Below are 71653 nucleotides of genomic sequence, written 5' to 3'. Positions count from 1 at the left end.
GTAGAGAAAAAGGGAATAGGCTATGACACATGAAAATTACATGAGATTCAAATAGGGTATTCTGCCCTAGCTCAAAGACCCCTCCCCTTCCTCCCCTTCCCTTACTTAGGGGCCTAGAAGTCCAGAGAGGCAGGAGCAGTCCAGTCTCAGAAGAGGACCCTTGCAGACACTCACCACGCTCTGCACCCAATCTTGATCTCTATTGGCTGAGCCGAGTGGGCTCCTCATCCTCAGCACCATCTGCAACACCATCTTGGGAGTATGAGCAGCTGAAACACAAGGTGAAAGCCCTGGTCTTCATCAGTGCCTCCCAGCCCACTGCTCCCATCCCTGCCTCCCAGCCCTTTGCTGTGCACCATCCCCAGCATTTCTCTACGGGTCCCTTTCTGCTCTGAAGTCTCCGAGTAGGTCAAGCGCATGACCATAGCTAGAGACTGGAGGGGCCCACCACATTCCCCCATCTGGGCTCTCACCACCAGCCTCTCGCTGTGGGACCTTAAAAAGGCTCGGAGGAGAGCATTAAGCAGCAAGGTGCCTGGGAGAAGCCAAGCTGAGAGGAATATGAAAACACTTTGGCCATGAAATGCATAGACTACAGGATTATCAGAGACTATATCGCCATCCGATCCACATCGCCGGCCACCATGGAAAGGACAGGCTTGCCTCTGTCAGTTACAGGATCCAGCTGTGCCACGGGTGGAAGTGAGCCTGCATGCAGGTCACCAGGGTTGCAGAGAGCCGTGTAGTCTGGGCAGCAGTCTGAGAGCACACGGCAGAATTCATCGCAATAGCAGCTTCCGTTTTTGCAGTGGTAATCTGTTCCGGGGCAGCAGAGGGGCTGGGGCTGGGAACAACTGCCTGGAGGAAAGAAGATAATTAAATAGACAGAGACTGAGCAAATTGTCCCAGTTGTACAGGGACAACTGGATGTGCACAGCAAAAAAATGGAGTCCTACCTCGCACTGTATACAGAGAAGTGGTTCAAGGTGGCTCACAGACCTGACTGTAAGACCAAAACCATGAAGCTTTGAAGGGAACAGCTGCAAGAGGAAGATATGCTTGCCACTCTCTTTGTCAACTGTTTCCTTCATCATCTCCCTAAGTTGCTCCACTCAGTGACTGTCTGCTTACTAACCCACACGTATATCAGCACATCTTTTCTAAGAGGTGGAGAAAACAAAGCCTGGGCAGTAAGGATGGAGGGATCAATAACCAGAGAGTCAGTTCTGGGAAAGGGCCCCAGATGTCTTAATGCTATTTATTCTCTCTTTCCTTCTCAATTGATTTCTGGTAGCTTAGCACCTGCCTGGGGCCTTGTTTAAGGATAAACTTGAGGCCTTCCAGCGTTGACAGGGTCAACAGAAGCAGGCCTTTGAAAGGATGCAAGGCCAGCTAATGTGTTGTGAAAATAGGGCTCTCATGAAGGATCTGGTGGCTTGGGACATCTCAAGGTGAAGCTGGGCTGTGCCAGCAGCCTCTGAGCTTGCCTAGCTTCCACCTCACAAACAGCTCAGGGAACAGATGATCTGTCTCCATCTCGTGTTGCCCGTCTTCCCGAGTACCTGGCTTGGCATCCAACATCAAGGATCAGGGAGGAGTGGGAGAAGCCATCCAAATTAAGCTTGGCTTTGTTTATGAATCAAAGATAATTCAATGGCACCAGTGTTTACTTTAGTGGGATAGGACAGGATGAGATGAGATGGGATGGTACCAAACTAAATTAAATCTAATTAAATAGACCTGCATACCTTATATAGAACAAGAATTTTGCCTTCAAAATTGTCTTAACTACACATAGAAGGAACTAGCACAGAACAATTCATGGTTATAAATATGGACTTGAAAGTCCCTGGTCTAGAGAGATGCCCTCATTCTATAGATAGAGGACAGGAATGCCCCCAAGGCCATGCTTGAGGTGGCCACAAAGCTGGAGAAGAAGCACTGTTCTGGCTTTCCCCTTCCTGGCTTCCCCAGGCTTACTAACCCCTGGAGTGACACACAGGTGCCTGTTGTTTATGCCTCCAAACACCCTGCCTGCACCCACCTCTGAGCCTTGGCGTATTCAATGCCATCAGCCTTGGAGGTCTGACCCTTCCAAATCCATTGGAAGAAAATATTCTAACGTATCAACATCACTTGAACCCAGCATTCCTTCAGCACTACAGGAAGATGCAGTCACGACATTTTCAGGGGGATGGATGGGACTGGAGAGCGCTATGCTAAGTGAAGAACCCCAGACTCAGAAAGACAAAGATCATATGTTTTCTCCTCCGTGCTGAGCCTAGATTTTAGAGATTATGTATGCGCATAGCGGCATGCTAGTCTTGAAACTAGAAAGGGCACCATGGGGGTAGAGGGAAAGAAGTTCTAAGGAAGGACTGAGGAGGGGAGGAAAGAGAGAATAATGAATGGGAAAATAGAATGCATGTGACAGGAAGGCAGAAGGGTGAGGAGAGGAAGGGGACTCACAAGACGGAGACAAGGAGCTGGAGAGGCAAAGAGAAGATCAATGAAAATGAAGTTTGTTTGAAAATGCCATAATGAGACCTCTATACTTTATATACTACAAAGACAAATGAGCCCAGGCTTCCCCAGCTGCTAAAGAGCTAGATCATTACTGTGACAATGTTCAGTGACTGGAAATGTAGCTCACTGGGCTTGCGTTACTTGGGCATGGTGACATGTCTATAATCATAGCACCCAGGAAGCTGAGGCAAGAAGAGCCTGAGTTTAAGACTGACTTGGACCACGTGGGGGAGGGAGGGAGGGAGGGAGGGAGAGAGAGAGAGAGAGAGAGAGAGAGAGAGAGAGAGAGAGAGAGAGAGAGAAGGTGGGGAGGCTAGAAAGATAGCTCAGTGGTAAAGAGCACTTACTGCTCTTCCAAAGGTCTTGAATTTGGTTCCCAGCTCCCATATCAAGCAGTTCAGGACTGTAACTCCAAATCCAGGGAGACCCCACATGCCTCTAGTCTCTATGGGCACCAGCACTCACTTGCGTGTACATCCACACATAGACATACATACATACATGTAGGTAAAAATGAAGTCTTAAAGGAAGGAAGGAAAAAACAAAGGGAGAGGAGGAGTGAGTTGAAAAAAAAATCAAACAATGTAGCCAGGTGGTGGTGGCGCATGCCCTTAATTCCAGCACTCAGGATGCAGACACAGATGGATCTCTGTGAGTTCAAGGTCAGCCTGGTCTATTTAGTGAGTTCCAGGAGAGCGGGGGCTATGTGGAGAGACCTTGTCTCAAAACAAGCATACATATCAACAGGTACTGATGGCACAGTAATTCCAGCTAGTTGGAGACTGGGCAAGAGAACCTCAAATTCAAGGGCCGCTTGGACTAGACTGAGCTCAAGTTAGCTTGGGTAATTTAGTGAGACCCTATCTGGAATGTAAAGAAAAGAGAAAACTGTGAAAAACCCAGGGCAACCGGCTTGGCTCCCTCTAAGCAAGGCTCTGTTTGTCAGTTTTCTAGGGAAGCTAAGAGTGCTTCGGGGATGTGGAATGGGGTGCAGAGTGTGGAAGAGGGTACCGGGCAACACCTACCACTCCTCCAGGACCCCCCACCCCACGATCGGGCTCCAGCCTCCAACTCAGGCCATGCTCATCAGAACTGAAGCCCTGCCGTCACCCAGAGATGTTACAAGCCATCTAATAGCGTGGCTCTGCCACATGACACGCCATTCAAGCATGACCAAGAAGGTTGCCTACCCACAACATCCACTTTTCTTCCAAAACAGTTCTGGGAAATATACCTTTCCCAAATTTCCTGCTCCATTTCCAGGTACATCTTAGCCAATGGCTGACCTGCCAGGCTGCTGTGAATCTGAACCTGGGTTTGTAACACTCACTGTCCCTCCTGAGCCCTCACCCCCTCCACCAAAAGTGTGCACACCAGAACTGCCTCTGAAGATGCCGTGACTCCCCAACCAGATGTTAAGCTTGCTGCAGAGACATCGTGTGGACACACGGAAGAGTTACATCTGGGATGATCTGACCAGTGAGTGAGAACTAGCCTTCAGGCGGAGGTGTATCCCACCAGAAACAAATGATAGTGATTGGCTGAGTGAAGGAAGACAAATGCAGGGTCTCTTTGACCTCTGGAGTAGGGGTCAGCTCAGTGCCTTACCTGTCTTCTGTTTTGGAATCACAGGGCCCAGCCACAGCAGGAGGAGAAAGAGCGGCCACATGGCTTCAGGCTCAGCCGAAGAAGTGCTTCAGCGATCAAGGCCCAGCTTCAAAAGCCACCCACTAGAGAGAGCTCGACAGGTGTCGGCACACAGAGGAGGAGCCAGGCGACACCTGGTAATTGGCAAAGGGGTGGCACCATGGCTCAGGTAGTCCAGCTGCTTAGCTGACCTAAACAGAGGTCATTTTCACATCTATGACAACTCTGGGAAGAATCTGAAATACCAAGTGCAGAGATGCAGGACACTGAGGCCTGGGAAGACAAGGAATACTGTGGGTTCACACAGCTTACTATGAAGAGCTGAGGTGAGGGAGCCGGTCCCCCAGCTCCCAGTCCAGCTCTATTCCAGTCAAAATGAGGGCAATAGTTAGTAAAGAAGTCCTGCAAAGACATCACTGAGTGAAGCATCTCTGCTCCCTTGCTGAGTTGGCAGCGAGAGGCCCTCAGCCTGTTCTAACACAGCCTCAAAGGGCTGAGGTAAAGTCATGCCAAGGTTAAGAGATAAAGAGTTTTTCCCTTGGCCAGGCAGTGGTGGCGCACGCCTTTAATCCCAGCATTCTGGAGGCAGAGGCAGGAGGATCTCTGTGAGTTCAAGACCAGCCTGGTCTACAGAGTGAGTTCCAGAACAGCCAGGGCTACACAGAGAAACTGTGCCTTGAAAACCAGAGACAGAGACAGTTTTCCCCCTAGTTGGTAGTTAAAAATAATACAAAGAATTGACTGCTGGGCATTTGGAAAATGACTAACTATGACTTGAAACTGGTTATGTCTTTGGCCCAAGAATGTTCTGATTAATCTCAGAATGTAGCAGAAGATCTACTTTAAGAGGGACGGTGGGAATCCACTACAGCAAATAGCCACTCCTAACCCCAACCTGTTAGCTTCCTCTGGTGAGAAGACCCACCCTAATCTGGGCCACACCTTCTGGTAGCAGACCACATAAAAGGCCCTGGAAGAAGGATGATTTTGCTTTTTTGCCTGCCTGTCCTCACTCTTGCTGGCAAGTTCATCTATCCTGCTGCTGAGGCATTCTTTTGATGGTTGTAGGACCCACTTCTTAGGGATTTCAATACAGAGTGAAGACCAGCTGAGGCATCCAGCCTTATGGATGGGACAACTACCATATTTTTGACCTTTCCATCAGGAGACAGCCAATGTTGGACTAGCCAGACCAACAGCCTGAAATCATTCTAGTAACACCTCCCCTATTTGGGGGGGTTTTTCGAGACAGGGTTTCTCTGTGGCTTTGGAGGCTGTCCTGAAACTAGCTCTTGTAGACCAGGCTGGTCTCAAACTCACAGTTATCTACCTGCCTCTGCCTCCCGAGTGCTAGGATTAAAGGTGTGTGCCACCAACGCCCAGCCAATAAATCCCCTTTTAATATACATAAATTCTATCAGTTCTGTTTCTCTACAGAACCCTAATACAGCTCCCCTTTCTCCTCTTTGTGTCTTTAACATTTTTATTTATGCTTTATAGAAATTAATTTTAGTTATGGTTACTGTACACACACACACACACACACACACACACACACACACACACACACCACCACATGCATTTGGAAGTCAAGAGACTAGTTCTGAGAATCATTTTTCTCCTTCCACCATGGGTTCTGAGGGTCAGACTCGGGTTGTCAGGCTTTCAGAGCAAGCTCTTTACCTCTGAGGGTTCTCACCTGCCCCTTCCTAACCTTACTGGGTTTTCATGTTCAGGGTTGTGGCAACAACAGTCATGAGGTAACAAACACAAGGATGAAGCAAATGGCAACATTGTTGAGCCTGACCCAGCAGAGGCATGGAAGGAGCCTGGGTCCCAAAGAAATTGCGATGCAACTGAACCAGAGTTATCAATTGAAGTGTCTTCCTTGGGTCTCCTGCAATGACAGAGAATCAAACTTATATTTGTCTGGCATCTTGTTCCTTGGGGTTTCTGTGATGTGTAGATGAAAACATGGTGGTATAGTAATAATCTTTAGAAGTGTTGAGGCCATGGGCTAGAGAGATGGCTCAGTGGTTAAGAGCATTGACTGTTCTTCCAGGGTCCTGAGTTCAATTCTCCAGCAACCACATGGTGCATGGTGGTTCAAAAACCATCTATAATGGGATCTGATGCCCTCTTCTGGCATACAGGCATACATGCAAACAGAACACTTACACATACACACACACACACTACACAATAAATAAATTTTTAAAGTGCAACTGGCTCTCGGGGAGTCAATAGCCAAGACTGCAATGATTTAGTGGTATCTGTTCTCTAAAGTAAATGCATAAACAAACAAATAAATAGAAGAGATTTATCTTCTCACAGCCCCAGAGGTCAGAAGTCATACAGCAGGTGTCAGCAGGCCTCACTTCGTGATTCTAAATTTATTTGTTTTTAGAAACACGTTCCTTGAGATTTTCTACATAATCATGTCAACTGCAAAGGGAGATCCATCTTGCTTCCTTTTCCTACCTTATTGGAGTGGATAGAACTTGTTTCACTGTGTTGAATTAGAGTGTCGAGAGCGGACACCCTTCCCTAATTCCCAATACTAGGAAGAAAGCTTGCAAATTAAGGACAATGTCAGCGGCAGGCATGGTATTCATGTTTCAGTGAGTGAGCTCAGCATTGAGAGAAATTACTTGACACTGGCGTCCTCAGGGGCCTTGGGTTGTGGAGATTTGCAGGGAGGAAGATTTTTGTTTGCTTCTATGGGTGTCATCGTGCTGACTTCAATGTGGGGTTTTCAAATAGTAGAAGCAAAGACTTAGGGGTTGACTTGACTATCTCTTCACCCATCTGGCAGGGGATGCCACCCTTGAGAGGAGCTCAAAACCCCAGTGGGGGGAATAGAGAGAAAGCAAGTCCAGTATAACACAGGAATGCCAGCAGATGGCACCACCAGCCCAGGAGAAGACAGTGTCCTTTCTCTCCAGGGAGCCTGCTATAAGGGAACAGTGTTGGTCTGCTTCAAACATTGCAGAGGTGTTCAGGAAGGTCCACACTGAGAAGAGTCAGTGTAACCCCTCCAGATGTCACAGGGATCCTCAGGTCAGTGAATTTCCAGTGAAGAGGAAGTAGGAAGGAAGTAGCATTTGGCATCAGTTCAGAAGTTGGCAAAAAATATGGTCATTGTTTTAGAGGAGTTAGGGCATAAAGAGGAAATAACTGGAAGGGAAATAGGCTTAAGAGAGGCTGTAATTTTAAAATATTATTTATTCAGTTTTTTTTCGTGTGTGTGTGTGTGTGTGTGTGTGTGTGTGTGTGTGTGTGTGTGTGTATACGTCTGGTGCCTGAAAAATGTATGTATGGTGGGATTAAAAAGCTATGCATGCAGGATCTGTGGCTGCCAGAAGAGGGAGTTAGATCACTCAGAACTGGAGTTAGAAGCAACTGTGAACTACCATGTATCTGTGCTGTGAACTGAACCAGGTCCTCTTAGAGAGTCATGAATGCTCTTAACTGCTAAACCATCTCTCTGGCCCAAGGCTGGATTTTTAAAATGGGAAAGCCTGTCAATACTTTATCAGTGTGCCTCTACTCTCCTGTAAAAAGCTAAACATGAGCCGGGCGTTGGTGACGCACACCTTTAATCCCAGCACTCAGGAGGCAGAGGCAGGCGGATCTCTATGAGTTGGAGGCCAGCCTGGTCTCCAGAGCAAGTGCCAGGATAGGCGCCAAAGCTACACAGAGAAACCCTGTCTCAAAAAATAAATAAATAAATAAATAAATAAAATAAATAAATAAATAAAATAAAAACAATAAATAAACATGTAAGAAATGGCCACAACTGATAGAGCCACATTCTCCCAGAACATCGGTTCATTTTCTGTGCATATTGGGTCTGTGGAATATTTTTTGTTTGATTTATCATTTTTTGAAACAGGGTCTGGCTATGTAGCCTGTGCTGGCCTGGAACTCAGAATCTTGCCTCAGCCTTTGGAGGGCTAAAATTACAGCCTGTGCAACCACATCCAGCTGGGTGGAATGTTTTCCTCTTTTTTATATTTGTTCATTTTAATTTTTGGTGTTTTGAGACAGGGTTTCTCTGTGTAGCTCTGGCTGTCCCAGAACTAGCTCTGTAGACCAGGCTGGTCTTGAACTCACAGAGATCCGCCTGCCTCTGACTCCCGAGTGCTGGGATTAAAGGCGTGCACCACCACCACCTGGCTTGGAATTATTTCAAAATTGCCACCTGCTCTTCTGAAAACGATTCAGCTCTTTAGCACACCCCACAGAGCGTTCTGCATTCTGGTCCCTGCAATTTAGCCACAGGACAGAAAACTACAGGTGTGGGCTGGCACAAACTGAGCTCTAGGGACAGGATGAGGAAGGAGTCTCACTGAATGCTCCCTTTTCTCTGTGACAAGGGGTAATGCTGTGAGGGAAGCGACAGAATCCCAGGGGTGTCGAGAAGGAAGCCTCTGGGGTGGTCCCTGTTAAGAACGGGATAGGACACAGCACTCAGGAGGGAGAGGCAGGTAAGTTTGAGGCCAGCCTGATCTGTTCCAGGATATCTAGGGCTCCACAGAGAAACCCTGTCTTGGAAAAAGAGAAAAGAAAAAAAGAAGGAAGGAAAAGAAAGGAAAGAAGGAAGAGAGAGAGAGAGAGAGAGAGAGAGAGAGAGAGAGAAAGTGGGCCCTGGAACGACTGCTCAGCAGTTAAGACTGCTTTAGGCTTCTGTAGGTTATGGGCACCCACATTGGTGACTCAAAACTACTCCTAACTATAGCTCCTGGGGATGGTGATGCTATGCCTCTGGCCTTGGTTAGCATGCAGTGCACATATTGATCCCCAACCCCCAACACACAACGCACACATACACATACTTTAAAATAATAAAAGAAATCTTTTAAAAGAGAAAAATGGAAAAGTGAGGAGCGTTCTCCAGACAGTATTGCTTTGGCCTGTAACCTACCAGACCATGGAGAGGTCAAGACTTAACAGTAGCCTAATTTCCACCTGTGTGCATCCTTTCACTCTCAGGGCTCCTGAGAGTGAAACCAGGAGGCCCCAGCAATTATGACCAGGGGTAAGGTAGACAGGGGTAGGTGGGACTGAGAGGGTGACGTGCAAGGAAGGAGCTGGACTGCAGGGCAGCAGGGGTTGAGGAGAAAAATTCTTAAGAGTAGCCACTTTCGAGCAGGGCAGGGGTAGGCCACACCTTTAATCCCAGCACTCGGGAGGCAGAGCGGATTTCTGTAAGTTCCAGGCCAGCATGGTCTACAGAGCAAGTTCTGGGACAGCCAGGACTACACAAAGAAACCCTATCTCAAAAAACAAACCAAAAAAAGAGTATCACCATTACCGCCTTGTGCTCCCGAGAGGGCTAGGCGCTCCCTAGCCATGGCAGATGAAGGAGGCCCGCAGGTACGTGGAAAACACCGCAGTGAGCAACAGTGCCAGCTCCCCTCGCCGCCCCACCCCTACCCCACCCCCGTGCCCCATCCCACAGAGGACTCCAGAATGAGAGATAGTTCTTGATTAACAACCCGGGCCCCACAAGGTGGAAGCAGAGAACCATCTCCTCCAGGTTGTCCTCTGAGGGGCACACGGGCACCGTGGCACCCCCACCCCCACAAAAGAAAAAAAAGAAAAGAAAAATTTTAAATGAAAACCAAGCTTGTGGTTGGAAGTGGCAGGCTTTCATTTTTTAACGACCTGCTGACCCTCTGCAAAGAGGGACAAGTTTTGCGGCTTTTCAAGGAGTTGGGGAGTTAGGGTGCCTCTGTTGTCCAGCGCTTGGGAAAGTGAATGCTCTGGAGTGTGGGCTTTTTGTATCTGAAGTAAATACAAAGGATCAAAGTTTCTGTGTTGCTTAAAGTGATTTACATGGTCAGAGTTTGGGGCAAGCACTCTCCCACGGTGGCCTCCCACAACTCTTCGACCTTCTGGAAACTTGAGTATAGGGTGTGCCCGGGGTGGAGGGCCTGTGCATTCCTGGCTAACTTTAGGGTGAGCATGATCTATAAAAAGGAGGCTCCACTGAGCTGCTAAGCCTCAAGAGACAGACAGAGCAGGAGGGGGTGGGGAGTGAGAAGTGGAGAGGGTTAGATCCTGAGGGGGGAGGCATTTGTGCTTTTCAGCTGCAGGTGAGCCTTGGAATTTGACCCCAGTGCTGCTCAACTCTACATAGCTGCTATCCTCCAAAAGCATACGAGGGAGCAACTGTTTGTGAGGGGCAGGCCCTCCAAAACTCAATAATTCAAGTATTATTCCTCCTACTCTCTTTTTTTTTTTTTCTTCTTGAGACAAGGTTTCTCTGTGTATCCCTGGCTGTCCTGGAACTCACTCTGCAGACCAGGGTGCCTCCCCTCCCCCCACCTTTTGAGACAAGGTATCACTATGCAGCTCTGACTATCCTGGAACTCTTTATGTACAAGCAGTCACCAGGCTAGTCTTGAACTCACAGAGATCAGCCTGCCTCTACCTCTGCAGTGTTGGAATTAAAGGTGTGCACCACCAGGCTCAACTTCCTCCTACTCTTGAAATCTCTCCTATTCTCATGCCCCACCCTACTTCTGCGGTTACACCCACTCCACTCCTCCGCTCTGCCCACACACCTGCCAATCCTTGAGGTCTTTACTGTTCTTATTGCCCCAAGTCAAACCTTTTTCTGGAGCATGCCCAGTCCCCCCTTTCTCTTTCCTTTCATTTACCTTCTAAAACCTGTAAAATTTAGCTAAGTGCCTCTTTAGAAGTGGTCTATGAACTCGGGATGGATCAAAGACCCAATTACAGTAAAATGACTGGCCATTCAAATCCCATTTGGGTCAAATAGGGTATAGGTATATGAAAGAGCAGAGCTGACTGTATAGGTACACACACACACACACACACACACACACACACACACACACACACACACTCTATCTCATTCCTTTAAAAAATAGCATTACAGGAAAAGAGGGCTGACAAGATGGCTCAGTGGGTAAAGGTGCTTGTAGTGCAAGACTGAGGAAGTCCCATCCTCAATGCCCATGACAGAGGAAAAGAACTGACTCCCAAAAGGTGTTCTTGAAGGGACCAGCTCCCCATTTCGGCAGCCATGACAGTAACACCTGCTTGCTATGACCTCGTGACAAGGAACCAATCAGAAGTTAGCTGGTGGCGCTATGCTTTACAACCCTGGGTGTACTTTACAGACAAGCACACAGCAATGATGCACAGAGCATAGCAACCACCCTGGGAGGGCCTATGGGCCTTAACAACCAGTTGACCAATCAACACAGGGCAAGCCTCCAAGGCTGGAAGCACACAATCGTGAGCCTGTGCATACCCCTAGACACTCCCCTTACACTGCCCTACAAGATCTCTCGACAGTGGGTTCAAACTGTCTTTTGCGAGCCATCCGCCATGGCGGGTGGGTGAAAGACCCGAGTTAACATGGCGTTAGCTTATTAAAAAACAATAAAGCCTCATGCAGTTTGCAGCAAGCTCTCAAATCTGCCTGGTGATTGGGGTGACCTCGGTCATGGCATGGGACCCCGGATACCTGAGTTTTCCGGGGGTCTAACATTCTCTTCCCTCCACACATGCATTGTGTCTTATATATACTTGTACACCTATGTGCACACACAGAGATACATACACACAGTATTTTTTTAAGCTTAAGAAAGATGGCAAGAGACACCAACCCAGCCAAGAATGGACCTTCATCAATCGATTTATTTTATTGGTTGATTCGTAATTCCTCAGGGAGGAGAGAGGCTTCATGAACCAACCCCTGCTGGGTGGGTCCACAGTGGGATAGTGACAGCCTGATCTTGTGCAGGTGATCACTCCCTCCCCCGAGATGTTCCCCAAGCTTTGGAGGGGTTAACATAGATGTACACAGACCTTCTTACCTGTGTTATAGGAGCCATAGGAAGAAAGAATTGGAGGCAGCATCAGCGGGTCAGGTTTGTCTGTGATCTCAGCCCACAGATGATGATTGTGAGTTCAAGGCCTGTGATGTCCCCAGCTGCTTCAAGCTCCCACCTGCCTTAATTTCCTGGCCATGGTGGACTGTACCTTTAACTGTGGGCTAGAATAAGCTCCCTTCCCCCCTTGAATTGCTTTTGTCAGAGTAATTTTTTTCAGAGAAACAGGAAAAGAAACTAATGTAGACAATTGGTGCTGAGAAGTGAGGTCATTGTTGTGATGAGCCTGACCACGTGGTTCTTTGGAATCTGGACAGCTCTCCACAAATGTGTAAAGGACAGAGGGATACTTGTGTCCTGTGGGAATTCTGATTGGAACTTGAGTTCAGCACAGGGAGAGTTCAGCAACCAAGTAGCCAGGATAAGTCAAACTATGAGTGTCAGCCCCTTGCCCTGCCTTCCCTGGCATTGCCCATGAGCCCAGGGACCATCAAATTGGCCATGCTGGCAGACATGGAGATTGTGCATGGACGCCATAACTTCCTCTCACCACAGCTGACCTGGCCATAGCTGAGCCCGGCTAAAGACCAAGCACCTGATATGGTGCCACTCCCCGAGTGACCCTCCAGTGATCTGGTATCAGACTGATTACATTGGACCACTTCTGTCCTGGAAGGGTAACACTTTCTCCTCACTGGAATAGATACTTGCTCTGGTTATAGATTTGCCTTTCCTGCTTGTAATACTTCTATGTTACCTACAGTCCATGGACTTACAGAATGCATTGTCCACTCCCATGCATTGCTTCAGACCAAGGAACTCACTTCACAGCCAAACAGGAGCCACAGTGGACCCATGATCATGGAATTCACCGGTCTTGCCATGTACCCCACCATCTTGAAGCTGCTAGCCTGGTAGGAAAATGGAATGGTCTGTTAAAGACAGAGTTACAGAGCTCAATAGGTAGCAGTAGCCTGCAGAGCTGGGGTGAGTTCTCCAGAAGGCAGTACACAATTTGAACCAGCATCGAAATATGTGGAACCATTTCCCCATATCCAGGACTCGCAGGTCTAGGAATCAAGACTGGTTACTGTCTCTCACCAGTAGCTTCCCTACCTCCTCCTCTCCTGGTCTCACACCCCACCCTCACTTCTGTCGGTTACACCCATTCCATCCCACCCCCACTCCCGACACACCTGCCAATTGTTGAGTCCTGTGGTCTTACTGTTCTTCTAGAGAATCCTGGCTAATGTGCCATTGAAACCCCACAAAGTCTTAGGTATCTGAGCTGGCACAGGATTTACCCATCCTGCATGACCACACTCATTGCTCATTTCTCTGACCTTTTAGAACTTGGTCTTTTCATTTATCTTGGCATAACACAGTGGTTAAGAGTGGAGTTGGAGTCAGGCCACCTGTATGTGGACCCAGGCTCCACTAATGCTAGCTGGGATGGGTAAAGCAGTTACTTAAACTCTCTGTATCTTGCTTACTGGTATACAATGGAAATGATAATTCTGTCTACTTCAAAGAGTATTTGGGAGGGTTAGTGAGTCATCTGTATATAAATACTTTAGAGTAGCTCCCGGGACACACAAAGCTCTCCACATCTAATACTTTTACTTATGTGTTTCCCATCTTAATAACTAAATAGTAAGTTCCTAAAAGGCAGGAACTTCTGCCAAGCACTCAGTTACAAACACATCCATGAAAAGGGCCATACACCGGTGGCTTGGATCCATTTAAGTTGGGTAAACAAAGTCAATATTTTCATAATCTGTGGCTGATTTCAGAAACTGCCTTTGCTTTTGCCCTCTCCCAGTGTGTGTCAGGGCTCTCTCTTCTCCAAGTGTGTGCCAGAGTTCCCTTGGCATGTGTACTAGAGTGATAGTGCCCTCTCAGTCTACATGCTAGAACTCTTCATCTCCAGCAATAGAGCAGACTCCAGATAACACAAGAAGAGAGGGAAAGATCCGGAGGGAAGCCCCTGACATCATAAATTGGAGGGACAGTCTAGAGATGGAGGCTAGGACATGGCACCCCCAGAGTCTAGGAATGGTGGTCTCATTGCGATGTAGGAACTTGGGCCATTGCTCAAATATCCTCCTCAGCACCACATAGGCGGGGCATGGAGGTACACTTGTAATCCCAGTACTTGGGAGGTGAGGAGGCAGGAGGATCAGAAACTCAAGGTCACCCCCAGCTCCTTAGTGAAGCAGGTTTAGTATACATTAGACCCTGTTCACCCACCAGTGTCTTACCCTCATAAACTGTATTTACACCACAATTACAATCATGTGAAAATATGCTGAGAATGAGCTGGGCGGTGGTGGCGCACACCTTTAATCCCAGCACTTGGGAGGCAGAGGCAGGTGAATCTCTGTGAGTTCCAGACCAGTGTGATCTACAGAGCAAGTTCCAGGACAGCCTCCAAAGCAATATAGAGAAAACCCTATCTTGAAAACAACAACAACAACAAAAAGTGCTAAGAATGAAGATACACAAAAGAAAGAAAATACATAAAAATGAGTGCAGTTTTATTGGAGTGACAGATTTATAATTTTAAGCTGTAAATTAGTAACTAAGGCCGGGCATTGGTGGTGCACACCTTTAATCCCAGCACTCAGGAGGCAGAGGCAGGCAGATCTCTGTGAGTTCGAGGCCAGTCTGGTCTCCAGAGCAAGTGCCAGATTAGGCTCCAAAGCTACTCAGAGAAACCCTGTCTCAAAAAACCAAAAAGAAAAAAAAATAGTAATTATAATTGAACAGACACATAGTTAGGAGGAAGACTAGCTAATCCCCCTGACTATAGCACCCCGGTAACCACATGGGAAAGAGGGACAGGCAGTGAAAGTGAGAGTGGGCTCTGTCTGCTTGGGCCTCCTTCCCCTTCTTCAGACATCAGCATGGTTTCTGTTGGCTTAACTGGGCAAGGCAGAACTGCAGTGTTCAGCACACCCTAGAGTTCTCTGTACTCCTGGAGTAGTATTGGGTAGACTGTCTCCTTCCTAATTACCTTCATCTTTGATGCAAAGAACTTCAAGCTCATGAGGTAGACAAGATGTCAGCCCTATGGCAGCTTCTATTGCCTTAAAAATAAAGTAGTTTGATGTCCTGGGCAGAGATATGGCAGGGGCCTTCAGGTGATCAGGGCACAAGAGCAGTGCTCATTCCTGCATATTCTAAACCAAAAGTTCAAAGGGAAAGGAAGCAGAGTTGGTTCTTCTCTTAGCCAGGAGCCTATAAAGATCACCCACTCTGGAATTAGTAGAGACAGTACAGCTGCACACAGTGGAGGCCACAAGAACTCACAAGTAGCATGGTCAATACCACAGTGGACAAATGCGCAGTTCAGTTCCCTTCCTTTTGGGGTATCCCCACTACTCCGGGTGAGTCTTCAGCACAGCTGTTACTATGTGACCTGCCTTGCTGGCAGCAGGCACAGGGAACGTCTGCAGATCACAAGTCTTGGGCTTCCTTGGCACCTACCCTTCCCGAGTCATCCCTGATTGCCCTGAGAATCTGTATTTTTGCCCATCTTTTGAAGTATGCTCTTACCAACCTTCTGCTCTCTGCTTAAACATTTGAAGACAGAACTGAGCAGAACAGATGGGCTTTGTCTTCTTAAAGAGTCATAGGTAATTAGATGACAATGACAATACACTAGTCCAGTTCAACACAACCTCTTCTGAGGTCACCAGAGCCATCTGCACGGAACATCCCACTGTCTGCCCTTTCTCTGCTGAGGGAGATGACATTTTGACCAGTCACTCACTTCTTTGAATAAAACTCTACAGTGGCTTTTCCATTGGCTTAGTTTGAGCTGCCATTTAAACAATGCCATAAGGATTTCTCTCAAAGTTCTGGAGGTTGAAGTTTGAGATCAGGGGGCCAGCAGGGTTGGGTCTTGGCAACTATAAACCAGAAAGGGTTTATAGTTGTCTTTGTGCTGTGTCCTCACAGAGGGTAAAAAGTTCGAGCTCACTTGCAGGGCTTGAAATCCCACCAATCCCCACAATGGAAAACTCAACCCCTTACCCCCCCCTCCCCGCCAGGAACCCTATATAAAGCCTGCCACTTGCTCAGTTCTTTGCTGCTTCTTGCCCAAGCAGAGGCAGCCATCTACGTTTTCTCCAATAAATCTCTCGTGTGAGGTTTATTGTACCATGTGACTTTGTAGAATCCCTTAGCTCCCAACTGCCAGGATAGCTTTCCCTTCAGAGCTGTAACACTTGCACTGAGGATAACTTTCTCTCAGAGCTGTAACACTTACAGGAAGAGCTGCCCAGTTTCCTGGCATTCTTCATAAGGTGCATCATGGGGCTTTACTCTAATGACCCCATTTGTCCCCCAAAGGCCCTACCTGTCTACTTCATTGGGATAAAGCCTTCAATATGAATTTTAGGGTAATATAAACATTTTATTGCTAGGAATAGAGGCATACTCCAGTGATGCCAGCACTTGGAAGATGGAGATGCAAATGGATCAGTTCAGTTGTTCTCAGCTGTACAGCAAGTTTGAGATCAGCCTAGCGGAGGCCTGGCGAAGATTGCTGTTCTTTGATACTTCTGCCTCCAGTGATAATGGAGAGACTTGGGTATGGCTAACTGTATATGGACTGGCTTCTGTTGCTTTTTAATAGATTCGGAAACTGTATAAAATATACCCTTCTCAGATCTCTAAAATATTAATGGTTGTCAGCTTGACAGCATCAGGCAGTCAGATCTACTATAGACTATAGTCAGTATGTAAGCGATAAAGTAATGACTATCTACTGTTTAGGCACAAGCTAGGTTTTTAGGTTTATTTTGGTTGTCATCTAAGTAAAAACTTAAAGGGCTTTTCATCAGGCCAAAGGCACCTCTGTCCAATCCATACCTGGCTCTCTGGACAGAAGAAAATGTACTTGCTTCTAGACCAAATCTGTATTTTTGCTTGGACTCAAAATTATAAATATGTTCCTGCTGTTTAAACAGATATCCAGATATCTGCTTTTTCTGCACTGTGGGCTTCAGTAAATAAGTTTTAACTTCTGTTCCTGGTTTAAACATATCTTAAACAGGTTTCTGCTTCTGGCAGACATCTGAGTATCAGTTGCTGACTACAGGCTGTTCTAAGTAGACTGAGAGCCCTGGACTTGCTGTGGATGTGAACCAGTCCAGCTGATATGAACACCCCGTCTCTGCAACAGAATCTGCTAACCAGAAGCTCCTGATGGTATCCCCATTGCTTAAATTCCCATTTTTGCTTTTGACTAGCATTTCAGCCTTCTTGGGTCCCTTACTTGGTCCCAAAATCAGCAGGAAGTAGCATGAGAATGAATACGTCACCATTCTCTTTTATTAAAATGCTAAGTCAAAAGGAACTCCCTTACATGGGGGACGCCAATATCTCTCACTCCCTGATGGGGACGCTAGAGAGACAGCAATTCCATGATTGGAATTTTGAAAAAAAATGGGGGAATGAAGGTACTAGCTCCCCATTTCGGCAGCCATAACAGCTGAACACATGCTTGCCCTGACCTTGCCTTGGTCACTAGGAAGTCAGATGCCTGCCTCGTGGTAAGGGACCAATTAGAAGTTAGGTGGTGGTGCTATGCTTTACGGCTCTGGGTATGCTTTACGGACAAGTGCACAGCAATGATACGTAGAGCATAGCAACCACCCTGGGAGGGCCTATGGGCCATAATAACCAGTTGACCAATCAACACAGGGCAAACCCTCCAAGCCTGGAGGCACACCAATCCTGAGCCTGTGCGCACCCCTAGACACTCCCCTTATGCTGCCCTATAAGATCTCTATGCAGCCGTTTCGAGCTGTCTTTTCTAGCCATCCACCATGGTGGGTGGATGAAAGACCCGAGCTAAAATGGGGTTAGCTCGTTAAACAACTATCATAAAGCCTCATGCTTTTTGCATCAAAAGGGGAGGGGGCAGGTCATGGGAAATTACTCAGCAGGTAATAGCAGTAGCTATGAAAGCCTGACAACCCAAGTTCAGCCCTTGGAAACTGCTTCAAATTCAAGTTTGTTCCCCAGAACCCATGTAAAAAGCTGGATGTGTGGGTGTGCGTTATCTGTAACCCAGCACTCCTACACCAAGATGGGAGGCAGAGACAGAAAATTACCCAGAAGCCTGAGGGCCATGTAGCCTGGGATATGCAGCACAACAGAAACTACAAAGACCCTGGCTCAACAAAGGAAGAAAGGTTGTCGTCTGACCCATACAAGCACCATACATAGCACACACATGCCTGCATTCACACTCACACACACAAACACAATTTTTTAGATTTAAAATTGTAATTGGTTGTGATGGTACACATTTGTGATCCCAGCACTCCGGAGACTGTGGCAGAAGAATTCCAAGTTTGAGGCCAGTGTGAGCTACAAAAAAGTAAATATAAGTTGGGTGTTGGTGGTGTACGCCTTTAATCCCAGCACTCAGCAGGCAGAGGCAGGTGGATCTCTTGTGAGTTCAAGGCCAGCCTGGTCTACATAGTGAGTTTGAGGACAGCCAGGGCTGTTATACAGAGGAACCTTGCCCGGAAAAATAAATATGAACCAGTAAGCCCTTTCAGGTTCTTCCCAGTCCCTCTTGCAGGCTCATCACCCATGCCAGCTCCCATCTGGAGATGTCCTCTCCTCTGAGTAGCATTCTTGGGGAAAGAGCTGCAGAATCACTCTTTCGGGCTTCCCCTTTCTCTGACCTTAATTAGGTACCGTAGTTTTGGTTTGTTCTTTTCCCTTGTAGCCATCAGCAGAGCTTTGGCTAGATGCCCCTTGTTATCTGCAGGAGACTGGTTGTAGGGTTCCCAAGACCAATGCTCAAGTCTTTTATATAAAATGGCCTAGTATTTCATGTAATCTATTCATATCATTTTATGTTTCAAATAATCTATACAGGCTGTAGAGATGGCTCAGTGTCGAAGAGCACTGGTCGCTCTTCCAGAGGTCCTGGGTTCAATTCCCATCAACATGATGGCTCCCAACTATCTGTAATGAGATCTGGTGCCCTCTTCTGGCCTGTCTGGATACATGCAGACAGAACTCTATATATAGTAAATAAATTATAATATCTAATATAATGGAAATAATTACTACAGTGTGTTCTTAAATTTGTGTTAGCTTTTACTTTATTTTTTCTAAACCCCTTGGCTTTTAAGCCTCCCAAGTGCTAGGACTATAGGTATATGCCACCATGCCTAGGTTTGTAATCAAATGTTCTCAAGACCGCACAGATGGCTGACTATACACACTCTGGTGACTTTGTGCAATGTCTGTCTACCATACAAGGGTTTCATTATGGGTAGGGCCTGTCTCCACTTTGCTCTCTGCTAGAGCCCCACAGATTACCACAAAAAATGGTACGGAGTGGAGTGGGTACCTGAATATTTGGTGAAAGTGAATGCACAAGAAAGTGACAGGACCCCGGACAACTGAGAGAACTTACCTTGTGTGGGAGTGGGAGAAATGGAAGGAGATACAAAAGGAAAAGGCAATCAACACACTTGATGACAGGTGGGGAGGAGATAATGCCTGACTAGCCAGACACGTGACCTGATTCAGAGGAAGTCAAAGACAACCAGCTTTCAAATGTGAGTCACTAATGGTTAGGTTTGTAGAGATAAATGTTGGTTTTAGATAGTGGTGGAGACCATAATGAGACATCTAAGGAGCCACGTGAATAGTGTTTGTGGTGTGTACCTATCGTCCCAGCATTAGGAGAGCAGAGACAAGAGGATTCCAAGTTTGAGGCCAGACTGGGATACGCAGTGAGACCCTGTCTTTAAAAACCAACAATAACAACAACAATGAAACAACTAACAAAAATAGTCACGTGGAGGAGATGCAACATCACATGGGTAGTTTTCAGACATGGCTGCTTTTCAGTAGATACACAAAAGCATCCCATAGTCATCAAGGAAGGTAAACAAAAGGCAAGATTCCATGTCCTTAAGTTTATTAAAGATGACCATGAACTGTTAGGATGTACATGAATTACAGCAGGTGAAAATCCAGTTCAAGACACAAATTGTACACAAACAGATCTTTTTATTTAGACTCTTGCTCCTTTTCTGTTAGTTCAGCCAAAGCTCTCAACCCTTGGCAGAGGGAGTTGATAGGAACCTCCTAAGTGCCGAGCTGTGGGCTCCCAGGCCTCTCGGTGCCTTGGAGCTAGTCTCCACCTCAGGAACAAATGCTTCCCTTTGTACAGAGAAAATGCCTCACTCCAGCCGCCTCCAGCAAGCTCTCTTCAGTGCATTCAGAATTCTCCACAGCAGGGATTCTCAGATACTGTCAAGTGACAAAGTGCTTTCATGACATCTCCTCTGTTCCCCACTCCCAAATAAATAAACACATGTATTTGGACATAATGACAGCACAGAATCAGGGGGCACTAAAAGACATGTGATCTAAAGGGACGGGTTGGGAGGTGGGGAACACTGAAACTTAGTGCCATGGCTGAGGCCAGCTTGAACCTGTGTTGACTGGGAGTGTGGGCGGTGGCAATCTCCTCAAGTGTGGTGACTTAGAGTGAGCTGGAAGTCAGCCACAAACTGGAAGTCCAGTCAGAGTCTGTATCCGAGGTCTGACTTGGTGACACTTGAGTTTAAAGGGGTCATTCCTACATCTCCTTGAAGGAAGGGGGATTTCTAACCAGCCCTTCAAAGTGGCCTTGGCCTCAGCTTTGGGTCTCACCTACAACTGAGAGAAGAGTCCTAGTCAACCGGTCCAATGCTGTTGTCAGCTCCCAAACGTGAGGCAGAGGAACCTCACCATGGGCCAGTTCTGACATGTTCTTCTTGCTCTGCCAGAGCTCAGTGTGGCTGTTACATCAGCGTCCCTTCTGTCTCTCGGGGAGACCCCTTGTTCCCTGCAGCTCAGAACCTGCCCGCTTCCACCAACCACTTGCAACTTTGGCTTCTTGGGGCAGTGCTCGGGCCAATTATTTCACTAGCAACCAAGTACAGGAAGACAGGTACACGGAAGAAGTCAGTTCTAGAACAAAAGCACTGTGGACATCAGTTCCCAGAACTGCCAGGATCTGAGATGCAGCCCTGACCAGTGCTTACAGAGGTTAGGCGCTGCAGCAAGTGTCTGGCTTAGTCTAGCAAACCCCATAAAATGCACATTAAGTGATGGGGAGGAGTCTATTAAAATCAGTACTATGAACAGATGATTTAACATACATTACTGAGGCTGAAGAGTTAAGTGCATAAACGGCATAAAGGCTCCTGTTACTCTGAGCAAACAAACATTCACAAACTGTCAAGTTCTCCAATGCTACTAAGTGGACAGGCTTCTCCCGACTGACAAAAGAACCTAAGGCAAGAGGTCAGCCAATGGGAGGCCCCCGCTCTGCTGGGGGAAGGGACGGAGAATGGAGTTGGGTCACACCTTTATGCAGAACCAGAGTGGTCACACAGTCATACAGAGCAGTAAGGGACCACTATTAAGATGGTGGGTGGGGTTTCTATCCTCGCCTTAGGCTGGCATGAGGGACTTGCCTGAGCTTGAAGTGCACCTGTGCTCAAGCTAGTTAACTAGAGACTGAACACCCAAGAGGCAGCCATTATCCTTTATCTGAATAAATGTTCCTCAGGCAACAGCTGCACCTTACTTATGTGTGCAGTGCTGGCTACAAATGGGCCTGGCCTAAGATTCAGTTCTGTTCTTTGCTTCAAGCCCATCAGAGTACACAAGCTGGCTTGTGTCCACCGATGCCTGGTATACTTGAAACAGGGAAGTCATGCTTGCCTCCTTGAGGTCTCTAAGGATTCTAGGATTAAGGATTGTGTTCTTACCCATCCCTCAGTGCCTACATAAGTTGTACAGAATGCCCACCGGGTAGCCCCATTCTCTTCCCAGCCTCAGGGCACAGTCTTGTTCTCTTTCGGGACTGTGACAGGAAAATCCCATTCCCATCTTAGCAGCCAAGCTGAAGGAAGACCACTGGCTGAGGAAGGCCTGGCTCAGAAGCTGGGGAACTAAGTCAAGAGTGGGAATGAGCCTTGAGCTGCAGCTGCAATCAGATCTGGTCCTCGAGGGACAGGCCAGGCATGTCAGAAGAACTGGGTCTCACTCGCTGTCCATTCCCCTGACAAGAGCCAGTCCAAGTGGCAGTTCTGATGGGAATACCCAATGCACACAGATACTGTCACAACAGGCTGGACCAATCAACCAATAAAGGTTGCCTACACCTGGACAGCAGACAAGTCATAAAAAAATGACAATATACTTTTTAAAAAGGCCCCATCACCTTCCTTGAAGGTGTGGTTCAGTTCTGTATCGTTTGACCGTAGCCAGTCCCTTTAGACAAAGGGTTAGGTCCTTTCCTCAGGTGGTCTCCAGGACAGTGGCCTCTAGAGCCAAGGCTTCCGTGGGCTCCTCCTCGTAGTCAGACAGGTAGGACTCCAGGCTCTGCTTGGCCAGCAACTCCCGCCGGGCCTGTAGCCGCTCACACCGGGGGCATCTTCCAGACTTGAAGCAAACTTTATGGTAACATGCTTTACACTCTAGTCAGGTTGAAAAGAGAGAGAAGAAAATGATTTGTATTATCAGGCTAGAAGCAAGTTATCACCTCAGCCACTCCTCCTCATAGCTCATGTTGTGGCGGTGGTGGAGTGTGGAGTTACTCACACCATACTCTGGCTAATAGAGAACTCTCAGGTAATACATTCACTTGGGGTCCAGTGTTGCTTGTTTCAAAGCTAGTATCTGTCCTCACCTTCACAGGTCCGGCACTTATGTAGCTCAAAAGGAAAGATGACATCATCCTCATTCTGGCAGAACTCACAGATGAAGCCCTTGGCTTGGCACAGCTATTGAGGAGAGTAGGTAGCAAAGTTAAGAGACTGGCCCAGAAGGGAGGACTCGGTAAGGTGGAGCAAACCATAAATATCACTTTGAGCAGGGTGAAGGGGTCTACTGTCTATGGTGTAGAGCCTAGGGCTGGACTTGTGAGCATGAGAGCCAGGCATCATCACATAAAACAAGAGAGACACAGGCTTGAGAAGCCCTTGCCACTGGAGCAGCTCTCAGTGTGAGAAGAGGGGCCTAAAGTCTGTAATCTAGTCTGGGCAGCGGTGTTATCTTGACCTATGCGCCATCTCTCCAGCCCTGAGGTGTTATCTTAAAACATTACCACTAGTAATTAAGATGAAAAGTAAAGTCAAGAGTGTTTCCCAAAATAATACCCTCTAGTCAGGTTCACACCCTTACCCCACCACAGGATCACAAAATGGGCAGCTGAGATGGGCAGACCTAAAAGCATCATTCCTGAATTTCTAGCACGTTGATCCTACCATGAACGCTAATAAGTTACATTTGTAAATAGGATTTACAAAAATGCTATCAAATAAGCTGTTTCATCAAACCTCAGAAGCTCAAGAGGAAAGAACAGTTCATCTAAGTATCACCTTCATTTCAGAAAGGAGAAAACTGAGGCTTACACAGCAAATTGTTTGCAACTGTGGTTGAAAACAAGTCTAGATTCTGGTCAAAGGTCTTCCTTCCTGAGTATGGCAATCCTTAAGTGAAGCGGCAACACCAGCACCAACTCCCGTCCTAATCCTTTTTGTGTTTTTGTTTTCTTGAGATGGGGTCTTGCTACAAAGCCCAGGCTGACTCTGAACTCCCAGTCCCCCTGCCTCAGCATCCCGGCACTTCCTCCTCTAAGTCCAGTCCTTCAGATGATCCTATTGCTCACTCACTCAGCCAACAGCAAGCCCTCTGGTTTATCTCTTAGTGTCAACTGGCCATATTAAGTTTCTGGAGCTAAATGTCAAGAACCCTGCCCCAGCACTAAGTTCCCAGCATGGGCTCAGCTGCATGGCAGACCACGGCCTCCTCACCATGCATCTCTCTACATGGGCAGCTCCTGCTCTGGTGAGCTCAGCCAGCCGGGGTCCCAGCTCCCCCTTCTTGGTCGCAGTCAGGTCGTTCAGTGAGTACAGGTGGAGATCCTCTGTCAGGTGGCCTGGAACTACGTCAAAGGAATCCAAAAGCCTACAGGAAATGAGAGGATGTGGGAAGGCTTGGAAATAAACATTTCATATGGCATGTAACAGTGCAAAAATCCCTACTCAGCAGGAGAGAAGCTCAGGGGGGTGGGTGACATCCAGCCAACCCAGGTATCCTGGCTACCCCAGCTTCCCCACACCAGGTACCTGGAGGACAGAAGTGTTTCATTTCCAAACCCTGTAGAGTGGGCTTGGGGAGTGGTGTCTGGCCCTGGACAGATAGTCCTCTTGAGAGAGGACACAGGTCTAATTACCGCCATGACTTCCCATTTACTACTTGAGACATTTCTGCAGACCCTTCCTCATGTAAAACAGAGCCAACTGTTGGGAAATGCTCCTCTCAGAGACAACAGGGCACCAGAGGACTGTGGCCTCCCGAGACTTACTCTTTGGCCAGTCGGCAGGTCTTAAACATGTTCTTCATGTGGTACAGCTGAACCCGCAGCAGCTGAAGACAAGACAGTGGGTGGAGGAGGAGAGGAGGAGCTGTTAGAATGGCCAGCAGCTGCCTTCAGACTTCCCAAGTAGTAGCCAGAGCTGGACTACCCTCACACCTCTCAGTCAACAACGTCAACTTCAACAACTCACTTCAAGTGATCTCTGGCCAGGGAAGGCCCTTCTGCCAGGTCAATCTGTTCATTCAGTCACACGGGCAGCCGCTGAGAACTCTGGGATTCAAATTCCCACGCCTGTTCTCAGTGAGTATAGACACTGTTTTCACTTTCAAGTGCTATCTACGGCCTTGTTCACTGCTGTGAGGCTTGAGACTGGTAGGACAGTCCCTGAGACTGTGGAAGTGTAGCTCAGCAGAGGGTAGTGCGTGGTAGAGGGCCTGCTAGCACTATGGGCATCATGCTGGGCCCCAAGCCCAGCACTGGACAACAGACCAACAAGAGAGTCTACAGAACATGAATGGTGACTGTGACCAGAAGCGTGGTGGCCTGAGGGAACTGCGCCAACAGGGACAGGAGCTAGGAGAGGAGAAGTATGAATCTGTGTGGTGGCTTGTTCAGGCATCTTACCCGGACTTGATTGAGCAGCTTGACCTTCCTGTAGAGGGCGCTATTGATGTCCTGCACATTGAAAAGAGGATCATTCCAGATCTTAATGAGCAGGTCCTTGGAGAAGTTGCTGATGGAGTACTTGCTGAAGTCCCACTTGCGCAGAATGCGGCTGGGGACGACCATCTGGGCGTTCTCGTGGCAGCACTGACAGAAATACTTGCCCAGGTACTCACAGTACCGCAGCCGCTTGATATAATCTAGGAAACACACATAACCAAAGGACAGATGTAACTTTTGCATCCAGAAGCTGGTGACCCTTCAAAAGGCAGGCAGGGAGGGCCAAGTGGCTTCTAGCCACTTCTCTGTGGATTTTCTAAAGCTGGAAAAATTCTGTTTATATAATGAGGTCTATGGCTCCAGCATCCCATCCTGGAGACCACCAAAGACTCCAAACCTTCCAGAGCTGATGAGACCTGCTCTCTAAGAACCTGGCTGCAGGGAGCCATTGTCCCCAGGAAGTGGTTCTGGGGTAATGTTCCCTGAGGTAATTCCCCACAACACCAGCTCCTGCCTAGGCCTCCCCTCCTACTCCAGGACTCATATCTGCTCTGTCACCTCCTCGAAGGTCACCTCCGACAGGCATGGGAGAGGACAAAGCTTTACCAGGGTCAGTCCGGATGCCACAGCCTGCACAGCGGTAATTCTGCTTGGCCACAGCAATCTTCCTCCTACAGAAAGGTGAAGGAGTGGGATTAGCAAGGCAGCGACACAGGGTGCAGACGTATAAAGGGTGAAGTGCAGACTCTCGTTAAGGACGGAGAGCTGAGAACTCACCAATTTCCTTTTAGAGTTGCACAAAGCTCATTTCTACTGGGAGAACTAATGCAAAGTGAGGCTCTATCAGGTTAGAATTTACAGGATTGGGCCACTGCAGTGACTAAGCGATTGGCCTCAACATGAACCATGTTTTTGTATAAATGCAGGGGATGAGGAACAGTAACCCAGAAAGAACAATGGGAGAGAGAAGCATGTATCTTAAAAAGAGAAAAAAATCCTAGTAAGCCCACAAAGTATGGGGAGAAAGGCAATAGTTTGGAAATGCTGATTTAAAAGACCAGGGTGGGGGGGAGGGGTACAGTTAGGTATGGGAAAGAATTGAAGGACTAAAAGAATTTAAGAACAAAAATAAAATGAAGAATCCTCTTTCTATGCTTTTAAATACACAGAACTGTGTGGGAAGTACAACCAGAGGTGGAAATAAGAGGTAAGATGATAGTTTTTATAATGCAAGGAGGATGAATCCTTCTGCCAAAGATCATAGCCACTGGCTACTCACGTCGGGGCTGGATGAACATTAAAAATGATCTGAGGCCGGGGTGGAGCCCATTCCAGGTTGCCACGGACACGGATACGCAGCTTGTAGATGTCTGCATGCTGCCCGTCATCTGGTGAGATGGGCAGTGAGTCGGGGATAGGCAGGAGCTGCAGGAGAAAAGTGTGTGTGAGCTGACCTGGACAATCTAGGGGACACATATGTTTATCCCTCTGGCCATGACAGAAGCAGAGCAATGAAACATATTTCATAATTACCACAGGCTGAGCCTTCAAGAACCCTGATTTAAAAACAAACTTGTAGGTGCCATGCTACTAGAAGCAAGGCCCTTGAGTTCCAAGAAGCAAATAGAAACATGATTTGTAGGGTGCTGTCACCCATCGCTGATGCTGCCTCTATGCTTCCCAGGGCCTTTACTGTGCCAGCATGCCTTAAAAGATTCAACTACAGAGCCAAGAAGAGTCTCAACAACTCGCTTTCACACAGTGTCGTAAAGTTAGCCACTTGGAAGAGGACAGTGAAGGAGCCAGAGGCTGCTAGGGAAAACCTAGGCAAGCAAGCATTCACTCATTCACTCACTCGCTCAACACACTTTAACCAAGAGTGCCCATGAGTAAGGATGGACGCACAGGCTCACTCCAGACTGGGGCCATGTGAGAAAGGAACACAGGATCAGAAGGCACACAGGCTACTGGCAGGGAAGCGTGGAAGAGCCTACCTTCTGCGGGGCATCGTGCTCTGGAACTAGCCACTCTAGCTCTGAGGCAGCTGGAAGCTGCATGCCCTCGAACTGCTTCAGAAGCCCCATGGCCACTGCCTCAGCGGATGTGGAGTGCAGGAAGCAATGGGAGCTGGGAAGGAGAGAATCAAGGAGGGTTGAGCGCATGAAGTCAGGAAGACGGGAGCTTCCTTTCAGGACCTGAGACCATATGCCTCAACCTTACAGCTGAGGGAACACTAGCTGCACCCACAGTCAGTTCTGTTTCTTTACTCAATGCCAGACACACATGCTATGAAAAAAAATACTGCTGTTCTTAATTGTCCTAAGTCTATATACAAATCCCTATCTCACCTATGAGCACTGAATGGTACTGCGTTTAAGAGTTCTGTATTTTCCTTTCTCTAAGGTTCAGTTCCTTTCACTGCAAAGTGGACACTATAAAAGATATCAGTAAAACTGCTACTGCACCTCTCAGAGATGAGGTCTTTCTCCCCTTGAATGGCCACTACCAGTCAGGGCCATCACTCCAACCTTGCCTCTTCTTGAAATGGGATGGTTTTGTCTGCCACCTTTCTCAAGCACGGGCCACGATCTGGGTGTGTCTGCCAACGTATCCCAAGGTTATTAAAATGAATGAAATACTCACAAGTTCTGGGAGATGGATGATTTGCCATTTGAGACTGTACTCCTCCTGATGTCAGCATCTGCATGGAAACCATTGATAAGGGGAGCAGGAAACAGGAAAGGAAGAGAAGCTAGGGAACCGTCATAGGGTGTTGCAGCTAAGCACTAAGGTGGCAGCTAGGAGCTACATTCTATGCAGGGTACAGAGACAGGTGGAGCTCTACACGCTACTTACTCCATCTCCATCCACATCACAACCAGGTTAATTAGTGACATCATGCAGAGCATTGAGAACGTCAAAGTGGTTACAAATCGAGGGGAAAACACGAATTCAGGCTTGGTGTAAAACAGTGAGTGAGAAAGAGATCTGCAGGCACACAGGGACTCACCACAGGCACACGGAGACACATTACAGGCACATGGGGACACATTACAGGCACACAGGGACACACTCACTACAGGCACACGGGGACACACTCACTACAGGCACATGGAGACACACTCACTACAGGCACATGGGGACACACTCACTACAGGCACAAATACAATGATGACAACATCTCCCGTTTGAATGAATCTCAAGCTTTCTTAAATGATATCCTCCCAGAACTGGTGTGGTAGGTAGCTTGTGCCTGTAATTCCAGCACTGGAGATGTGAGGTAGGAGAATAAGGTATGGAGAGCACTAAAGGTAAGGGCTCTGTCTGGCTTTTTTAATGGAAGAAATATCACCCAACACAAAACTCAGATCATGCAGGTTACCCACTAAATGTCTGTGGAACTGGAAGTTTTTGTCTAACTGCTCATCATTACCCCCGAATGTTAGATGCTTTCTCCATCTTTAAAATAAAGTTTCGCAGGAAGATTTTAGTCCTGTCTAGTGGCTCAGGGAAGAAAAGAACTTCTCCACAGCTTCATAGCCAACTTTCCACAGGACCTGTCAACATGATCATTGCTATAGAAATCTCCAAGCATAACTGCATAAAAATGAGACTTTCCTAAGCACAGTTCTAAAGACAGGCCTGAGCCCCCAGAGACCTCATTGGCCAAATGCTACTGAAGTCATAGTCTAGGAAGCTAGCTAGGTCCTAACCAAGTCATGGAAAGGCTATTCTGATCATCTCATTTCTTATTTCCTTTGGTGCCCATCGAGAGGACCATTTTTCCCTCATTAATCCCGACAATGACCAATCTCCTGTGTCCGAGGCTCTTGGCAAAGCATTAGGCTTACATGACATAACTCTGCACTTGGCCACCAGTAGCTCAATTGTGCCTCATGCTTTAAATGCACACAGATCCTTTTGTTTGTACAACAGCATTACAAAATGTCTCTGTGAGGAAATGCAATTATGTCTAATTCACTGGGCTTTACAACATGTAATACCTAGTTCTGGATACAAGTATAACTCCAACAATATTGCTCACAAACTAAGCTTCAAAGCTTCATGCAGCTTTCATATGCTATTTGTCTGGGGCAGTGCTGGAGACAAACCCAGAGCCTGACTATGACAGGCAAGCACATCCCAGCCCTAATTTGCTTTTAAAGCATATAAAAAACAAGACATCAACCTATTTATTTATTTTTGCTAGTAATTCCAAAAAGACCACTTTATTTAACAAAAGGTGCTCATTTCTGTCATATTTGAGTCACCCAAATCCTAGAGAGTCCAAAGCAGTGCTGGTTGCCTGGTCTACTGCCACTAGTGTTGGTGGGAAGGGGATTTGGGGATGATAAATACTGCTAGGATTGAACACAAATCTTGTCTTGTCAAATAGCACTCATGATGTTCTCTATATAAAGGATTTTCAGAGCGTAGTTCCAGAATGAGTAACTGGCTAAAGCAATTAAAATTTTTGCAAATTTCATCCTACTTGGGAATGATACAGAAAAAATGGAAACAAAACCCTAAACAGGCATCGTTGAATAAGCAAATAACCTATTTCGACACCAGAGGGCCAGGCTATAAAAGAAAGTGTTGCACACTACAGAGGAGGTAATTGATAGCAGTTGCTAAGGAAACCATTATTTCCACAAAGCTACAACCATGCATAACACATAACGGTGTTTCTGCCAATGGTGGCCCAATGTGTACGACAGAGGTTCCCTGAGAACTTATCACCTTAGGATAGAATCTCAGACACAGTAGCCTTCTCAGTCTGCATAAGTAAATTCCATGATCTATGATAGTTACACAAAATCACCTAGGGATACAGTTCTCAGAATGTAACTCTGTATTTAAGAAAAGCATTTCATCTTCAAATAAGGAAGTCTTTTTTCCCCTTTATTCTCTTTTCTTTGGAACCTATAATCAAGCTAGACTTATCCTGTTTATTGTTCTTTTTCATCAGATACATAAAAAGGTCAGAGGAGGTATGTGGCACATGGTTTTTAGCTAATCATGAATACTGCACAAGTGTGGAAGACCACACTGTCTTGGGGTGAGGATCCTACCCCCAGAGCAGAGGATTGAGGCAGCCCAATATCAAAGTGGATACGGGACCCGACATCCATCTGATACCTTGGCTTTACTGTGCCTGTGGGGCATCCTGCTGACTCTAGTTAGTTCAAGCAGATGACTAAGTTGCTGTGGGTGGACCACAATGAGACAACCACACCAAGGCCTAAGACAGTTAAGGAAAGAATTCTGTAGAGAACAGAAAGAAGCCTGTACCTTCCTAGTGAAGTTTAGGATACTTAGAAGATGTCTTCTTAATCTTTTGAACAAAAACAAATATATTTTTAAAACAAATATATTTTTCCAAGAGAACTGCTCATAACTAATGCAGGAGCTCTTGATGGAAGGAGGACGTCTCTCTAAAACCAGATTATGCTGAAGGCTGCACTACTCAGGAAATTTGTCAAATATCACTGAGTTGTATACTTGTAGTGGTTGAATTACCAGTGAATCATTTTCTATTCTTTCACTTTCAGTATCTCTGTGTGTATTTGTCAGTGAGTCTTGCTCTTACCAACAAACAGCTGGATCTTGTTTTTAATCCCACTAGCTAGCCTGCATCTCAGAATTGGAGAGCTGATCATTTACCTTCAGTTATATACAGTAGCAATGAGGGCTACTTGCTGATTTCTGTGATCTTGTTGACTGTTTACCTGGGTAGTTCAAATGCTGTTTGTTCTTTTCTTTTTCCCCTTTATGTATTAGGGGCTTGCTGAGCAGGATCCCTTCACATGGCTTCTGTACTGCTGCCTTGGTGGTCATCTGCTGTTTTAGTTTGTGCTTTTCCTTCAAGTTTCCTTTTTTTCTCTAAGAATTTTTTCTTTGGTGTGTGTGTGTGTGTGTGTGTGTGTGTGTGTGTGTGTGTGTGTGTGTGTGTGTGGTGTGTGTGATGCATGTCCACACATGTGAGGTATGTGTGCACACACATGTGGAGGACCCAAGATGATGTTGGGTGTCTCCCCCAATCTCTCTCCACTTTATTTACTGGGTAGAATCTCTTGCTAACCCCAGAGCTGGCTATTGACAATCTAGTCTCTGCCTCCCATTACGCCTCCCTGGATTTACATGGGTTTTGAGGATCTAAACTCTGGTCCTGATCTGTGAATTTTAAATAACGTCTCTGGATATGGGAATCTTGGCTGCAGCTGCTTACACTGGACTTGGAATACTTTTAGACTATCTATTGATGGTCTGGTGTCATCAGCTGCCTTTGTAAACAATCTGAATAAGTTTTCTATTCCTCTAGCTTATTTATTTAGGGAGACTGTGTGTACTCACTCGTGAGTGCAACAGTACGTGGATGGAGACTGAGAACAACTTGCAGGACTTAGTCATCTCCTTTCATCATGTGAGTTCTGGGGCTAAAAGTCAAGTTTTCAGGCTTGGCAGTAAGTCCCTTCAGCCAACTGAGCCACCGCACTGGCCTCAAGTGTGCTAAACTTTTAAGGCTCCCAAGACTGGGGACAAAGGATTCTAAGAAAACCAAGTAACAGTGCCTTATGATATGCTCTGATGGAGAAGACAGTTCAAAGTAGAGCAAAGAGAAACTCGTTACTTTATTACATTTCTCTAAATCTTGGTCTAACCTTATATAATTATTTCGAATTCCAATGGGTCACAGTATTAGGCGTAATAAACAGCTCCATTAGTATTACTAAAAGTTCAAACTATGAAACTAAAAATTTGTAACTGAAATTCCAAGTTTTTGTTTTCAATTTTTTTGAGTAGAAAACTTTTATTCTCTTTCAGTTAATCCTACCGACTATTTTCCTGGATGTCAAACCTTATAGCAATAACTCTTAATTGTGTATGAAGTTATCTAGGAGATATTACTTTCTGGGAGTTTGACTTGAAAATTCAAAACTCTAAAGAGACTCTTATCTTAGCCTCATGACTTTCTGTCCTACTGTCTGCGGGTATCCTGGAGCTATAGGTTTGAAATTAAATTTGCCTGTAGAATGCCAGAAGAGGGTATCAGATCTCCTGATGCTGGAGTTACAGATGGCTGTGGGCTGCCCGGTCGGTATCCATGCTGGGAACTGAGTTCCAGTCCTCTGGAAGAGCAGCAACCACTCTTAACTGCCGAGTCTTCATCTAGGACCTGAACCTAAATTCTTTTTTTATTTTTCTCTGACACAGGTCTTTCTATGTAGACCATCTGGCCTCAAACTCACAGGAATCCACCTGCCAAGTGCAGGAATTCTTTTTCAAATTTGGTTTTGTTATTTTTTAAATTATGTGGTGTGTGTGTGTAAGAACCCACAGAGGCCAGAGGCATTGGTGCCCCTGGAGTTGGGGTTACAGGTGGTTGTGAAGCACCTGATAAGGGTTCTAGTAACTGATTCTGGGTCCTCTGGAAGAGAAGTCAGTGTTCTTAACTGATGAGCCATTTCTCCAGCCCCTGAACTTAAATTCTTAATTTGAGCATTTCTTTTTTAATATAACATTTATTATAAACAACAATAACAACAACAGAAACCCAACTTGCAAATAAACAGAGTATGGTGGCACAGGTCTTTAATCCCAACACTTGGGAGGCAGAGGCAGGCGGATCTCTGTGAGTCAAGGCCAGCCTGGTCTATAAATCTAGTCCAGGACAGCTAGAACTGTTACACAGAGAAACCCTGTCTCAAAAAAACCAAAGACTAAAAACAAAAGCAAAATAAAACAGAATAAAACCCCCAAACAAAAAAGCAAGCAACCAAAAAAAAAAAAAAAAAAAAAAAAATTGCAAATAAACAAAAGCATCAAACACTAAAATTAATCAGATCCAAAGTCTACATAACTTAGTGAATTTCTATAGTTAGCAGGCATTCCAAAAGGAAGCCGAGGAGCTCCACATTAAATTTTACTCAGTATGAAATACTTTATGCTCTTGTCCACCACCAATACCAAAAAAAACCCCAAGACAGAAAGAACTGTTTTCTGGTTTTGACTATTCCTTTCTAAACTTTGACCCCATCAGTCATATGACTACCTAATCTAATCTCATCTCTGTGAGGGGAGATGGAAAACACTGCTTGAGTCCTATGTAAAAAGACATCTGACTATCTGAATTGCCCCTGCATTGTCTAATGTTTTCCAGTTAGTTCTCGAGTTCATGTAGTTCTCATGACCTTGACAAGTATCACATGTACAAAAGCTGGTGCAAACAGTCACACACATGCATGAAGAAGCACACCCACGCTTCCAGCACGGCTACCTGAGAACATGGAGGCCACTGAAACTGAGAGTCCACTCTTTGACATGTGAGTCAGGTTAGAGCCTTCACTACCATCTGTGTAATAATAATTATAAAGAGGGCCCTTTAGAAAGAAAGTTGCTGAGACTGACAGTTCCACACCACAAGTCCTCAGGATCAGGCTGTGACTTCTGTGCAGCTTTTAGGAATCCACAAGCACGGGTAGGCTTGGAAAACAGTTACCACTACTTCCCCAAACCAGTCCAGCCTCCAGCACCTCCTAAGAAGCATCTGAGGGTGATGTTAGGAATACCTGGTCGTTATGACTACAGCTAAGAGTGATGTTAGGAATACCTGGTCGTTACGACTACTGCGGATGGAGTGGGGCACTACGGAGTTCAAGAGGCCAGAGATGATGGCAAGCATCTCAATCTTCAAGTAGACCCTCACTACAAAGAATGACAGGGCCTATGGTGTCTCCTTCAAGGGTTTCTATTCTGAACCAACAGGGAATTAGCTGACTACACACCCTTGAGGCCCATAACTGAAGCAACGGTTTCAAACAGGAGTGCACTTTGTGAGAATTATGGTTAGAAAAAAACATATACAAACTAAGGGGGTCAGGGGGAGAAGGAGTTTTAAGTTACTGTTATTGTCATGAAATCAAATACATTCGGAAGAACCAAAAGCAAAGTTCCTTGAGGCCTGTAAAAGTTATGTAAAATCTGAATTTCTGAGTGGGAAAGCTCCTCAGGAGGCCCCTGAAGACTAAAATAGTAAAAATATCTATTCATTATCATTTTACAGTATGATAACCGAGTGTGTGCAGACAATTCAGCTCTATTAGGAAATGGCTCTTAGTTCTACCATGTGAAAAGTTTCTCCACCTCAACTGTTTTGTCTCTTTGCTGGGCCCTGAAGACCTCTATAGTTTGCAGTATAGGACTGCTGTGAAGCATATGACTCAAGCATGATGTGGCCACTGCCACCTTGGAATCAGGGCAGCTGATCTCTGGTTAGACTCAACGAGACCTTCCCAAGATCAAATCTACTGACATTCATTCATACATACTGGGATGGAAGATTGTCAGACCCTTGCCTGATAGTTCAGCCACTCAATCCCCGGCTTCGAGCAATGCTTGTGCCAGCTGATGTGGGCTCAGGGAGGTGCTAGACTATATAGGAGGTGGAAGATAAGCTGAAGACGGGACTCCAGCTATGCAGCTCTTGGGAGGCTGTCACTCATGCTGGTGTGGTTTCACTATTATTATTATTATTATTATTGTTGTTGTTGTTGATGCAGCCTGTAAGTAAACCAATAAAGTCCCTGACTCACCAGGTTGGACTTGAGACTGTTTCTTTGGTCTGCTGTCAGATCCCCCTCTGAGGTGACTAGTGATGCAAAAGGAACATTAGCTTGCTTTACTACAAACCCTTCCCAGATGGCAGCCTCTCCCCTCACTGCACTGATACTTCTAACAAGATTCTGGGGCTCTGCCTCAAGACTGATAAAACAGACATTAAAGCTCTACTTTTTTTTTTTTTTTTTTTTTTTTGGTTTTTCGAGACAGGGTTTCTCTGTGTAGCTTTGGAGCCTATCCTGGCACTCACTCTGGAGACCAGGCTGGTCTTGAACTCAGAGAGATCCGCCTGCCTCTGCCTCCCGAATGCTGGGATTAAAGGCGTGGGCCACCAACACCTGGCTAAAGCTCTACTTTGTAACCCTGACTTTTTCTCCTTTTTTTTTTCTTCTCTTTTAATGATTCATCTTCCCTTCCGCCCCCCAAATTACTACAAAACTCCTTTTGGAACAATTTCAATTGTGTTATGTATGGAACACAGGGAAACATTCTAATTCATGTGGTTTGGCTCAGCCCAAAGAGCTAGAAGGAGGAAAGAGAGCGAGGACCCAAGAGAAAGATAAACACGTGAGGACTGAAAGTCAGGGCAACTTCAACAGCCAATTACCCTCTTCCCTTTCAAGGCTTGTGTCTGCATGGATTTTAATGGGGTTCTGTTTTTACCAAGAGCAGCCATCCCTTACAATAACTAACAATGTTCCATAGTAAGTCACAGTAAAGATCTACTTTGGGGGTCACTCAGCCTAATATTCCGAACTAAAAGAAACAAGTAATGAATGCTCCCTTGAAAACAGATGGGCAATTCTTACCTTGGATTTCAAACTCATCAACATCATCAGCAGAGCCAGAATCCGAGAACTGTGTAGAGTCACGTGAGCTAAACTGGGAGCTGCTGGAGGTGACCCGGAAGCCTGTGATAGTAAAGATTAGCATCATCACCTGTCTCCACACCTAATAAAGAGCCTATACTCTAACAGAGGAAAGCGAATAGACCCAGGGCTGGGGTTGAAGCTGTAAAGTGGAACTGGTACTTCTTGCTGGTTCGTTCTACTTTGGAGAAATCCATCTGTGACACTTGGCCTTAGTTCTTTCTTGGAAACCCATTTCGGAATAGCACTGTTTCTGATGTAGGAAACATGAGCTCTAACAGTATTCCTAGTCTCGCATGGGAAAAACAAAAACAAAACCAGTGCACCATGGTACTTCCTTCTGTCAGCAGAGGAACCCTTAGCTTAGACATAACACCACACACAAAAACCAAGATGAAAGCCCACGACTCTGAGTTTTGTGATGCCGTAAAGAGGCACACATACAGGTGTTCACAGGCCTCACTTACTTCCATGCTCAGTCTCCTGGTATGCGGGGAGCAGGTTTTTGGTGCGGATCTGCTGGCGCCGAAGGCGGATCTTCTGCTTCAGTTCCTGGATCTCCCTGTCACTGTCTTCCTCCTCCACTTCCTCCTCCTCTAGACATTGGCTCATCATATTGCATTTCATCAGCTCAATGGCAGCAATCAAGGACTCTGAGATGCTGAAGTGGGCATTCTCCTGAAGGAAGAAGGGCACCCAGGAAGTCGCTTGTTAAGGGACTGGAAGCATTGAACACCTTAATGTGGGGAAGCAGAGCTCCCAAGACATATGATTTTCTCAAAGGAGACACGAGGGAAATGCACTTGTCTGCTGTTAGGAGAGCAGACAGGCAGACAGCCTGTTCTAGAGTCTCTCTGCTCTTTTATCTGGCCATGGCTGTTTGTTTCCTCATCTGTTCCATTTTCTATGTAAAAATGGGAAGAGAATCTCAGCTGGTCAGCCCAAGATCTCCTTAGTCCCCTGCACTGCTCCATTTCCACTCAATACAATGAAAGAAACTATGATTAAAAAAAAAAAGTCATCAAACTGCAAGCACAGGGCACAATGTTTGAAGAAAGATGTGGTTCATAGACCACTCGCAGCAGATGACAAAAGAGCATTAGTTCCTTACAGAGGATAGGCATAAAATGGCATCCCTGATACTGGAGTGAGTATTCACACACCAAGGAACCACCTTCACAGACCCGTTGATGTCTGGCAGCAAACATTCCATTACAGGCCACTGAGAAAATGCAGCTGACAGCACTGTACTGCTGTGGCACTCAGACCTGCTGCACGTGGCCTGACTATCTGAAGCTCTGCCCAGTGTGTGGACGGAAACACCACTTGCTCTGGAGATGATGAGACACTTGCGGATATCCTAGAAAATTCTGATTATGTGGTTTCTTCTTCTTCTTCTTTTTATTTTTTTTACGTGGCTTCTAAGAATGAAACAAACTGAACTAAATTTGAAGATAAAACTTGAAGATTTATCAGCTGCTGTTTTCTCTATGACTGCTTTTAAAAACTACTCAGGCCAGCTATGATGTCCCACACCTGTAATCTGAGCTCCCAGAGGGCAGACACAGGAGAATCCTAAGGTTTGAGGAGGCTAGCCTGCCTCAAAAACAACAACAAAATGTTTATAGTCTGGATCAATTTTAGGTGTCTAATATTTTTAAGCCCATTGGACATGGCAGTTCTTTTCAGATGTTGCTGATATATAAGTCACTCTTTGCCACTAATTAAGCTGATGAAACCAGGCACTCATGATTGAAACAAGGGCTAATGAATAGAGAGAATGTGTTGACACCTTGTTTGTACAAATAAAGCTTGCATGAAGATCAGGGGCAGACCTAGTCACTAGCTAACCATAGAGGTCTGGAGGTCTGTACAGACAGACAGGAAGTGAGATGGGTGGGTGGAGAGAGGAATATAGGCAGGATGAGACAGGAACTCATTATCTTTTCAGTCTGAGGATTTCATAGAGCTAAAAGTTCTAGTGTCTGGCTGCTCTGCTTCTCCGATCTTCAGCTGTCACCCCCTTATTTCTGACTCTGGGTTTTTATTATTAAGACCTACTAGAACTCATGTTACAAGAGAACATGCCAGGAGTTCCAAACAGACTCTTTTCCCAGAGTCATACACCCATATACATAGTAGTAAGGTAGATACATCCCAAGATAAGAGACTAGTATACAGATGATATTTACATATAGTTGAGCCAAGGAATAAATAGAATTTGATTCTGGAATAAGTATTTATGTGAGGACACAGGGTCAAAGAACAATAATCACATGGTTAAAGCTCAATGTTTCTGCACTGGACCAATGACAAGCACAGGCTCCTTTCCAAGTTCCCTAGACAGAGCCCTCTGAGCTTGACTGCAGTTCATAGGTACTGCGTGTACTCAAAACCTCATTAAAACGATGGCAGCAGAGACCATCAAGCCAGATCCCCCGATGCACTAGCTTCTCATCTGCCCCTTTGGTGCCCTTACCTTTTCCAGGTCTGCACAACTGCCAAAGTCTTGCTCAGAGAGGTAACTGATGAGGGACTGCCCTTCTGATGGTCTTCGAAACATGCTTTCCCCTGAGCACAGGTCCTGAGCACCCTCTGTGGAAAATGGAGTGGGTGTAAAATGTCTGACCTGAGATGAAAACCAGTACCAGCCATGCTCCTTCAAGAAGTCTGAGGATGTTACTACTAAAGGTGCTCTCAAGTGTTCCTAGGTAATGGGGATCAGAAACTGGAAAGACATCTGTCTGTCTTCTAATGGCATTACTTAGACTCTTAAGAGTACCAGAGCACCAAACCTCTTGGATGGAGAATGAAAGAATTGACAGCCCAGAGACAGTCTTTACCATCTAAAGTTATAGGTAACAGACTATCCTTCCTAGTCCACTAAAAAGGAAAAGGGGATTAGATTAACTCAGTGTGAGCATTGGGAAAGGACACGAATACTTCCACCTGTGAACAGTTCCCATGTGGAACTTGTCTTCTGGGAACGGCACAAAGACCCACTGTCAAGGCTCTCGCTCTTTCAGTCCACGTCACATACAGTACAACAGACACACATGGTAGCACCCAGAGGATAAAAGAGGGGGACCCCTAAGTCAGTGAGGACAAGGCAAGTGGACTCTTAGTGTTGAAGATGACAGAAGGGCAGGTGAGGGCACACAGTGTCCTCCACAGAGTGAGCTGAGCCCCACACTGAGAGCCCAGCAGGCACAAGGAGAGAGCGGAGCGAGACAATTTTAGCCCTTGCTTTCCTGGTGCTCACGCACCATTCTCCATGCACAGGGAGCTGGGGGTGCTTGCTGACTGCACTGCTCTGACTAGAGGAGGGGAAGGGGCCTCTGGAATTCAATGTGTCATTGCAAGAGTCTTGTGTCAGTGACCAAACCAGGAAATAAAAACACACATACAAGCAAACAACAGATACATTCCCAACCCTTAAATTTAGCATTTAATTCTCTCATTTCCAAAGCCTTCCCAAACAGGCAAAAGGTGGCACACCAAAGGCAAAGAGTCCAAGGGTACAGAACACATGGAGAAGATGGGATGTCTGTGTGTCTAAAGGGCAGCTCAAAGGTGAAAAAAATAAAAAAGGGTTTTAGTTTCTTTTTCTTCCATCTTCTAACTAAATGTTACAAAAGCATTAACTAATCACTGGTTTTTTTGTTTGTTTGCTTGCTTGCTTGTTTCTTTGAGACATGGTTTCTCTATGTAACAGCCCTGACTGTCCTAGAACTCTCTATGTAGACCAGGCTGGCCTTGAACTCAGAAATCTGCCTGCCTCTGCCTCTCAAGCGCTGGGATTAAAAGTATGTGCTGCTACCACTGCCCAGCTTTAATTACTAATTCTTGACAAACTAGTTTAAAAAATAGTTTTTAGATGGTAAAATAAAAATAATTACAATGAGCTTTTTCTAATATCTTGACACTATGTTTTAAAACACTATTGGAGAACTTACATTCACTAATGAAAATGAAACTCAGAAAAGTGCTTAAAAGCAACATCAAGTCAATTCTGGAGAAGCCAAAGGTGATGACTTCAAAACAGGAGGATTTAGTCACCAGAGAAGAGACTTCCAGAGAATGCTGATGCTGAGCATGGTGACACATGCCTGTAATCCTAGACTTGGAAAGTCAGGGGACAAGGATCACAGTGAGTTTTGGGGCCAGGACCAGTTACATAGTGAATTCAAGTCCAGTCTGGCCCACACAGCAAAATCTGGTCTCAAAAACAAAGAGGACAGGAAGATTGGCAAAGGGGTCATAAGATATTAGAAACTGATATTCAAAAGTAAATAAACAATGTGCAGTGCCATAGTAAGAAAAGCAGTAGATGCCTGAGACATGAGCAGTATGCACTGGAAGATAGATGCCTGAGCCATATCCAACTGTTTGCCCAGCAAATAATGCCAAGTGTCAGCTGCTATGCACACGCACACGCGCACACACACACAGTAATTTTGTGTTCTTGTAGCCCTAGAAGTAGGCTCTGCTCTGTCTACGGAGCTAAGAAAAAGCCAAAAACCACCACGATACCTTGATGAGAAACAATGGAAGAGACTTTCAATGCCTAGCCAGACGGCACACCGCATAACCGTGTTCTTGGACTACATAAGCCGCTGGGCTTTGTACTGAGGTCACCGACCCCTAAGGCTGCCCAATCAACTGATTCAGCACTTCCTTTCACTCACTCAAAATCTGCTTTCTCTCAGCTTTTTGTCTCCTTCAGCTTCTGCAGATTTTCTTCTTTTCTGTGACTTCCCCAATACTAGGAAGTTGTGGTCTCTAGTCTTCCCTCACCATTGCTTTACAAACACATACCCACACATTAATAACTCCATCATTACAGTACTCAAACTAGAACACAAATCTCAGTTCGAAAACCACCATGAGGGAAAAACAAAAAGAACAAAAACACAGATTTACTAAAAAGAAAAAAAAAAGGCTCAATGACCAGTATGGAATTTATAAGTGCACAAGGGAATGAAGACTGGTGAAGGGAAAAGGAAACAGGGACTCTTGGACAGGCAAAAATCATGCAAGTAATACATCCATGACCACATACAAGGAATAAAACACATTCTGGTGTTAAGTCAAGGAAAATAAAGTCATCTACAGTGAGTCTTCAGGTAAGGAACATCCTGCCACCGAGCCATCATGAGGCCTTAGATGAACAGCAGGCCTCAGTTTCATCCTTGGGCAGAGCAGAATTGCTTTATCGTGACTATGGCTTCCAGAAGCTGTGTAGGGCATGAGTAGGGCATGCAGAAGCATGTTTGGCACAACATGTATCCTAATGCCGACGGGTCCCAGCACCACGAAAGGATCAAAACTAGCCAGACTTGATTTGACACCAGACTGGAAAAGGAGGTTTTCAACTAAGCAAGGTGGCCACAGAGGAACAGAAGGAAGAGGTGGGGGACTGGCTCCCAAACCTGCAATGGGCTCTTCAACTATAATGGTGATATTCCTGGGGCCTCCTGCAGATAAACACAGGTACAGAAGAGAATCCAGACAGAACAAACAAGATTAGAGAAAGAGAAAGGGGGAAAAAAAACCAACCCAGTGACTTTTACCTGGCAGAAGTGGTGACATTAATTCCCAAGAGGGAACACCGGGGCTGCAGGAGGGGTGACTTGGACAAGAGGCTACAAGACCCATGCTCAGACCTTCTGCACAGGTCTTCTCTGGCTCCCTTTTCCCATGCAGGTTACCATGGTTTCTGGAATCCACACAGATTCAAGAATGGAGCCAGGGAGGCTGGGAATGTCGCTCTGTAGAGCTCTTCCCAGCATGAATAAGGCCCTGGGTTCAATCCCTAGGCCACTTTTAAAAATAGAGTGGGATATAGGGAGTGGGGGAATTGTTATATGCTCAGAGGCTAGTGCCCTCGTGGAGAGCAGGCGCCAGGACTGCAGCAGATGGGAGAGAGGGTCTAACCCCAACACTCTTTCCATGTGGGGAAGTTCATGGAAAGGGGCTCTGGCCCGGAGACTTTTCTCCAAAGGAGTTCAAGTAGTCGTGTTAAATTGTTGAAGGAAAACATAAATGAAAGTCTGATATCCAGGGTTTAGTTGAGGCCTTAAGTTTTCATCTTTCTGGAAATTACAGAGACACAAGGGCAGCTCCAGTTGCCAAAGGAAATCTGCTTTATTTTCTCTCATTAAATATTTCCTACTTTATTTTTGTATTTTGTATCTGGGTTTTTCTGACCCATCAAAGCTTTGAGCACAAAAATTAGTGTTATATTGCAGAGGATACCCAAGCAAAGCCTAGAGACACCAGCTGCCCAGGGAAGGTGGTGGCAATATGACGCAGAAGCAAGGAGACTCACTTTCCTCACATCTGGTTTGCTCCCCATCACCAGCTGGCATTCTGTGAGGGAGGGTACAGGGCGGATGGCCCTTATCTGAGGGCCTCAGTCTGAGTTAATGGCAGCAGTCACCCCATCTACTTGGCCCAGGGTCACATGGCCCATCCATACTCACCACTATCCCTATTATAACTAGGAAACCCTAATAGTGTCTGCTTCGTCTTACATCCTGACCTAACTTTTAAGGAATCACAACTGAAGGATCACTAATCACTAACAGTGATTTGTAAACCTTTTTAATACTTTGCTGAAGCCAGAGAGATTTAGTTAAAACATAATCTGTGATACTCATTCTATCCCAATGCTAAGGAACTATGGAAGAATCAGGGAAGCATTTAGTATTCATGATAGAGTAACAAGTCATCCAGAAACCGTTCTTCTCTCTCTGCCATGTGAAAAGCCCCTGAAGCTCAGGAGCAAGCCCTCCCTCCAGCCCTGAATTTGGGGGGACGATACACCCTTCTAACCAGTAGCTGGTGCTCATCATTACCTGTGGCTCCTTTGGAGGCAATGTTGGTGTCCGAATGGGAGCGAATATGGCTCTTCTTTGTCCCGCTGGCAACAAGGACTGTCTGCCCTTCTGAGAAGCTGGACCTGCGAAGGACACTGCCTGGCTGACTCTGCCTACCTGCCTCTTGGTCCCCTAAAGAAGAAGCAGCAGAATCTGGCTTCTGAGGGCTGCTGGAGGAGAACAAGTGAGAGCTGCTACTCTCGGCATTGCTGCTGTGGCTCTGACAACTGGCAGTCCGGCCATGGGGGTCTGGGTTGCCGATAGCCAGGTACTCTGGCCCCTCACTGGCATCACTTGGGGAGTCATTTTGGCTGCTGACCCAGGATGCTTCTATGGGGCTAGTCAGAGTGCTGGAACTCATTTCATGTGGGGTCAGTGGGGAATCCTGGGCTAGAGCTGGGTCTGAAAGCAGTGGAGCTTGGGCGGTTTGACTCTCTGCTGGTGAGAGGTCTCTGTCTTCTTGAGGTTTCCAGGGAGGGCCAGAAAGTGAAAAGGAAGTGGATCTTCTCTCTAGGACATTAAAAAAAAACAAGAAAAAGGTAAGGGGAAAGAAAAGTAAGCAGGAGATCTACAGTACGTATATAGGTCCCCAGGTAAGGGTACTCAGGATACATGTCACTCAGAAAAGGTAAGCCAATTAAAGTAAAGCAATGATTTAGAGGCAGCAAAGGTGGGGGTATGGGCACCTGAGCTAGTAGTGGCTTCACTGCTCTTCAGCATGAATCCCTCAACTGCAAAATGAGAGGAATAATGAGAATAGCAACCTCATAGGACTGCTTTAAGGATCAAATGAGGTAATACACACAAAGTGTAACAAAGCCCAGCATGGTGCGGCACTCACCATGTTCACAACTAAAGACCTTATTTGCAGCCCAAAGCAGCAGCTCAAAAGCCTCTAAGGACATCTCTTTGTTGCTACTTTATTAATACTATAGAATTCTTTTAGGCTGGCTGCTGGGTAGCTTTCTGTTTTATTTTGTGAGGCAGGGTCTCACTGTGTGGCCCTGGACACCCTTGAACTTGTAACCATCTTCTTGCTTCTATTTTCTGAGTGCTGGGATTACAGCCCTGCACCACCACATCAAGCAACTACAGCTACGTATCTTTTTATGATGCCTATTACAAGGACATTTTTACCAACCCAAGCCTCGACTCCCAGTCTGTGGTCACTCACAAAGGCTCTCTACTTTCCAGATGTGAAGATATATATAAGGACTGCCCGTTCCCACCCTTACACCTAAGGCCAGCCTGGGCTACCTAGTGAAACTCCTTCAGTAAACAGAACAGAATGAACAAATCAAAGGATGAGAAGGTGAAAACCAAAACCAACCAAACAAAAGCAGGTTCTGGCCTGTGAGCACTCACGAAAGCCCTCTGTTTCCCTGGCCTAAAATACAAGCAGTAATGACATGTTATCTGCCCCATACCTGAGCTGTGGTGGGGCATGGACTGGTGCAGGTTAGAGGAGGAACCGAAGTAGGTCTGCTGAGCACAGCTGGCTGGAGGGGTGTATGTGGAACCAGGCAGAGCCGTCAGACTCTGGCTCTTTGTAACCAGCAGTGGGCTCTCGTGCTTTCTGGCAAACTAAAACAAAAGAAAACGTGTCAGAATGAAGCCTGGAGGCCCTCAGAGGAGGGCCATTCATTACTACAGAAATGCTGAGAGGCGCCAGTATTTGACAGTATGCCTGGACTACTAGAGCCAGCAGCTCCAGCTCAGCTGCCCTCTGCCGTAGTCTACCACACTGAGACTGAAGTGCTGCTGTACGCTACAGCTTCTACACGGGACCCTTCTAGCATACTCTCTCCTGTAAGAAGTGCAACAAAGACCTTAAGAATATACACGGGAGGCTGGGAACACAGCTCATGGAGGAAAGTGTACTTGCCCTGCAAGTATGAGAACCAGCATTCATAGCCCATCACCAGTGTAAAATCCAGGTGGGCGTGGCAGCCTGCATGGGAAGCAGACAGAGGATCTCAGGAGCAAGCTGATTAATTATATTAGCCATCAACACACTCCAGGTTCATCTAGAGACCATGCCTCCGTATATAAGAGAAAGAGCAATAAAGGAAGACACACCCAATACCGATCTCTGCTCTCTGCAGGCAGGCAGATAGACACACACAAGTGCGTATGCACCTGCATGCACACGTACACCCATACACATGGAACAGGTATACAAACATGCATATACACCACACATAAATACATACCCAAAAATGATGCATGTGGAATCAAAAGTTAGATAGAGTGGTGGTCTAAGCCACTGTGTCACTTATAAGCACCTGATCCAAGCTTTGGGAGAGAAGGAAAGAGTGTGTGGGTTCAGTGATCTTTCCTTTTAGACTTTTTAGTAGGGCCTTGCTATGTCATTTTGGCTGGCCTGGTACTCATGATGTAGCTCAAACTGCTCTGCCCTCAAGCTTGTGTCTATCTCCTGCCTCTTAGACTCCCAGGTGCTGGGATTTACAATAGTGAGTTACTTTGCCTGGCCCCTAATGACTTCTTTTCTTACTTTCTTCTTTTGCAGGTAGGTCATACATTCATACATGTGTGTGTGTGTTCCCCTGTGCACAGACACGTGGAGGCCAGAGCTCAATACTAGGCATTTTCTTCTATCACTCACCACTTCAGTTCACCTTTCCCTTCCATCCTCTTCTACTCCCCTCACCCTCATCCCTCCCCCCTTTCCTTTTTTATTTTTAAGATAGGATCTCATAGTCTAGGCTAGCTTAAAACTTATTCTTAGTCCAGGCTGGTCTCAAACTCTGACCCTTCTGCCCCAACCTCCCAAGTGCTGGGATTACAGGTGTCTGTCAACTTGACACAGCTAGATTTATCTCAACTGAGAAAATGCCTCCATCAGGTTGGCCTGTAGGATATGTAAGCCAAATAAACTGTTGTTTTACTTCAGCAATAGAGAGCAGACTCAGACAACAGTCATGTAAAACCACACCCAGCTCTTTCCAAGCATTTTAACATGAAAGTCTTTCTGCCTCAGTAAGGAAGTCACGTGCTACTGGAGAGTGTACAGCAGGACAGACACGGGTAATTCTCTGCCCCCTTTACCATAGATGCATCAATCTGAGCCAGGAGACGGGGGTTGTTCTGCTCCACTGCTTCCAGGCACTGGAGCATGGCTGTGACATGGGCATCACTTAGCAGGAAAGCAGTTTCTAGGAAGAAAAAAAACATACCACAGTGATGAAGAAAGAAGCTTAGAGAAAGAGACAGAATAAAAAGGAATTGAGGAAAAGCATGCTACCATGGAGACAAAGGATTTGGGGACAAGTATAAGAGAACCTCAGTTGTATGAAGTCTAACATAGGAAGTTCTAAAACCAGAGAGGCCCAGAATTGGACCCTGGTTCTGTGTGACTCTGGCCAAGTAACCGAGGCTCTCTGACTAGAAAACAGTTATCCTACTACCCAGCTCTGGGAGCAGCTGTAAACAGGGCAGTAGAACAAGTGGCCAGCACATAGGAAACTCAATTCATGGAATTTCTTCTCAGTTTGCAGGAATCAGACAGGAACATCTTGGCATGGATGTTTTTCAAAGGGGGTGCAAGGAAGCCTGGCTATGTGTTTTTGAGTAGAGTCTACGGCATCAAGTAAATTTTAGGAGACTCTGGTATAGAAGCAATCTATAGAAGAACAGAGAGATAGAAGATCACAGGAAGTACTCACGAAGCCCTGAGGAGCTTCTACTTACCTGTGTAGAATTTTCTGATATACTGTCTATCCCCAAGCAGAGGCCGGAGCTGGGCCGAGAGGCAGTGGCTCTGCAGGCTGTGCTGCAGCCAGAGCTCTGCAACAGCACGGTTGCTCACATCAGCACTGCTCTGGCCATTCTCATGCAAGTTGATGAACTGGGGAGGCAGAGACAGGAGTCAAAACACATATTCTGGCAGATAGAGCGCATTGGTGAAGGCCTAGTGACCCAAGAACTACACTCAAGACAGGTAAGGGAAGGCTACCCCAGGTGACTCCTCCATCTAGCTTCCAGGAGATACAGCAGGACGGTGGAGAGATAAATGGCTTTTCTACTCTACCAGACCTCAGGAGAAGCAAGCCTGCTAAGTTTGGCTCTTTATGTTCTATCTCCAAAGAGGTTATCTCTAGGATATTCACAGGAAGGGGTCAAAGGCATTTGACTTCTTGGCTTCTCACAGAGTCCTCTATTTCAGGGCCTCCAGAGAGAAAAGTGGTAAAAAAAAGATCTTGGCATGTGTGTATGTGGAAGGGTTGGCCTAGGAAAAAAAAAAAGACCAAAATTTCACTAGAAAAATTTTTTTGAGTTTTTTTTTTTTTTTCTTTCAATGTGTATAGTGTTTTGTCTGGATATATGTGTGTGCAGCACATGGATGCAGTGCCCACAGAGGCCAGAAGAGGGCGTCATATCCCTGAGGACCGGAGTTACAGGTGGTTGTGAGTCATCACGTGGGTGTTGGGAACTGAACCTGGATCATCTAGAAGAGCAGCAAGTGTTCTTAACCACTTAGTCAGCTCTCCAGCCTAAAGATCCTCTTAAGAGGAGCCACCTGAACACTACCTTTTGGTTGTGGCCATAACAGTCTCTCTTAAGAACCACTGCCTCCTCCTCCTCCAGTTTTCTAAGAACAAGGTCTCACAGCCAGGATTGGTACAACAAAATGAGTCAACAGCAGTGTCAGGAAGCTCCTCGGAGGAAATGGCTACAGCACCACATGTAACGTGTGAGGGCACACACCTGTTAATCCCGGTGCACAGGAAACTAAGGAAGGGTGACTACACATTCAAGGGCAGTTTGGGCTACCTAGTGAAACTCTACCTCAGTAAATACAACAGAACAGAATGAACAAAGGAAAGATGAGAAGGCCAGAACAAGCTGTGTATCTTTGGTCAATTCACCTGACTCCGTTGAGCTGTTTCCCTGACTGGAAACCTGGAGCCCTAGGTGGAGCTGGAAACACAAGGATCCAAAGCAGCCAAAGCCTTTAAGGTAGCATTCAGTCCACTGGACTCTGGCCTCCAGAAACTGTTTTCTGCCTGAAGTACTTTCAACAGTTGGTGCATCAGCCACACACACTCCCCTTATTTCTTTAGGGAAATTCTTGCCATTTGCCCCTAGGTTTTTTTTTTTTTTTTTTTTTTTTTTTTTAAGTTTTTCATTAGACTATTTTCACCCATTTCCCAGGAGATGAAAAGGCATTCTAGACTAATGGACTTGTATGGTTGGTTGGTTCACCTTCCCTCTAAGTCAGTGCTACAGAGACAATCTCCTTCCTCCAATTAAAAGAAATTGGACACACTCCATCACAGGGAGAAAAGACTCTCGCAACTGTGTACCAGTGAAGACTTGCAGCCACACCCCAGCAAGCCAGCTCTCCTTTCACTCTTACCTTCTCAACATGAAGGGCTGAGTGCGGACTCAACCACCGAATGTCTTTCACAAACTGCCAGTAATCTGCCTGTCGGCAACATACCTGCCAAACAAACACCAACATGATGAGCAGATCCCGACTGTTGACAGCAAGAGAGAGAGAGAAGTAAAAGCCAGACATAGGAGCATACCTCTGTAGTATCAGTGCTTGAGAGGTGGAGGCAGAGGATCTTGAGAGCAAGGCCAGCCTGAGCTATATAGTGAGACTGTATCTCTAGAACAAGAAACAAAACAGAGGCTGAGGGGTAGGAAAGAGGAGGAGGGAAGAAGGGAGAGGGAAAGGGAGAGAAAATGAGAATAACCTTCCTTTGCTTCATCAAAGGCTGCCAGCAGCAAGCAAAGGAATATATGATATACACATTTATTCTTTTAAAATGATTTAAATTGTTCTCATGTGGATGGGCCATATGTGTGTGCACGTGTAAACACATATTCACCAAAGCCAGAGATCAACACTGGGTGAAGTTCCTCGGAAACACCTTCCACCTTAGTTGAGACAGTCTCTCACTGGAACTCACTCAGGCTAGAATGGCTGGCCAGTGAATCCCAAGGAGCCACCTGACTCCTGCCTCACCAGCACTAGATTACAATGAGTACCACCACACTGGCTTCTTAACACACTCAGGTCCTCACGCTTGTGTGGAAGCACCTCACCAACTGAGCCCTAAACTGTTCTGAATAGGTATTAATGCATACGATATAAAACGTATACAGTGAAAATGATCTGTCTTCTACTCCTTTTCTCTTCACTATTCGGTTTCCTACAAGGTAATTTTTCAAACTAGTGTAGTTAGCTGCTTTAAAAAAAAAGGTGAAAGTGTTTAATACCTACTGCAAAGAAAATGAAATAAGGAAACACTTGGTTTTGTCATACATGTTGTCTAAAAAAGACTGCATTTTAGAGTCAAAGAAATGTGAAGTCCTTGATAGACTGAATGGTGTTACACTGGAAGAGGCCCAGACACAACAACAAAATGTTTTCTATAATGAAAACCTAATTGTTTTTTGGACTTCCCTGTGGTGGTTTGCATACGTATGGTCTCCATGAACTCATGTGTTTGAATGCTTGGCCCATAGGGAATAGCACTATTAGGAGATGTGGCCTTGTTGGAGGAAGTATGTCACTGTAAGGGTGGGCTTTGAGGTCTCATATGCTCAAGCTATGCCCAGTGTAGAGGACAGTTCACTTCCTGTTGCTTGTGGATCAAGATGTAGAACTCTTAGCTCCTTCTGCAATGCCATGTCTGCCTGCGCTCTGCCTTGCTCTCTGCCATGATGATAATGAACTAAACCTCTGAACTGTAAACCAGACCCAATTAAATATTTTCCTTCATAAGAGTTGCCATGGTCATGGTGTTTGTTCACAGTAATAGAAACCCTAATTAAGACAGCCCCTTCTCAGATTACTGGACAGGAGTTTGAATTTATATTAAGTAGTCTTTCTTTTTTTAAACTATTTATTTTATGTGCATTGATGTTTTGCCATGGGTGTCAGGTCCCCTGGAACTGGAGTTACAGACACTTGTAAGCTGCTATGTAGGTGCTGGGAATTGAACCTGGGTCCTCTGGAAGATCAGCCAATGCTCTTAACTGCTGAGCCATCTCTCCAGCCCTTAAATAATCTTTCAAACATAGAACTGGCACAAATATCAAGAGACAAACCAACTAATAGAACAAAATAAACAGTAAGAAAGAAACCTTAAAATACATCAGAACTTAATGTGGGATTCAAAAAGCATCTCAAAAATCAATGGTAAAAGAAGAGGCTGTGGATTAGAGGAAATGTGTTTGTTGGTGTGAGCAAGGCCCTGTGTTCCATTTCCAAGGATGGGGGGAGAGGAAGTCAATGGTAGGAACCACTATAAACAATTATGTGTCAATTCATTGGAAAACCTGTAACATTTGCTAATTTTAGTAACATTTAATACCAAAACTGATGTATGAGGACAGAAAAAAAAAAAAAAACTGAACAGAGCAATGAATGGCACTATTTAAAACGTTGATAAAATGTGTCCCAATACATCAGGGCTCAGGAACAGATGGCACCACTGATAAATTACCAAAGCTCTAAAACACTGTGATATGAAAGCCAGACAAAGATGCAACAAAAAGCTGTTAGTCAAAATCCCCAATGAACATAAATACAAAGCTTCTCAGCACAATGCTAACAAACAAGCACATTAAAAAGACTGTATACCAGCCAACAAGATGGATGGGTAAAGGTGCTTGCTACCAAGCCTGCCAACCTGAGTTTGAGCCCCAAAACCAATGATAGAGAGAGAAACAACTCTCGGAGTGCACAACCCCCATAAATAAATACATGTAAAAAAAACTATTTAAAAAGATTATATGATCTACAATTCAACCCTTACACCCAAGGCTCAGGGAACATGATGGAAGGACAGAAAGAGGATCAGAAAAAATGTAAAAGCCAGAGGGCTAGGATGTCTGCTGTGAGACAGCGACTTCTATATTTGACAGGGAAGCTGCACCATGGGGTCTTAACAATATGGTTGCCTAAACAAGACCTCACAAGGACATCAGCTGAAATGTCAAAGTGGAGGGGAGGATTTCACAGGGCCTCATTCCTAGATGAAGAGCTAGAGACAATCACAGCTACTGAAAGAGGGCATATCATTCCTCTCTAGAGGTTTGTATATAAGACACTAGCATATTGTAGCCACTATTTTACACTCTGCTCTTTTCACTTAACATACCTTATAATCAATCCCAAAGCATGACTGTAAAATGTTACATTTATTTGGGTGTGTGTGTGTGTGTGTGTGTGTGTGTGTGTGTGTGTGTGTGTGTGTATTGCTCAAATTCTTGCCACAGTGTACATGTAGAGGTCAGAGGATAACTGGTTGGGAGTTGGTTCTCTGCTTCTGCCATGTTGGTTGCTCAGGTTGCCAGGCTTGGCAGAAAGCACTTTTACTCATTGAGACATCTTGGTGGCCCTTTAGTTGTTGTTCAAAATCATATATACATATTCAATGAGTACACACACAAAAAAAAAAAAAAAAACCCAAAACAGGAGCTGAGAGCACCATGCCCATTCCTGTAAATGTAACACAAAGGAGACAGAGACAGGAGGATCTCAATTGGAGGTTAACCTAGGCTATATAGCAAGACCTTGTCTCAGAAACACAAAACCAAAACAAAAAATGAGGGTGTATAACAAGAAGTTATTCATATTTACTTTCATAAGTATACATTCTCTTGATGGAAGCTGTAAGAGGTAGTAACTTATGTTATCAGAAGACAATCAAAGAGAGACTTTCCACTATATGGTTTTATACTCAAATGTTATAGCCAAGTAACCATGTAAAGTGTATTATCTATGCAAAAATTAAACATTTTAAAGTAATGTATCTAGTGATACATATGGTACAATCTTAATTAGTTTAAAAGGTATAATGTAAGAATTTAAATATAAGAAAATATAAGAACATCCAACAGAACGCTAAACAGTAGATATTTTTACTTGGTATTAAAATTATGGGTGATATTTATTTTTCTGACTCTTCTTGGCATATGTCAAAGTTTCAACAAATAAGAATATATTATGTATATTTTAAAAAATAGGTCTTTTTTCATTATTATTACTTTAAAAATCAGGGCCAGGCAGTGGTGCCCTCTACCCTTAATCTCAGCATTCAGGGGGCAGAGGCAGGTGGATATCTGTGAGTTTAAGGCCAGCCTGGTCTACAGAGTGAGTTCCAGGACATCCAGGTCTACACAAAGAAACCCTGGCTCTGAGGTTAAGAGCACTGGTTGCTCTTGTAGAGGACCTGGGTTTGGTTCCCAGAACCTACATGGCGGCCCACAACTGCCTGTAACTCCAGTTCCAGGGCATCCAAGGCTCTCTTCTGGCTTCCCTGGGTACCAGACATACACATGGTGCACATGTATACAACATGTAGATAATATACTCGGACACATTAAAAAGTTTGATTGGGCCTACATTGCTAAGCACAGTTTCTTCTTGGAGCTAGGGACGGGCATCCCACTCTGCTGAGGCAGCTAGGGAACTGTCTCCTCTTTTCTAAGCAGCAGAACAGAGATGGTATCATTATCCCTTGCTTTACAAAAGGGGTAAAAGGTGTTCCAGATGCGGGCTGACTAAAATGAGATCCCTCTAAGAAAATGGTCACGATGTACAGCCTCCCAGGGGCCTGGAATGATTGAAACGAAACAGAACTCACATCCACAACACATTCTTATGAAAACAAAGGGGAGATATGACCAACATGAATCATCGCGTCCCTTCCCCTTTCCAAGGACACATACCCAGAATAGTTTCCCGATGACACAGCAGCCTGAAGCCTTTGAAAGCACTAGGCTTTTTGGAAGGAAACAACAGGGAGAAAATTCTGACACCAACTTTAATTCTTAGACCATAACAAGGCACAGAGCAGCAACAAAATTGATGTGGAGCCTTTGTTCTGTTTTTTTTCTACTAGAGCTTATATGTACTATGTGCCTCTACATGCTGTAATGTGTCTGTGTGTCAAGTGGTTGTCTCCGCTTCAATTTCCTAGCACTAGCTAGTTTTGTAAATGGTCACACACAGTCTTTAGAATTTTCCTTCTGAAGAACAGGTGCTTTCATAGATGCCATCAATTCTGAGAACTCTGATATGTTAGCAGCATTTTGCATTTGCAAACTTGTTTTGAGAATCTCATCAACATTTCTCCTTTTCTGGTACATACAGATGGCAAAACTATCATGTAATCTGGTTAGGTTACTATGTGACAATGTAAAATTAGTAACAGGGACAAGAAAAGAACTTTTGTTATCAAGACAAGACTACTTTAACCACTGAATGGCAGCACTGCTAATCTGGCAGCTATTTTGGTCACCAGCCTGGGAAACTTGCATTTTGTTTTTAACAAAACATTTTGGCACTAATCCCAAATTTCTGAACGGAACACTGGGTAGTTCAATACTACAAATTAGCATACCAAGATGAAAGGCAATCTCCTGGGAGAAAATATATTTAGTTTTGGCTGTGCTTGTTGGATAGGAGAGAGACAAATTATAATACAGAGGAGACAGCTGGTCTAGACCTAGAACTCAGTGCTGAAATCTGATCTGAGTGTCACAGATGCGCAGGTGAAACTGAGACTACTTCAAGAAAACAGGGCAAGGAGGCACAAATACACAGAGTGACTCCAATTTTAAAAATCCAATGTAAAGATCTGTAAGGAATAAGGAGGGCAAAGGTACCTGCCAAGCCTAAGGTCCTGAGTTTAATCCCTGAAACCCACATGATGGAAGGAGAGAACTGACTCCTACAAGATGGCCTCTGACCCCCAAATTAAATAAATGGCATCTCATTTTAAAATGTTTAATCCAAGAAGAAATTCCAGGGATAGAAACTGAAGACCAGTCACATATAGAACAGTGCTCCTGAGACAGCAAGAAATGACAGTGGCCAACATCACTGAAGTTATGTAGTCAAAGGAGAATCGGTCCTTGAGTTAGGTAACACGGATGTCATTTTCTTAAACAGCACTGCAAGGTCATTGGCAGATTTATTTATTTATTTATTTATTTATTTATTTATTTATTTATTTATATACGTATACAACATTCTGCCTCCATATATGCCTGCAGGCCAGAAGAGGGCACCATATCTCATAACAGATGGTTGTGAGCCACCATGTGGTTACTGGGGATTGAACTCAGGACCTCTGGAAGAACAGCCAGGACTCTTAACCTCTGAGCCATCTCTCCAGCCCCCAGTGTTCTTAACTATATACATGACAGGACAACATATAATGGCAATCAATCTATTAATTACTTCTTTTAAGTTTTTATTAATTAGTTTCATGTGTCTATTCACACCCCTGCTGTGGTGTCTGTGTGGCGGTCAGAGGACCACGTGTGGCAGTTAGTTCTCTCCTTCTACCAAGTGTGTCTCAGAAGTTGAACTCAGGTTGTAAAGTGTTGGTAGCATATGCCTTTACCTGCTGAGCGTCTCTGGTCATATGCCACAAGCTGTGCTAGACAAATTTATATGCCACTTCATTTATTCTACAGATCAGCTTTATAACGTAAACGCCATTCCCCTTATTTACACAGATAGACGTTAAGCCAAGGTATGGGATGGCTGAGGCTTACAGACAACTGTGTCTTCTACTGCACAATTCTCAAAGCAGAAAGGTGGGCAACAGTGTTATCTCATTTCACGGATGAGAAACAGGGGCACGAGGGGCTCTGTAACTTACCTTATACTAATCACATTGAGATGAGAGTAAAATGTGGGCGATATGACTCAATATCCATAATTCTAAAACCACTATATCATTTAATTTCCCAAGAGTCTGCGCACTGAGCCTAGACTTTGATCTAGGTTTTCTATGATAATAAAGGTGTTTGCCAATCTATGATATGATGCTGCCTCCAAATTCCTAGACAGGTATTTGTTTAAAGTTCTTTAAAGTGTAAGTTTGGGTGGGAGTCTTCAAAGTCCTTTAAGAAATACAGCCTCACCTTCAGAGTTATTAAGCCAGATTTTTCAGTGAATTCTAAGACTGTTCAACAGAACCAAATGTGCTATTCAGAGGTAACAGATGCTATTTTTAGAATGGAGGGCAACATACTAAGTTGTACTTTCTGCCAATTAGTTGATCAGATTGTTCTGGTGGAAGCTTAACCCCAGCCCCTGGCATCCATATACCCAAAGAGTCTGGGATGTTCTGGTGGAAATTCCACCCAAGCCTCCCTCCCCTATCTCTCTCCAAACCCTGCTGCATCTCAGAAAACCCGCCAAAAGATGACCCCTCCCCCAGAGATGCTAAAAACTACCCCCCACAGGGTATTTAAACTGTCCCCCAGAAAACAGATGGGTGCTTTTCCAGTCTCTCTTTCCTGTCTCTTCTCTGAAAATTATCTGGGAGCCTTGTATCCATTAAACGTGGGCTTTTTCTAATTTGGTTTGATTTGGACTGCTGTGTGGGCAGAGAGGCTTACAGGGATAAAGAAACTTTTCACAGATAATTTCTCATGTGATTGCTAGCAGAAAATAAATTCAGATAAAAAAGAAAAGAGAAACTTAGCTCTGGTAAAAAAGAACTTCCTTGTTGTGGAATATTTATTTAACTAGGCAAAGATGTGTTACATTTGTTTTTATTTGTTTAACTATGGAAAGATGTGTTGCATTTGTTTTTTCCTTGCCTGCCTAAGGCACCTGATTGGTCTAATAAAAAGATCAACGGCCAGTTAGCTAGATAGCAGAGAAATAGGCAAGGCTGGTGGGCAGAGAGAATAAGTAGGCAAAGGAATCTAGGCACAAGAGAGAAAAGAATGAGGGAGAAAGAGAGGAAAATGCCAGTGGTCAGCTAGGAGGGCAGTCGCCAGCCAGCCAGTCAAGGAGGAAACAGGCAAGGAGGTAATGCACAATGAAAGAAAGGTAAAAATCCCCAAGTAAAACACAGATGAAGAGAAACAGGTTAAATTAAGTTATAACAGCTAGTGTGGCAAGCATAAGATAAGGCTGAGAGCATTCATAACTAATAATAAATATCTGTGTCATGATTTGGAGGCCATAGAAAGCCTGATACACTTCCTGGGAAGATCCCTGGCATGGGCAGATGAGTGTTTAAGGGCACTCAATTATGTGTGTTATTAGTGAGATCTGAATTTGTATATATGCAGGATCACCTATGTGTGCAGTTATACATGCATGAGGTCAGACAACAGCTTTGTGTGTTATTCCTCAAGTGTTGTCCACCTTATTTTTTGAGACAGGGTTTCTCACTGACCTTAAATTGGTCAAACAGGTTAGGTTGGCTGGTCAGAGACTAGGATTCCTACCATTCTGTATTATGTCTAGCTCTGCTTTGGAAATAGGAGCTTAAGATGTTGAAAGCTATTCCAGAAGAAAAGTCTGTCGATTCTCTGGGTCTAAGGTTCAAGAGCAGTCTGGGCTAAGAGAATGGAGTTCAGGGTTTCTTCTGGGCAGAAAGCTGAGACACAGTCCTGAATAGGACATTATATCACCACACCCTCTTGCTGCCACCATGGCTGAGAGAACACTGAGGAAGAAGAGGCAGGAGGAATTTAAGAGCCAGAGGATGGAGAGGAGCGTGTGAAACACTGTCTTCTGGACAAGGCAGTGGTACTAGTGAGCTCACTGCAGCTACAGTTACCTGCACAGCTCAGGCCAACATCCCAGCAGGCAGCACCAACTGGAGCTTGTGGGTTATAAAAGCAAACTAACAAAAAAATGGAGAGGACATGAAGGTGGGCGAGAGCGTGGGTTGTCTGTTGGGGAGTACCTAGGTAGAGTAGAAGATGGGGATGGCAAGTCACTGGTGAATATGATCAAGATACACTATATACATATAAAAACTGTCAGAGAATAAATAAATAAATAAAATATATGCTTAAAAAGAAACCTAAAACAAAAATTTAAATTACAAAAACAATAACAACAAAAGTAAGAAAATAGGGGGCTGGAGAGATGGCTCAGTGGTTAAGAGCACTGCCTGCTCTTCCAAAGGTCCTGAGTTCAATTCCCAGCAACCGCACGGTTGCTCACAACCATCTGTAGTGAAATCTGGTGCCCTCTTCTGGCCTGCAGACATACATGCATGCAGAACACTGTATACATAATAAATAAATAGATCTTTTAAAAAAAAAAAGTAAGAAAATAAAACGGCAGAGGCTACTGACAAATGACTCATTCATTCTACCTCCCCACATCTAGATCTTTTAAAAATATGATTTCTGGGGCATAGAACTCAGATCCATATGCTTGCAAGGCAAAAAGTGCTTTAGCTATCACCTCAGATTTAAGTTTGCAAATGGATAATACTAAATATCAGTAACTCACATGACAATTTTATCTAGAAACTTTACCTAAAACACTGCACATGGAGTAACTGTCAAAGCAAAAACAATTATTATTGGATTCCACTCATTTTCAAAACTCAGAGCTCATTAGAAAGTCTGAGAATCTGAAGGAAAGTTAAATCAACACTTGCTGGGCAGTGGTGACACAAGCCTTTAACCCCAGCACTAGGAAGGCAGAGGCAGGCAGATCTCTGTGAGTTCCAAGGTAGCTTCCAAAGCTACAGAGAAACCCTGTCTCAAGAAATAAAAACAAACAAACAAACAAACAAAAATAAATGTTGCTAAAGTTTATACTGAAAAAGATTTAATCAAAACTGTCAGTCGGGGCTGGAGAGATGGCTCAGTGGTTAAAAGCACTGGGTGCACTTCCAGAGGACCCAGGTTTGATTCTAGCATCTACATGGCAGCTTACCCCAGAGGACATGAAGGTGAGATGGGGATATGCTGTCAGGGAGTGTCCAGGAAGAGAGGGAGATGAGAAAGGCAAGTCGATGGTGGATATGATCAAGATACACTGTACACAAGCAAAAACTGTCAAAGAATAAGTAAAATGTATGCTAAAAAACTAAAACAAGCCGGGCGTTGGCGGCGCACGCATTTAATGCCAGCACTTGGGAGGCAGAGGCAGGCAGATCTCTGTGAGTTTGAGGCCAGCCTGGTCTCCAGAGTGAGTGCCAGGATAGGCTCCAAAGCCACAAAGAAACCCTGTCTGGGGGGGAGGGGGACCAACCTAAAACAAGGGGGCTGGAGAGATTGCTCAGTGGTTAAGAGTACTGGCTGACTGTTCTTCCATGGGTCCCAGGTTCAATTCCCAGCACCCACATGGCAGCTCACAACTGTCTGTAACTCCAGGATCCAACATTCTTGGCAAAACACCAATAAAAATGAATTTAAAAAACTAAACAAAAAAATTTAAATTACAAAAACAACAACAAAAATAAGAAAGAAAATAGCAAAGTGAGAGAGAGGTGCTGCCATCTCCTAGCTTCTGTGTGCACTGTACATACATGGTGCACAGACATGCATGCAGGCAAAATGCCCATACATATAAAAACATAAATAAATCTTTAAAAACTAACATTCACAAGCATCAAGCAGTTGTCGGCAAAATAATGCTCAAAGTATATTCTGAAACTTTTAAATTACTTCTCAGATGTGTCCCAGGATGCTTCCAAAGAGGAAATCCACGTGACTCATTCATATCCACTGACACTTATGCCATCTTCCTGTTTTCACTAGCTCCTCTATACCTGCAAAAGCTTTCTAATTATTTCAAAAAAGGATTCTCACTAGCCCTGCTAGGATAGTATACAATTCTTTTACCCTGTTTCTAATTTAAAGTAACAACAAAAATCTAAATTTAAGGAACTCCAGAGTCAGAGGAAGAAAGGGTGATTTTGGATCAAACAAGAAACATTAACTCTAATTACAGCACACTCATCAAGCCTAAGTGTCTATCTCCACAGCACATACTGGGCCAAAGCCTTCCAAGTATAGAATAACTGACCACATAGAGTTTCAGCTTCTTAGTAGAAACATTTCCTGGATAAAAGAGACTGAATATGTTTTGCATTGGCTCATTCTTCCTTTATTCCATATTTGGCAGTGGGGCTTGGACAAAAGGCATAGTTTTTCTATTTACCGAAGAACTGAGTGAGTGGGTGAGTGACTTCAGTGCTGGGGCTTGAACCTGGGACCCTGCATATACAGCAACTGCTTTACCACCACTGGGCTCTAGCCCCAGATCAAAAGCATAGTGCTAAAACAAGACTAAAATTAAGGGAGAGGAAAATCTTCCTGATTGTGGTTGATAATAAAAATTGTCTTCTAGGGGTTGGCTCAGTGGTTAAGAGCACTGGTTATTCTTCCAGAGGACCTGGGTTTAATCCCAGCATCCATATGTCAGCTTACAAGCATCTGTAACTCCAGTCCCAGGTGATCTGATGCTCTCCTCTGGTGTCTCAGGGCACCAGGCATGCATGCAACATATTGACATATATTTGGACAAAACACCCATAAACATAAAAATAAACAAATATAAAAATTTTTAAATAATCACTTTAACAAAAATAAAAAAAATAAGAAAAGCTGGGCGGTGGTAGCGCATGCCTTTAATCTCTGTAGTTGGGAGGCAGAGGCAGGTGGATCTCTGTGAGTTCAAGACCAGCCTGGTCTACAGAGTGAGTTCCAGGATGGCTAGGGCTACACAGAGAAATCTTGTCCTGAAAAAACAAAACCAAAAGTCTTCTAAGATGCCCATGTTTAAGGCCCTAGAATTTAGAGAAGGACTTGTCACCATTACCTTATATGGCAAAAGGGACTTTTCCGATGTGATTTAGTAATCTTGAGATGGAGAGGTCATCCAGGTGGGGCCCATGTTATTACAAGGGTGTTTGAGAGGGAGGGGGAGGAGAGGGAGAGGAAGACAGTAAGACAGAGCTCATAGAAAGGGAAGGTGATATAAAAGCAGAAATAAATTTTAAGACACTATGCTACTGCTTTTTAAAAAGTGGGGCCACCAGCCAAAGAACTCAAGGCACACAGCTAGAAAGCTGAAAAAAGACAAGGAAAGAAGAAATGAATAGCACTTCCTAGAGGAATGTCGCACAGCAGACACCCTGGTCTGAGCCCAGTGAAACTTATTTGAGAATTCCAACCTCAGGAACGAAGGATAATAAATCTCTAACTGGTCAGTAAATTCATCTTTGTTACAGAACCAACAGGAGACAAACTGACCTAACCTCTTGCCATCTGCTGCTCGGCCCAGCTGTTTATTCCTTCCTCTGACATCTAAGCATATCAGGCACGAAGTGAGATGTTCTGGACGAGAGAGGAGAGAGAGGGGGTAGAGGTGGAGAGGGAGAGGGGGAGAGAGGAGAGAGGAGAGAGGGAGGGAGGAAGAGAGAGAGAGGAAGAAAGGCAGATGCATGCACACACACAGCCTCAGTTCTGTACTCAAGAACTCACACAAACCAGTGGGCTTCATTTTTTCTCTGCCAACTAACTTAATGCAACTGCTTTCCAAGTAATTGAGCTGATTAGGTGGGGGAAAATGAATTCTACATACCTGGTCATGGATGAGCCCATGATACAGAATGTTCTGCATGTCCCTGCAAAGCCGCTCCAGGCCACCATACTTGGACCAGACATTGGGGCAGTTGGCTGACACCAAACCCTCCACAGTAGTCTTCAAATTACCCAGCAACTGCCAATGCTCTCTCCTGGAATCATACCAATGGTTAGTTAAGTGTGCCGGACCTGATCCTCACCACAACTGCCCTATATCCTGACATTCTTCCTTCTATTAACTTTTCACTTCAAGAAAACTCCACTCTGGGAGTAACATAGTTATACTCAAACCCTCACACTTAAGTGACATATCACAACTATTTGTGATTTTAGGAATGCAACCCATTAAGATCTGTTTCTGAGCTGGGCAGTGGCAGCGCACGCCTTTGATCCCAGCATTTGAGACGCAGAGGCAGGGGGATCTCTGAGTTACAAGTCAGCGTGGTCTACAGAACGAGTTCCAGGACAGTTGGGGCTGCACAGAGAAAACCTGTCTTGAAAAACAATAAAACAAAAGATCTATTTCTGAATAATGATAATACATAGACAAAAAATGAGAACACAAGCTGGGAGGGGGTGGCGCATGCCTTTAGTCCCAGCACTCGGGAGGCAGAGGCAGGCGGATCTCTGTGAGTTTGAGACCAGCCTGGCTGGTCTACAAGCTAGTTCCAGGACAGTCTCCAAAGCCACAGAGAAACCCTGTCTCAAGAAAAAAAAAAAAAAAAAAAAAAAAAAAAAGAGAACACCCACCCACAATCAGAAATCTTTTTTTAAATTTTATTTTCCTGTGTGTGCATATTTTGCCTACATGTATGTCTGTGACCATGCCATGTGCCTGGTAATGGTGAAGGCTAGAAGAGGTCACTGGATCCCCCAAGAGTGGAGTTACAGATGGCTGTGAACGGCCACATAGGTGCTGGGAATGGAACCCAGGTCCACTAGAAAGAAGAGTAGGAAGTGCTCCTTACCACTGATCCATCTCGCCTGTCCAAAGTCAGAAATCTTTTATTATATAAACCCACTGCATTCCCAAGCACTAAGTGGAGCGCAGCAAAGGACAGAGGGTACTTCAAACATATACACACAAATACCTAGATAAGAACACAAACTATGGGCTGGAGAGATGGCTCATAGGTTAAGAGCACTGGCTGCTCTTCCAGAGGTCTTGAGTTCAATTCCCAGCAACCATATGGTGGCTCACAACCAATCGTTATGAGATCTGGTGCCCTTTCTGGTGTGCAGGGATACACGTAGACAGAACATTGTATACATGATAAATCAATAAATCTTTAAAAAAAAAAAAAAAGGGGGGCCAGGCCCAGCACAGGAAGATTTGGTGGACTTTGTAGAGCCCCCGTTGAGGGCCCTACCCTGCCTGGGGAGTGGAGGGTGGATGGGGTGGGGGAGGAGGGGGGGTGAGGGGAGGGAGAGGGGACTTACATGTGAAACAAGCTTGTTCCCTAACTTGAACTAATTAAAAAAAATTAAAAAAAAAAAAAAACACAAACTACTTTTTTTTTTTTTTTTTTTTTGAGACAGGGTCTCATGTGTTCTAGGCTTCCCTTGATCTGGCTTTTAGTTCAAGATCCTCCTGCCACGTCCTCCAAAGTGCTGACACTACAGGTGTGTGCTACCAGCTCTGAGTTTATGCAGTACTAGGGATTGAACTCAAAGCTCTCTTATGCTAGCCAAACACTCTACCAAATGAGCTACATCCCCAAGCCAACTATGAATTTTTTTCCCCTCTTCGATTTTTAAGTGAACATTAAAATAAAAAAGCTTTTTTTAAAGATTTTATTTATTTATTATGTATACAACATTCTGCTTCCATGTATATCTCCACATCAGAAGAGGGCACCAGATCTCATAACGGATGGTTGTGAGCCACCATGTGGTTGCTGGGAATTGAACTCAAGACCTCTGGAAGAACAGTCAGTGCTCTTAACCTCTGAGCCATCTCTCCAGCCCATAAAAAAGGTTTTAAGTTTGCATTCAAGTCACTTTGAGACACATCTCCGAACCAGTCAGCTGTCACTTCATTCTCCTAGACTGTTTGATGTACTTCCCTGGAAAAGTCAGAAAATTGCTGCCCCAATCATCTTCCAGGATCCTCTTAATCCCCAGCATTTTCTCTCCACAGCTTTTAACCAGCAAAATCTCAAAAACAAGTGCAAAAGCAAGGACCTGGATGTGCTGATCAAACTGGACAGGAAAGCATAAGGAGGTGACGTGTCACACGTGGCCTCTAGGGCCCCCAACTGTCACTGCACACATCATCTCCCTTTCCATCATCAGACTACCGATCTTTTCCTCTTTTCATGGCAATCACAGGAAACAGTAAATTTTATCATAGTTATTTTATATCCTGTAAACACCAGTAGAGGAGGAATTATAATTCTTTCTACTAATACAAAACTAATCTTTTCTGTATTTTCTGAGCAATTTTAGAAAAGTGGATGATTAAAGGCAGACAAGTAAAATCTATAGATAAAATGCATGGTAGGAATAGGGTAGGAGAATCATCCATAAATGGAGGGTCAGGCAGATTGGGCTTTTGCTCTGAAGGCCTTATGAATAAGAGTATGTTTGAACTGGGAGACATTCAGGTTTTCTTTTCCTTATTAAACATTTGAATCACCAGCTGGACATGGTGGTTCATACCCATAATCCCAGCACTCAGGAGGCTTCAACAGGTGGACTGCAATAAACCAAGGCCAGCCATATTACAAAGAAAGTTACAGGCCAGCATGAGCAAGAGAGTGACACTGTCTCAAAAAAAAAAAAAAAAAAAAAAAGAGTCACTAGACTTCTCCTGTATTTCTATACCAGTCCTAAAATGCCCACAGAACTAAAGTAATCACTTAATATTATGAATACTTAACCATTCCAGAGGCTAACTGACTACCAACTGTTGCTCACTGTCTGCACCACCTATGCTTCAGCAGGGCTGAACCTCTGGTCTGTTTTGACAGTTTCAGCTTTCACATTGCAACAAACTATAATCACCCCTTACAGGCCTAACAGCCAGTGTGGCTCGGCAAGAGGCTGCATACCTGTGTTCTGATTCATTCTGGGGCAAATAGTCTTTAACCTCTTAAAGACTATCACCAAGTAGACATCATTCTTTGCTCCCAAAATTCTACAAAGAACACGGAAGTCCTAGAACCTCCGAGCACTCAGGTCTACCAATAACATCCTCTGGACAAAGCTAAAGAACCTTCCTTTCCCACAACAAAGTGTCCCTGAGATGCCAAAGCAACAAAGAAACGTGGCTCTTCTCCTGAGGCATCCCAAGCACTCTATGCTTGGTAGGTGCTCATTTGGAAGAATGTCAAACCTTTAAAATTTGTATTTACATAGTTGATTATGCCTTTTAGTATTGTCTCTCCCCCCCCCCCCCCCGCCGCCCCACCGCTCCCCCCCCAGGTTTCTCTGTGCAGCTTTGGAGCCTATCCTGGCACTTGCTCTGTAGACCAGGCTGGCCTTGAACTCACAGAGATCTGCCTGCCTCTGCCTCCTAAGTGCTGGAATTAAAGGCGTGGGCCACCAACGCCCAGCTAGTAGTTGTTCTTTATAATACCTTCTAAGACTTTTTCCCAGAGACATACGTTCATTTATGGTTTGTTTCTGAGATTGAAGGAATGTTAATCTGGGTATTATATTGCTGTAACAAATCATGTCCCCATAAGTTCATTGCTAAGTTATTCCCCTCTGTCCTTCTGGGCCTATACATTCGACCCATTTTGTGCTTTTTACTTAAGATAATGTTCCAATCTCTAAAAGATGAACATTACTCCTGAAGAGGCCAATTTGGAGTCATACACCTTGTTTTTTGAAACAAGATCTGTCATTGGATCTGAGGCCTGATGCTTTGGTTAGGCTGGCTGACCAGCAAGCCCCAGGGAACTGCTTGTCTCAGTATCCCAGGGCTGGGATTACATATACATGCTATCACATCTGGTTTTGTGTTTGCTTGCTTGCTTTTAACGTGGGTACTAGGGATAGAATCCAGGGCCTCATACTTACAGAGCAACCCCTTCATCTACTTAATTATCTCCCCAGACCCTTTTTAGAAGCAAAAGGAAACTACTCTAGCATATCCCTTTCACAGGATGTCATTTATCAAGGATGGGTATCAATACTGAGATTACAGTTAGAGGTCAGGTTGTACCAAGTCAAGCAATGATTTGATTCCTGAAATAGAAGGTGGGACATGATATCAACATGATAGAACACCAGAAAAGAATTACATTTTGGCTAGGCAGTGGTGGCCCATGCCTTTAATCCCAGCACTAGGGAGGCAGAGGCAGGAGGATCTCTGTGAGTTCGAGGCCAGCCTCATCTATAGAGTGAGTTCCAGCCAGGGCTACAGAGAACCCCTGTCTCCAACAACAACAACAACAAAAGGAATTAAATTTTTATCAGACTTTCCAAAGCTATGATAGCATGATAGAGAGAGAGAACTGATCTCAATGTAAAAAAAACAAAACAACAACAACAAAAAAACATTAAGAGTGTTACTTTGGTGACATGAGGGGCCTACACAGGAGAGGAGTTGTCAGGCCTTTTCTGAGATTAGCACAGGGGCTGGGAAGATAGCTCAGTGGTTAAGAGCACCTGCGGAGGTCTGGACTCAGTTCCCATCACTCACATGGTGGCTCACAACTGTCTGTGACTCCAATTCCAGGGGATCAAACACCCTCTTCTAGCCTCTGAGGGTGCACACATATACATGTCAGTAAATACACATATACATATAATAAAAATAAACAAAATTTTTTAAAAGCAGCAATAATCTGAACCAAGTTAGCAAACAAGAGCTGGAAAGTATACCACAAAGGATTTTTAAATACTCAAATGTCAAAAGGTGTCTCGAGCTGAGAGTGTGACTCAGCAAGCCCCTGGGACTTTTCTAGAAAAAAACAGTTCCTCCTCTATGTACAGAAAGACATACAATAAAAGAGAAAAAATTATTGATAACACTGAGGTAGCAGAGACTCCCATACTTAGAATTTAATATTTCTTCATACCTGGCTATATAATTTGTTTTTAATTACATAGTATTTAACTTTTAGATGTTGTGATTAAATATTTATGCTGCTTCTTAAATAATATGCTTATAGAAAAACATTTGGCTCTTGTACAGTCTCTCAACTCTGAGGCATGCAGAAGAACCTAGCTATTGGTCGGCCCTGCTCTTTTAATGGCAGTATCTTGATATCTAGGAAGAAATAAGCATTATCTCTAGACAATTTTGTAACTTATACCTATTCAACAAATGCCTCACTAGTCATACCAAACTTGAATAATACTGGAACCATTGAATTTCAATGATAAGCAGATTTGACAAAAGGCAGGAGAATTCCTTACACTAGGAGCTATACCCATGGCTGACATACAAGCTCCTTAGTATGGAGTTCACATATTCAGCATCATTTGGTCTCAATCTGAATGCTAACCTTCCTGCTAGAATTCCTACCTGCTAGAATCTAAATACAACAAAGACTACTTAGTATACCCTGTATCACACACATGTCAACCTAACTTCACTAACTTCTGTGATTTTATCCATGAAATCTTTCCACTAAGAGTGATCTCTTCTCTTATCACCTTATTTAGGGATTCAGGTTCAGCTCTAACTCAACTTTCTTCTCAGAGACATTAAATAATCTACTTTGTTACGATTCCTTTATTAGGATCCCCATATCCTATGCTATCAATAGGTCATTTTTCCTCAAAATACATAAAAATTGTTATTTTAATTACCACCGGTGACTAGTACCAATCATGCTGTCAAAGCAGGTTCTATAATCAACCAGACAAGTTGATGAAACATTTGTAGGAAATGATTTTAAAAGAGAAGGGTGAGGTGGGTCATGGTGGCACACACCTTTAAATCCCAGCGCTTGAGAGGCAGAGGCAGGTGGATCTCTGAGTTTGGGGCCAGCCTGGACTATACAGAGCAAGTTGCAGGAAGTCATCACTACAACAGAGAAACTCTTGTTGTGGAATATTAGTTAAGGATGCATCACATTCTTTTTTTTTTTTTTTTGCTGTGGATTATTTGTTTAATGATGCAAAAATGTGTTGTTGTCTTTTATGTTGCATTTGTTTAACTCTATGAAGCTGTGTTACTCTGCCTGCCTACAATGTCTGACAGTCTAATAAAGAGCTAATTGGCCGATACCTTAGGCAGGAGAGGGATAGACAGGGCTGCCAGGCAGACAGAATAAATAGAAGGAGAAAAATAAGAGAAGGGAGAGGAGCAACAAAGGGAGGAGGAGAGAGGAGGGCAGCAGGGGCCAGCCACCCAAGCACACAGCCAGCCACAGAGTAACAGGAAAGAAAGGTATATAGAATAAAGGTGAAAGCCCAGAGGCAAAAGGCAGATGGGATAATTTAAGAAAAGCTGGCTAGAAACAAGCCAAGCTAAGGCCGGGCATTCATAAATAAGTCTCCATGTATTTATTTGGTAGCTGGATGGTGAAAGAATAATAATAATAATAATAATAATAATAATAATAATAATAATAACCATGAACCCTGCCTTATACAACCAAAATAAATAAATGTTAACTAAAAGAGAAGGGTGGCAAAGATGAGGAAGTAGAGAAAGAGAAAACCCATCTTGTAGAAGACTGATAAGTGGCCATAAACAGAAACAGCTGTAGGGTAAAGGCTTCTGTGAAGCACTTGAGGCATAGCACCTGCCCTCCTGCTCCTGCATTCTGACAAAAGCACTTTCCTAAAAGCTTCAAGAGTGTATCTGCAGGAAAGGGAGTAGGGAAGGGGGCAGGAGTGGGAGGTGTTTGACACAAACAACTGAGCTACGTGGCATAGAGTGCTCACACTCACATGGCCACCTGCTTTACCTCTTGTCCGTGTGCACTGTCAATCCTTGGCATTATCAAAGTGAGATGGGAAAGCATGGAGGGGGAAAATGATGATAAATGAAAATGGATGGAGAAAAAGAGAAGGTTGTGATGGAGAGGAACAGGTCAGGAGGGCCTTCTAAAGAGCATCCTTTAGAGGATGACTAAGCTTTTCAGGCAAGGAGTGAAAGGAGCAAGGATGAGAAGGCTGAAAAAAGTCCAGCTGACAGAGTGTCATGAATCTGTGACTAAAACTCAAACTCAACACTAGTGTAAGGAGTTTGGACTATATTATATATATTACGACTTGATATTCATCATAATTATAAACTATTTTCATGCAAGTATATATTACCCTCACACCCCACTACATTCTCCCTTTCATCGCTCCCACTGTCCCCTTTGTTCCCCAGACGGTTTCACTTCTACTTTCATGTTGTCGGTACATCGATGACCCTATGTATCTATAGAGGATAAGGATGAGAGGAAAAAAGAGGCAATGGGATACTTGACCTTCATGAGACTGGCTTTATCTGACTATCCTCAGTACCACCCATTTTCCTACAAACAGTTTAACTTCATTCTTCACTATGATTGAAGACAGTCCATTGCAAATACATACTATAAAGGGAGAAATCACTGAACATCTCTGAGCAAACACTGTAGTGACTCTGTTTTAGGAAACTTAAGTAACGGTATGGATATCTGGACAGGGAGACTACATCTAGAGAGGAAAATTAGTTAAGTAGTTGATAAGAACAATCTCCATTGTGAGATTATGTCTGCAAATGGCCATGTGCACCTGCATCTGCCTGGAATTCATGACCTGTTAAAAACAGAACTACTTTCCAGAAAGGAACCACCTTTATCACTTATTTTAGTCAGTGAAGTTCTACGAAGGCTTCCTCCTACCTTAGGATCCATCATTTAAGGCCAACATGGTCCAGGGCCAAGTGAGCAGTGTGCTCTACATCCTGACTGTAAGAGCATCCTTACTCTCAGCACCAAGGTTTGGCTATGCCTAAAAGCAATACCATGCCCTGGATTTTTTTTAAAAAAAAGAACTGTAAACCTTTATATCTGGAAATGTTAAAAAAAAAAAAGAATTGAAGGAAATATCAGGGAAAACTTTACAGAAACTAGTGCCTGCTTGGATAAGGGACACGGGGAAGAAAAAGTATTCAATTACTGTGAGGTTCTGCTACAAACTAGGGCTAAGAACACAGAAGGGAAGGTTTTGATCTATGAATGTTCAGATTCACTAAAATAGACCTTACTATTTAATTCTGACCCTATGTGGCCACTGTACCAGGAACACTGAGCACTGGGTAGAGCAGAGTTCTTTGCTCTCAAGTAGACTGCATAGCTCAATGAAGTCTAGGGTGACAAACCAACGATGGAAGGACTGTTGTTTTAGCTGATAGTTTGAGGAGACAACTCCCAAACAACTGGCATTTAAGAAAACTCTAGGGGAAGATAAACATCATTCTTAAGCACAGTGGTACTCTGCTATCAGATTATTAACCACATGGGAAACAATAGGGGACCTCTTATGTAAGCCATTTCTAGGTGCAGTTAAGAGCTAGGTCAACACCCCAACCTCCCATGTGCTTAACTTAGCTAGAGGAGCCATGGAAATAGAAAGAAAAAAATTACACTGCTGAGAATAATAACCTGTGGACAACATACCTAGGATATGGAAGCTGGAGGCTGGACAAAGTAAACAACCCTCTGCACTTTAGCACATACCAGGCATTTTGTGAGGAATCTGAGCTCATTATTTTGTTGAATTCTTATGATCTTCCAGCAGGGAAGAACTGTCTCACTCAGGCAGGGCTCAGTAAGATGGCCAAGCTAGGATTCTACTGTAGCTTTGGATATAAGAAATGAGAAGTCTGAAATTTCACTGTGAGGCTCTGGCTTGGTTGACTGAATGGAAAATGCTATTAACTGAGATTTAAAAAAAAAAAAAAAGGGGAGAGAGAGAAGCTTTTGGTGGGTCTAAATTATGCACACTTCACTACCAAGTTCGCGCATTGAAAAAGTGTACGTATATCCTTCCTTCATGCTTAAAAACTGCTGCAGCCTGCCTCATCGAGAAGACTTTCTGAACCGTGTGTTGTAGTGACCGTGAAAAGGTTATGTTTACAGTGGCCCAGCCACAATGCTTCAATTCTCACACATAAGGCATGCATTTACCAGTGTCTATCTAAAACTAAGGAGGCCATCTGTGTCATGAAGCCTCATTGAAAACACATTCTGAACTAGTCATCTACCAATAGAGACTAGCCTAACAACAATGGTTTGAGTGAGTAACTGTGTGTGTGTGTGTGTGTGTGTGTAATCCCACTGTGGTAGCTGACAGAAAAAATATATCTGCAAAGGAGTTGTCCTGCCCACATAAATGACAGGCACATAACTGGATATGAGTCTCAGTTCTACCAGAGATCCATGCATAACCACAGCAAATTACTTATCCTGTCTGTGTTTCTGCTTCTCATCTGGGAAGTGATAATATTATAGCAGGTACCTCACACAATTGTCAAGACATTAATAAGTTAATATCCAAAATACTGTCAAGACAATGTCTGGCATGTAACAAGTAATGGATAATTGACTAATACAGCCCCAGCTAAATGGGGAAGAAAAACCAAACTTAAAATATCTGACCCAGACTGCGCCACATGAAATAGCACAGGAAAATCAAAATAACCCTAAAGCTTTTTACATAAAAACACTTCACAGACATCTGGAGGAAGAATACATAGCCAAATATACAAAAGCAGAAACTAAAATGTTGAAAAGGGAAGTAAAACATTCAGTTTCATTTAGTATACATCATTCATAGACCTCAGGCAAAAAACTCTAAATTCAACCACTTTCTACTCAAGAAAGTACATCATAGTAGGGATATATATCTTCACCCCAGCAGTTTTCTATCTCCCCCTCAGAATATTTTGAGGTAAAATTACTTTGCTTCTAGTCTTCGGACTTCACCTACTCTGGAGATCTTCACGTATCTGAACCTTTTTTTTTTTTTTTTTTTTTTTTTTTGGTTTTTCAAGACAGGATTTCTCTGTGTAGCTTTGGAGCCTATCCTGTCACTCGCTCTGGAGACCAAGCTGACCTCGAACTCACAGAGATGCCTCTGCCTCTCGAGTGCTGGGATTAAAGGCGTGCCGACACCTGGCATGAACCTAGGAAAGACTCCCTTCTGCCATATTTCTGTTGTGTTTCTGCTCCTGCATCCTCTTAAGAGGTTAAGCCCTGCTTCTCTTGTTCCTGTCATGCTGGGGATGGAACCCAGGGCCGCCTGCAAGCCAGGCAAGTGCTCTACCATGAATTACACTCCCAAACCTAAAACCAGTTGTGTTAACGAAGCAAATCCTAAATAGGAGACACATCTCTGCCAAGTCCAAATGATCATAGAGTTAAAGTAGCTTTTTAATCCTAATTGGGGCTGTCAAAATGGCTCTGTGGGTAAAGGTATTTGCCATCAAGCCTGACAACCTGATTCTAGTCTCAGAATCTACATGGTGGATGGACAGTCTCCTCCAAGCTGTCCTCCAACCTCCACATATGCACGCACACCCACATAAATAGATATGTAATTGTTTAAATTAAAAAGAAAATAAAATCTTAGAGGCCCCTATTTCTAGAAGCTAAGGCTGACAATAGTTCCACATAAACTTGAACTTGCTTTTAGTTTGCATTGTGGGGAAGGGGGAATGGGGTTGAAGATGAAAAGGAAACGACAGAGGTCCCTTTAGAAGGGCAGCGGGATCTCATTGACAAAGGACACGGACACAATTTCTGTTCCTTCAGCAAGCCCACACCCAGTGCAATCAGTGGCTTTTCACACACAGGCCCTCCTATCCTCCTCACTCACATTCATCCCTTCGTAACCTTGCTGGGCCAGTCATAACCTAAAACCTTAGCTCCCAGAAATTCTTACTTCCATCACCCTCGTAATATCCGTCTGGGTTGTCACCACAAGTTTTAAGGTAGGGCACCGACCTTGTCCCCTGCTCTTATCTGTAGAGTCTGGCCTATAAAATCTCGCTACAGCACCTCAGTCCTTTCTCCCAGACTCCCAATACCCCCCTCTCTTCCAGCAGTCCTGGATCTTAGCTTCACTGTTTTCTTCTATTCGAGGCCCTCAACGAACTATACCCACCCTCGCCCACGGTTCCTAAACTCTCCTCCCTTGTCCTTACACACGCCCTGCCAGTCCCTCCTCTTGGAAATTCTTCCCAAACAAGTCACTCGCAGTAGTCGTTCTCAGGTCTGCCCTGCCCCACGCTGTGTGTCATCCCAGCCCTGCCAAGCCTCCCAGTGCTCGCGCGCACCCAGCAGCCCCGACTGCCAGCCGCTCCCAGCCCACCTGCTCTCCTCCGGCAGGCGCTCCCGGCCGCCGCCAAGATCCATTCCCGCGCCCTCCGGACGCATCCGGCACTGCAAGGCCGTCTCCGGGCTGAAGAGAGGCTCCCGGCCGCTTCGGATGCCAGGGCGCCGGGAGCACACTCAGGACAGGGGAGGCACCACGGCCGGTGGGCTCGGAACCATGCACTACACCCTGGCGGCGTCAGCGCCAAGGACTGCTGCCTCAGCTGCCGTTCTACCCCTGCCACCCCCACTTCCGGCTCCAAGGACTACAATTCCCAACAAGCCCTTCGAAGACTGGTCACTACCGGCATGCACTGCCATACCCAATCCCAGGCTGAGCTAACCGGGCATGCAGACTCCAGTCTCGTGCCAGGCTATTTTGCTCAGGTGGGATACCTGGATTGAAAACTCCAGCTAATGACGGTCAGGAATCCGAGGGTGCACTTCTGTCACACTTTACTCTGGAAATCGGACCCTGTCGGAGGTTAGGATAGACAATAGACAATTTGGATATAATCACTTCAGTCCATCCTAATTTAACACCCGT

General features: G+C 44.8%; 2 protein-coding genes across 6 annotated transcripts in view; both read right to left on the bottom strand.

The window, feature by feature from the left end:
* The window catches only part of LOC103161466 (somatomedin-B and thrombospondin type-1 domain-containing protein-like), a 4853-nt gene extending 658 nt beyond the window's left edge, over positions 1–4195 (bottom strand). Inside the window, exons 1-3 of the mRNA XM_027413365.2 lie at positions 4135–4195; positions 664–858; positions 175–269 (exon numbers count right to left, since the gene is read on the bottom strand). Coding sequence (XP_027269166.1) covers positions 175–269; positions 664–858; positions 4135–4195 — 351 coding nt within the window. The remainder of the gene's footprint in view (positions 1–174; positions 270–663; positions 859–4134) is intronic.
* A 15792-nt stretch (positions 4196–19987) lies between these two features.
* Positions 19988–71366, bottom strand: Rubcn (rubicon autophagy regulator). 5 transcript variants are annotated; one of them, XR_004769936.1, is made up of 21 exons: positions 71105–71366; positions 59847–60000; positions 47877–47960; positions 46208–46364; positions 45566–45672; positions 43924–44080; positions 42476–43006; positions 38095–38210; positions 36083–36293; positions 35556–35657; positions 33407–33481; positions 27772–27829; positions 27123–27255; positions 26408–26553; positions 25687–25799; positions 25090–25328; positions 24454–24515; positions 23900–24053; positions 22774–22867; positions 20745–22561; positions 19988–20339 (listed from the first exon to the last, which is right to left on the bottom strand). XR_004769936.1 is itself a non-coding variant. In XM_027412825.2 (20 exons), the coding sequence occupies exons 1-20, from the start codon at positions 71167–71169 to the stop codon at positions 22383–22385; spliced, it is 2937 nt and encodes a 978-aa protein (XP_027268626.1). In that variant the 5' UTR covers positions 71170–71366; the 3' UTR covers positions 19988–22382. The 5 variants fall into 5 exon arrangements, 4 of the variants coding, with proteins under 4 accessions (XP_027268626.1, XP_027268627.1, XP_027268628.1 ...); XM_027412825.2 differs by having other exon boundaries at positions 19988–22561; XM_027412826.2 differs by having other exon boundaries at positions 19988–22561; positions 25735–25799; positions 71105–71365.
* Positions 71367–71653: the final 287 nt, after the last annotated feature.

This window comes from Cricetulus griseus, chromosome 4 (assembly GCF_003668045.3).
Source record: "Cricetulus griseus strain 17A/GY chromosome 4, alternate assembly CriGri-PICRH-1.0, whole genome shotgun sequence".
NCBI classification, from domain to species: domain Eukaryota; kingdom Metazoa; phylum Chordata; class Mammalia; order Rodentia; family Cricetidae; genus Cricetulus; species Cricetulus griseus.
The sequence above is the reverse complement of the archived record's forward strand: the minus strand, read 5'-3'. Positions and strand labels throughout refer to the sequence as shown.

Coding starts and splice junctions, on each gene's coding strand:
- Rubcn (XM_027412825.2), bottom strand. CDS start 71,169: ATGCGTCCGGAGGGCGCGGGAATGGATCTTGGCGGCGGCCGGGAGCGC. Junction 44,081..45,565: donor CTCAGATTGATGCATCTATG/GTAAAGGGGGCA, acceptor CTTTTGTTTTAG/TTTGCCAGAAAGCACGAGAG. Junction 36,294..38,094: donor GTTGTGCAGACCTGGAAAAG/GTAAGGGCACCA, acceptor TTCTTCCTTCAG/GAGAATGCCCACTTCAGCAT.